Consider the following 57,500-nt stretch of genomic DNA (forward strand, 5'->3'; position numbering starts at 1 on the left):
GGTTTTAAAATCGCCACTGTGGTCTCAGTCTGAATGTTAGATAAAAATAAAATACATCAAAACGTGCGCCTATTTGTGCTGTCGCTCACAGTCCAAACGGATCAGTGATAACATTTTTAGTTTTCAAGATATTTGAGGTTTTGCGAGCAGTGGTAAGCCCATTCAAATACATTGATGGAATGTTCTGGCAGATCAAAGCTGGACGTCAACCAATCAGGGAGCAGCAGGGACACAGTTCAGTCTTAGGCCCGAAATATGCTCAACGTTCGTACCAAACGGACACGTACGCGTTCTGATTGTCACTCGCGTTGTCTTTGCTTATACTCGCAAAGTCCTAACGTAACATACGTGTCTTACCGGAGGCCTCCTGTAGGGGGCAGGCAGCCAAATAGAGCTCAGTGTGTCTACCGTTTGTGTGGTCCGGAAACGGATATCATAAAGATGGTTATAATCACGAACCATATCCATCAAAACGCTCCTCAAACATCGTGTCCTGTTCCGTCATTTTTTTTAAAAACGCCTCCTATATGCACGTCAACCGCCAAATGTCCGGGGAAACCAGGGAAACCAACTTGCGGACGCGTAGTTGTACCTCGCGCATTTTGGTGCTGCGTATCTAACGTTGAGCATATTTCGGGCCTTAGCTGTTAGCTGACTGCAGTTAAACGCAAGACAGTCAGACCCTACAGTCCCACACACACACACACACACACACACACACACACACACACACACACACACACACATGGCAACCACCATCACAATTTCTGCAGGAATTGTCTAGTTCTGTTTCTATCATCTTTTTAATATTCTACAATTGAACTCAGTAAAACAGTAATCAGGTAATCCAAGGTCTCCAGTTAACCCTTTACAGGGCAAGTGACTATTTTTTGGTAATTTCCACAAACATTACATACGGTCAGCCTTCTGCACCTCAGTAAGGTAGAGAAGCATGTGATCTTCTCTCAGCCAATCAGAAGAGCTCACCCTATGTCACTGACAGAAATAAAGTTTTGTGATGTCCCTGAATAACACTATGAGGTTGAGTTTTTGAATTTCAAAGTATTTCAATGAGTGGCCTGTAAAAGGTTAAATACATTTTAAAAAGTGGTTTATTAAACAGTCGGTGGTTTATGGTGGTTTTATACAGTATACATTATCTGAGATGTGAGACCAGGTGAGTTTCCAGGTGAGCAGGTTTTTACTGATGGTGCACAAATGTTGGGTTTGTAGCTTGGGGAGCTATAAACTGGAATAATTTACAAAATAGTTGTAAATGTGTGCTGAAAAAACACGTCTACAAACTGAGACCTCCTGCACCAATAAAATTAGCTATTTTGTCCAATAGTCCCGCCCACTTTAGTTTTGTACCAATAGATCATTGCATAGTATTAGTACAAGCTTATCAACATAACGACGCGGTCCTTGGATAAAGGGGGTCCGTGGTCTAAAAAAGTTTGAGAACCTCGGGTCGAGGTGACATGTTTGTGACATTACTTCAAAAAAAAAAAGTATTTTATCACTTTAACAACATTAAGTACTTTTAGTCTGTGAGCATAAATATGTATTTTCATTAATTTAATAGTAAAAACTGAATCTTATAAAACAACATGATCAATAGTAGTCATTAATATTAAAATTTCGTTTTTTTATATATTTTTTATATCAAATTGACCAAATAATTCTGCAGAAATATATGATGAATGGAAGATTATTAAGGATAGTTGTTGTGTCTGCTTGATGTTCTTTGCATGGAATAAAAAGACATTAGCATCCTTTAATAATTTAAATTAAAGGGCTTTGTGCTAAAATCAAAAGATTCTTTGTGACATCGCAGCTGTAAATAAGAAATCCAGTCTTCACGCTGAGATGTTGTCATCTTCCACTTTCTTGATTTCTTCCACTTAAACTTGTTTGCTGATGTTTTCCTCAGGCTCCTGGTCATGGATCGCTGTTGTGCTCATATTTTTACTCCTGCTGCTGATTCCTGTTTCCGTGTGGCTCGTTCGTCAGCACAGGTTTGTCTCAGAACCGATCAGAAAAGTCGAGCAGTCTGTTACTTTCTTTCACTGTTACATCGATTCTTCTCTGATTATTGTGTGTGTGTGTGTGTGTGTGTGTGTGTGTGTGTGTGTGTGTGCAGGTATCAGACGGTTTGCACCTGCAGATGTTGGCCCGTGTCTAAAGAGGAACTTCCAGCTGTGGATCTTCCTGTGACCAAACAGGATGTGACGGAGGTGCAGTGGGACCTGTCCTGGATGGAGATGTCCAACCTGCTGGATAAAAACGTGCACCCTGACACAGAGCCGGCCCCAAGCCTCCATGGGATTATTGGGCCCTCTATTTCTGCCAATAATATTGGTTGTTGATCATTCACACACCTACTATAAACAGTGATGTAATAATAACTTTGGATGCACAGGCGCAGCAGAGCTTTGACCTTTAAAGAGAGGCGGGAAGAATTACTGGGCCTACATCAGCAGCAGCACTCTTTGTTGAAATCATCAGTTAAACATGCACAAAATAAAAAGTTAGTTAAAAAGAATTTGATCAGACGGATCAGATCTTATCTTTGAGTTTTAAAATGTATTTTAACAATGTATTTTTGCTGTGTTTTTTTTTTTTTTTTTTTACCAATGAAGTAAATCTAATAGCTTTTTAAAAAGGTTTGAGAAAACACTTTTAACACTGACTCTCTGCATCTCTTTAAATGGTGTTAGTCATCAATAATTCCCTTTCATTTATGCAGCAGAGATGCATGTAGTGAGCTCAAGAAAATAAAGCAGTTTTAAACTGTAAGACGAGTCGTGTTGTTCGTTGGACAGATTTCTGACCGGTTTAGATTCAGCTGGCACAGTTGATATACATTTAGAGGAAAGAAAATATTTTAATTACAGATGTTTTAATTACAAAAACATCTGTCGATGTCTGAAGAGGCTCCTGGGAAAAAAAACGGCCAAAAAAGTAAAACTTGATAATCCACTAAATCCTGGATTCAGAGTGTGAGGAGAATCGTTTAGTCTGAGTCTTTAAAAAGACGGGTTCATACACAGAGAGACATCAGTGCTACATTAGAAGTGAGTTTAAAATCCATGCAGTCGACAAACAGATGACAACCTGCAGGTTCACTCTCTACAAACACCACAGGAGAGAAGTTCAGTGTCTTAAAGAGCGGCACTCTGACACCCAGACTGCACCTCATCCTTGGGCCGCTTTTATTTAACATCTACATGCTCCCTCTCGTTCAGATCATGGAATATTACAACGTTTCCTATCATAATTATGCAGATGACACACAGCTCTATATATCAGTGTCAACGAATGACCATGGTGCCTTATAGTCACTGAGCAAGTGCATCAACGAAATCACTGAGTGGATGTGTCAGAACTTTTTACAACTGAACCCCAACCACATCAAGATGGTAGCAAAATCAGCTTATTACCATTTGAAAAATATTGCAAGAATCAAAAGTTTTCTGACCAAACAAGATTCAGAGAAACTTGTTCATGCTTTTATTTTCAGCAGGCTGGATTATTGTAACGGTGTGTTTACAGGCCTCAGTAAAAAATCAGTCCGACAGCTGCAGCTGATCCAGAACGCAGCAGCCAGAGTCCTCACCAACACAAAGAGGGTGGAGCACATTACACCTGTGCTTCAATCACTGCACTGGCTGCCTGTGTGTCAGAGGATCCACTTTAAAATCTTACTACTGGTCTATAAAGCATTAAATGGTCTTGGCCCTAAGTACATGTCAGATCTACTTGTAGAATATAAAACATCCAGACCGCTCAGGTCCTCAGGAAGAGGTTTACTCAGTGTTCCCAGAGTCAGAACCAAACATGGTGAAGCAGCGTTTAGTCACTACGCTCCTCACCTGTGGAACAAACTCCCTGAACACCTGAGGACTGCCGGCACACTCAACTCCTTTAAATCAGGCCTTAAAACTTTGTTATTCACTCAGGCTTTCAATTAGAAATATACTGTCTGCCTTACTGCATCACATTCTTCCTTTTTTAATAGTTTTAACAGTTGTTCCTTTATCGAGTGTTTTCACTTTCATCCCCGTCTTTTAATGATGTATTTTGTATTCTTTCCTTAAACTCTGTTTTAATGTTTTTATGTTTTTATGTCTGTAAAGCACTGTGTGCCTTGTGTCTGAACAGTGCTATATATATATAAACTTGCCTTACCTTGCCTTACCTCTGCTGCAAAACAAACCAATGTTACATCATCTGTTCTTCTTATTCCAGGAAGCCATCACTGATGCACAAACAAATACCGGTTGGGCCTGTTTGGACACGGCTGGCTCTGCCGTCTTTCTTCTCTTTAGTGTCATTATTCACACTGAAGGCTGCAGACTGGCTGCTAAACTGTCTGAACACCTGTTTTCTTTGAATTGCATTACCTGAGGATGGACTCCGTCAGCTGAACTCTCCAGGATGTTCTGGAGTTTTCTGCTGGTGACAAGTTGCTGAGATTTAAAAAATAAAAAATAAAAAATAAGGAAAGAGGAACGAGAATCTAAATAATGGGAAACAACCTTGGTGAGTAAATCAAGCAGAAGATTTGTCCCTGCAGCTGAATTATTTTACTCATACAAAAGACTTAATGTGTCATATATTTAAATGATCTTTTTAATTTTATTATTCAAGGTTCAAGGTTCTTTATTTGTCAATTCCAAAATATGTCAGACATACAGTGAAATCGAAATTACGTTTCCCCCCGGTGCAATGTAGATAAAAAAGGTAAATAAAATTAAACAAGGTAACAAAGATAAATAATATTTACATTAATAAACCTAAATGTGTAAAAAGTACAAGTTAAATAAATGGAGTATAAAACAAGATTAGAAGAAAAGTGAAACTTGTGCATGCGTGCAATGTGCTGCACTGTTTCAATGTTCAAACAGGAGGAGGTTCCAATGTTCAGTGTTCATGGGGGCAGAGGGGAGGAAGGGGAGCCGGCCCGCAGGCTGCGGTACCGTCTCCCCGATGGCAGGAGGCTGAAGAGGCTGTGTGAGGGGGGGGTGGGCTCACTCACAATGCGGGTTGCTTTGCGGGTGAGGCGGGTGCCGTAGAGGTCCAGAAGAGAGGGGAGCGGGACACCGATGATCCGTTCAGCCGCCTTCACTGTGCGCTGCAGGGTCTTGTGGTTGGCAGCAGTGCAGCTCCCCAGCCACACAGTGATGCAGCTGCTCAGGATGCTCTCGATGGTGCCTCTGTAGAAGGAGCACATGATGGGTCGGGATGCTCTCGATGGTGCCTCTGTAGAAGGAGCACATGATGGGTCGGGATGCTCTCGATGGTGCCTCTGTAGAAGGAGCACATGATGGGTCGGGATGCTCTCCATGGTGCCTCTGTAGAAGGAGCACATGATGGGTCAGGATGCTCTCCATGGTGCCTCTGTAGAAGGAGCACATGATGGGTCAGGATGCTCTCCATGGTGCCTCTGTAGAAGGAGCACATGATGGGTCAGGATGCTCTCCATGGTGCCTCTGTAGAAGGAGCACATGATGGGTCGGGATGCTCTCCATGGTGCCTCTGTAGAAGGAGCACATGATGGGTCAGGATGCTCTCCATGGTGCCTCTGTAGAAGGAGCACATGATGGGTCAGGATGCTCTCCATGGTGCCTCTGTAGAAGGAGCACATGATGGGTGGGGGTGCTCTCCATGGTGCCTCTGTAGAAGGAGCACATGATGGGTGGGGATGCTCATGCTCTCTTCAGCTTACGGAGGAAGTAGAGGCGCTGCTGGGACTTCTTGGCCAGTGATGTGGTGTTGGCTGTCCAGGAGAGATCCTCACTGATGTGGACCCCCAGGAACTTGGTGCTGCTCACTCTCTCCACAGCAGCACCGTCGATGGTCAGGGGGGGTTTGGGAGTGGGGGCCCTCTGGAAGTCGACAACAACCTCCTTGGTCTTGTCGATATTCAGGAAGAGGTTGTTGTCTTTGCACCACGTGGCCAGTTGGCCCACCTCCATCCTGTAGTGCGTCTCGTCGTTGTTGGAGATGAGACCGACCACTGTTGTGTCGTCCGCAAACTTCACAATGTGGTTGCTGTTGAAGGATGGAGTGCAGTCGTGGGTCAGCAGCGTGAAGAGCAGGGGGCTGAGCACACAGCCTTGGGGGGCCCCGGTGCTCAGGATGGTGGTTTTTGATGCGTTGCCGCCAACCCGCACAGTCTGAGGCCTCTCGCTGAGGAAGTCCAGCAGCCAGTTGCACAGGGAAGTGCTGAGCCCCAGCTGGTCCAGTTTGCCGATCAGCTGCTGAGGGATGATGGTGCTGAATGCTGAACTGAAGTCTATGAACAGCATTCTGACGGATGAGTTTTTGGACTCCAGGTGGGTGAGGGCTGGGTGAAGAGCAGAGCAGATTGCATCCTCGGTTGATCTGTTGCCCCGGTATGCAAACTGGTCGGGGTCCAGGGTGGAGGGAAGGGAGGATTTGATGTGGGCCATGACTAATCTTTCAAAGCACATCATAATAATGGGGGTCAGTGCAACGGGTCTATAGTCATTGAGAGTGGATGGTGATGGTTTCTTTGGAATGGGTATGATGGTGGTCGTTTTGAAGCATGCTGGAACAACAGTCTGCCTCAGAGAAGTGTTGAAAATGTCTGTGAAGACATCTTTGAGCTCTTCTGCACAGTCCTTCAGCACACGGCCAGGGATGTTGTCTGGACCTGCAGCCTTGCGGGTGTTGATGTTGCAGAAGGTTCTCTTCACGCTGGCTGCAGTCAGGCACAGGGTCTGGTCGTGGGGAGGAGGGGTGGTCTTCTGTGCGGGCATGCTATTGTTTGCTTCAAACCTGGCAAAGAAGCAGTTTAGGTCGTTCAGCAGAGAGGTGTTGTTGTCACAGGTCTGTGGCTTGGGTTTGTAGTCCGTGATGGTCTGGATACCACGCCACAGGCTCTGCGCGTCTCTGCTGGTTACTTTAAGTGAGTAGCTGTGTTTAGCTTTCCTGATGCCACGGGACAGGTTGGCCCTCGCTGTTCTCAGGCCGACTGCATCCCCAGCTCTGAAGGCGATGTTCCTGGCCCTCAGTAGCCCGCATACCTCTCCTGTCAGCCATGGCTTCTGGTTCGCCTGGGTGGTGATGGTTCTGGTGGTGGTGACATCATCAATGCATTTGCTGATGTAGGAGGTAACAGTGTCAGAGTACTCCCAAATGTCTGTGTGGTTGTTGTAGGTGGCTGCCTGCTGAAACATCTCCCAGTCTGTGGTTTCAAAGCAGTCCTGAAGTGCAGCAGAAGCCCCCTCTGGCCACACACATACCTGCTTCAGAACTGGTTTGGTGACTTTAACCCTGGGTCTGTAATCTGGCATTAGCATTACACTGATGTGGTCAGAGTAGTCAATGTGGGGGCGGGGTGAAGCCTTGTAAGCACCTTTAACAGATGTGTAAATCATGTCTACGGTGTTACCTCCTCTTGTGGGGAAGTTCACGTGTTGGTGGAAGTGGGGTAAAACCGTCTTGAGATTTGCGTGGTTAAAATCCCCCGCGATGATGAAAAATCCGTCTGGGTGGGCTGTCTGCTGCTCACTGATGGCGTTGTTCCCAAAGTGCATCGACTCTATCCGCGTTGTTGTTAGTGGGGGGGATATACACAGCGACGAGCAGGGTCACTGTAATCTCCCTCGGTTGATAGAAAGGACGGCACTTTACGATCATAAACTCCACCAGCGGTGAACAGTGTTTACATACCACAGCTGCATCCCGACACCAAGCATCCCTGATGTAGACACAGACTCCACCACCTTTCTTCTTTCCTCCTTTAATAAGGATTCTGTCCGAACGGTAGCATGTGAATTGTTGAAGCTGATCGGCGGAGTCCGGGATGTGTTCGTTCAGCCATGTCTCCGTGAATATGTACGCACAGCCGTCCCTAACGTCGCGATGCGCAGCTCTCATCAGCTCTATATGGTCCATTTTATTGTCCAAAGATCTTACATTAGCCAGTAAAAGAGTCGGAAGAGCGGTCCTGTAGGGCGTTTTAGCGAGCCTCGCTTTTATACCTCCACGTTTACCTCTCTTTTGTTTTCGTTCGCATCGTTTGCATTTACGTCTCCTCTCCAGGGGGTAAACTGGCTCGCGAAGTAATCCCAAAGTTTGAAGCTGTTGTTTTAGGGATTCCGGTAATAAATCCACAGAAATGCCATTACTGTTTGAGTCCAGTAGAAACTTGCGGCTGTAATTGAGTTTTTCCATAGTCAGAAAAACGGGAAAAGTCGAAAGAAAGAAAGTAAGAAAAAAAGTGAAAACACCGTTCTATAGGGAGAGCGAGTGGCCGCTGCGACTGCTCGCGCCGCCAGCCAGGCTACTAACATTAACTAATAATGTTCTTTAATGTATAACATTATGTGTCTCTTCTCCCTTAAATACAAATGGTCGACATACTGTTGATATATTAGACTTCACATGTTTAACAAGTACCAGTCCCTCTCCATATAATAAAGCATTCACTCAAAAATATACATCATTTTTTATTTTTTTATTTAACTGTTTAGTCTCTGTACACATTTCAGCAGAACCACTAGATTTTTTAAGGTCACAAATTATGCAAAATGCACTTAATCATGGTTACATAACATCAATGTTTAAATGAATTAATAATTAAAATGAAGCACTTCATGAAATTTGTATTATAATCCTTTCACATATTATATTATTGATATCCGTTTTTGTAGATTTTGATGTCATATTCACACATGGAGAGTAGTTTCAAGTACTGTACATAGACAAACCCCATTATGCAATGTACAAATAAATAACCTGCCATCCTGTGGTGAGAAAAGGAAAATACACCCTCTAGTTGGCAAGAAAATCCAGTCAGACCAGAATCTGTTGCTGGTAAACACGAAGAGATATTAAAAGCATTTTGAGTAAACTCAACTCACAAGCTTCCTGTACTGACGTCTGCTGCACCTCCTCTGCTCGAACACTTCCTTTTAATGAACAGATTTAATTCCCGTTGGTTCTGTGATGAAGACACCCTGAGTCACATTGAGCACAATTTAATAACACAAGAGCCAGTGTGTGAGTTGTGTTTGCAAAAACAAAAATAAAACTCTTCTGATAGCAAGGCAACAAGCTAACATTTTGAAAACACATCAACATTGATTTTAACCAGGTGTGAAAAGAGTTAATTTGATAGATATATAATGAAGTATAAGTACAATTCCTGCAGGTCTGAAACTCTACTCAAGTGAAATTAAATAGCTGTTAGTTAAAGCAAACAATATGTTGGAATTTGGTTTGTGCACTTTGGCGGCCCCCAAAGGTATCTGAGTACAACTGCACTTTTGTAACACACACACTGTTACCTTTCCATTATCGTCATCCTGCATTTACTATGAATCACCATGGTGAATCATAGTATCAGGGCTTTTTTATCGTCTACACAACTACACCACGACCGGTTGATTTTGACGTCATGCTTCATTGATCTAATCAGCGGTTTTAACGAGCTAGCTAAACGTTAGCTTAATAAGTAGATTATTAACCTAAAATTTACGAGAGCTCTGAAAAAAAATGACTAGAGGCTGTAAGGAGGATTAGTGAGAGAGTTCCCGGCGTGATGATGTTTAATGTCTCCATGACAACCACTTCAGTCTCAGTTAGCTACTCGTTAGCAAGTGGGGATCTTAGCTAACGTAGTTTATCTCATCTAACAAAACGTCAACATCTCTTCAGCTTGTGTTAACCACAGAACTTATTTCAGGCGTCTAAACACAAACACATTCAAAATCCACATTTAGACTTTTAGAGGTCAGAACCCATGGAGCTAACATGCTAACTCACTTCCTGGTTTTAGGGCTCCTTCCTGTGCCAGTCTACAGTAGAGTAAAATGGAACAGCTAACTTTGAATGTAACGTGGTATCATTCTCTTGCTATCGGCGACGATGTGAGGTGTTGGTGAGATCCAAGCAACTAGCCAGTTTCAGTTGATGAAGACACTGAAACTGACGTGTGTGTGTGTGTGTGTGTGTGTGTGTGTGTGTGTGTATTGAGTGTTTTAAAAAAAAAATGTTTGTTTTCTTTTTGGTTACTGACTCACCATGTTTTCCAGTTTCAGTCAGTCAGTGACAGGTGACAGTCTTTTTCCACCGAAACTTCTTTGAAGTTTTTGTCAGGGTCGTTCCAAAAATATCTTTGCGGCCTTGGTTGATCTCACATGACTGTGATTCTTTCAACTCTCGATGAAAGCGATTAATAGATTTAAAAATAACTCTGCTGGGAAGCCCCTGAGGAGCAACATGAGCAGGTGAGCGTTCTTCTTCTGCCAGTCATGCAAAGCAGCAGAGGCACCTGCGTGTCATAACCCCGTCACTTTGGTTTGACTACTTTCTCCTCCTGAGTATCATCTGCTGACTTTCTTTAAGAAAGTGCTCTCATCAAATCAATCATAACAACATGCAGACTCATCGAGGCAAATCAGCTGCTTCACAAGGTTTTTGAAAACAAGACATCTCTGGGCCAAAATAACTGAACATTATATCTGGTCTAATAGCTAAGAACACATTCGCAGTGTGTTCCCAATTGGTTTCAAAGTGGGGCTCATTCTTCTCAAGTCCGTGAACTTGATTATTTGAGAATTTCAATCTATTATTTTTTTGATGCAGCGTTCATATTTCTTGTGTTTTTATCAGCTGATTGCACTGATGTAAAAACATGTCATGCAGATACACAACTGATACTGACATGAATCTATGTTTTCCCATGGAATTTAAAAGATAATAAAATATCTAGCTGTTGTCATAGTAATACAGACCATTAACAAATCTTTACATGTACTTTTATCATTTAGCTTAATTAACTCCAGCCTCTTAACATTGAGCTAAATCTGCCTGAAATGTGGCTGATAAAAAGACATCCAGGGTATTTTGCTTATGTGTTCCTCTGCAGTTTTTGGAATTTGATCCAATTTTTCCGTTTTCTTTCAGGGGAGAAAGAGAGCTTCACCCTAAGTGAGGCCAGACTCATCCTGATCGGACAGAGATGGGCCGGGAAGAGCTTATCTGGAAACACAATCCTGAAACAGGACAGGTTTGAATGTGGACGAACCAGAACCTCTCAGTCCGAGGTGAGGCATGAGGAGGTGGAGGGCAGGCACCTCGTCGTGGTCGACGCTCCGGGATGGAACAGCTCGCTCTCCCTGAATGAGACCCCGCAGGGTGAGCAGCAGAGATTCAAACTCAACGTGTCCAAATGCCCTCCCGGCCCACATGTGTTCCTGCTGGTGATTCCCATCGACACGGCCTTCTCTGCGGAGCAGAGGAGGATCCTGGAGGAGCACATGAAGCTCCTGGGGGAGCGAGTGTGGAGGTACACCATGGTGCTGTTCACATGTGGGGACTTCCTCGGGAAGAAGACGATCGAGCAGCACATCGAGACGGAGGGCGACGCCCTCCGGTGGTTGGTGGGGAAATGCAGAAACAGGTACCACGTGTTCATCAACAAGAAGAGTCGTGGCACATCTCAGGTGACACAGCTGCTGAAGAAGATAGACGAGATGGTGTGGCACAACGACGGCGGCTACTATGAGGTCGACGAACAGACGCTGAACATCATTCAAGAGAAGCAACAGGAAGTGGCTGAACGAGCAACGAAAAGACGAAGGAGGACGGAGGAACAAAGACAACAAATGAAAAAACTCATTCCAGGTAAAAGAAACACTTTGTGTTTTACAGTCTCGAGCCAGTACCGTGAACATGACACTTTTAACCAACAGATGATCAGCCTAGATTAGCACAAAGACCTAGAAGAGCTAGCAAGCTAACTAAAAAATGTAGCTAATTGGGATTTGATCACAAAAAGACCATATATAAATATAGAAATTTAAAGCAAGGCTACAACATAAATTAGTTTTTCTTTTTTCGGATCTCGTAACCAGCTGGAGTCGCCACTGGTTTGGAAAGATCAGTTCCTAGGAAGTTATTGGCGCTAAGCTAAGCTAAGCTAAGCTAAGCTGTAGTTTAGAATTAAATAGGATTTGTTTTTTTCTTCCAAATAAAGAAGGAGCACCGATAAATATGAGATATTCGCTGAACAGATCAATTAATCATGAACACCTAAAATTTGATCTTATTGAGTTGAAAAGATAATTTGGGCCTAAAGATGTTCACGAACTGATAAATTGAAGACTGGTCAAACACATAAATATACATACATATAATTGGATCGAGATCTCAGGCCTTTAGTGGTTTGATGAGTTCAATAACTGGTTGTAAAGACCTTCAATGTTCAGTTTTGTTTTGTCTCACAGAGGAGAAGAAAACCATCCCGAAGCTCCAGATGGTTCTCTTGGGAAGCAGAGGTGTTGGAAAAACCTCCGTAGGAAACGCCATCTTGGGAATCAAAGGACAAGAAGACGGGAGGAGAACAACACACTCGGTGGCCCGGCAGGGTTTTGTGAACAAAACGGACATAACTGTCGTTGACACGCCGGGTTGGTGGAAAGACTTCCTGGAGTGTGACGCTCCTGCAGCTATCAGAGAAGAGCTGAAGATTAGCGTGTTTCTGTGTCAGCCGGGGCCTCACGTCTTCCTCCTCATGATAGACTCTGATGCGTCCTTTAACCGCAAACACTTAGAAGCAGTGAAGACCCACCTGGAGCTTCTCGGGGAAGGAGTCTGGAGTCACACTATTTTGGTGTTCACGAGAGGAGACTGGCTGGGAGCTCACAGCATCGAAGAGTACATCGAAGGTGAAGGAGAGGCCCTGCAGACGCTGGTCGAACGATGCGGGAACAGATATCACGTCATCGATAACAAGAACGCAGACGACGGCACTCAAGTCAAAGAGATGCTGGAGACCATCACTGGGACGGTGGCGGCGAACAACTGGGACCGTTTCGTCCCAGATGAGAACATGTACAAGACCATTGTAGAGAAAAGACGACGAGTGGAAGAAGGGGCGAGGCGGCAGCAAAATTGGGTCATGGATAAGAAGAAATCCCTCGAAGGTATGATTTAATCATCAGTGTGGTATTATCGAAACACGGAGGTCAAATAAAAAATAAAACAACACAAGCAGTTTATGTGAGATGGTCGATCTACTGATGCATGCATTCATGTTTCCACCATTTAATTAATTAAGGATCATTATCGAGGAAACATTTTATCACATTGATACAAATACCTGCTTATCAATTGACAATCCAATCAGTCACTGCTGTGCACACTCAGTGGTATTAGCTAAAATTATGCTACGAGTTTATTATTTAAAGAAATTATAACCTCGTACCTCTTTGGCGCCAGTCACAAACAAACATGCAGTGCTGAACTCTTCAGTTAGAAAGGATTTATAATTTCAATTGGAATTAAAAAATAAAAATAAAAAACAGTTAGTCGCTGAATTAATGAAAAGCCACCTATGAACAAGTGTTGCAAATTAGCACATGTGCTAAATCACTCAATTCAATGCATCTGGTTTGTCCAATGTAATTGCTATGTCCCCATCAAATTAGCTGTAAATATACAAAAATAGAATTTTAATTGCGTGTTTCAAATGTTTACTATCTTAAGCTAAGGATTCTTTACTTCCTGTAAAGAACCATTTCTGGCAAAAAAAAAAAATATATATTTTGCAAAAAAAATAATCACCTTCTGGTAGATCTATAGTTACATGACTCGGGTTGATTCGACTTATGGACGGAGCTGAGAGTTATTTTCACAGTTGTTTTGTTTCTTACCATCATGCTCTACATTGTGCTGAAAGGGACTAAAAAAGCATGTGATTCAACAAAAAATTAAATAAAGTTCACACCTCCCTTATATTGGTACTTCAGGACAATGAATACATTGGTCAAACTGCCAGTTAAAGTCGGCTGGTAAACATGATAAAATGTGCCTCCAATGTCTTCTCCCCAGGCTCCACGAGTAGATTGCAGGACTTGAGGATCCTAATGCTTGGTCAAAAAACCTTCGGCAAGAGTGCGACAGGAAACACCCTCCTGCGCAAAGAAGTCTTCCCCACCTATCAGAATGAGCAGTGTAATGTTGAGGAGGCCGAGGTGGATGGCAGACTGGTCACAGTGATCGACACCCCGGGCTGGTGGCTTGAGCCGTCCAATGTCACTGAAGAGATAGAGAGAGAAATAGTCAGAGGAACATCACTGAGTCCAGTCGGGGTCCATGCCGTTCTGTTGGTTGTCCCCTTGGACCTGACATTCAGACATCCTCAGAAGGTCGCCCTGGAGGAACACATGAGTCTCTTCCCTTCCAGCGTCTGGAAGTACGCCATTGTTCTGTTCACATACGGAGACAAGATGGTGGAAAAATCCATCGAAGAGCACATCGAGAAGGAGCACAGTGCTCTACGATGGTTGGTGGACAAGTGTGAGAACAGGTATCATGTGATGAGCAACATAAAGAAGAACGACAGCAGTCAGGTCACAGAGCTGTTTGAGAAGATAGAGGAGATGATGGCAGGCCACGGCAGTCGTTTGTTCCGCCCTGACATGAGCGACATCCTGGAGCGACTCATGGAGAAGTTCAAGAGGAGGCAGATCAAACTGCTGCTCAAGAACTCCTTCGAGGAAAAGTACCGAAGGAGAGAACTGGAGCTGCTGACGGGCTTCAGGGAAACTCTGCTCAAGCTGCAATCTGAGGTCAGAGGGGGTGTGACGAGCAGTTTACCCAGGTCCAAAGGTGAGTATCATGCTAAGAGTGGGAGGACTACTGGAGTTTATTCCGGACCAGTCCTGCAGGAATACTCTGCTGACACACAGTACATTTGATTGGTTTATTTGGTTAGCGAAGAAGACCGAGAACTTGTTCATAGCAGAACAGAAATACCTCTTAAACCAATGACTCTTTAGGTTCCAGTCGGCCCATGGTAGACCTTATTGTTATTGAAACCCCGTCTAACTATTGGAGTCAATATCAAACTGATAAGGGGTCCAGGGTCTAAAAAACGTTTTGAGAACCCCTGATGTACAGTATGGCTTCTTGGATGTAAACGTTCCAGGATCAGCCTTAAATTTCCATCTCCCTACTGTAAGACAGTCAATATGCGTTGATGGTGTTTGATTGGTCCATTGATCTATCCATTGTCACCAGCTCATTACAGACTGGGCCATGGCGGCAGCAGGTGAAGAACGTTGGTCTCTTTACCTTAGCATTGTTTTCCAGCCCTTCCAAGGACTCCCCAAAGTGTTCATAGCACTTCCTGTATTGAGGACACACAAAGAAAACTTCCTAAGAGTATAAAACCAAACCTAAGATGGATCTTTGAGATGATAGATAGATAGATAGATAGATAGATAGATAGATAGATAGATAGATAGATAGATAGATAGATAGATAGATAGATAGATAGATAGATAGATAGATAGATAGATAGATAGATAGATAGATAGATACTTTATTGATCCCGAGGGAAATTCAGGGCATCCAGTAGCAGTATACAGACAGGCAGGACACAAGACATTAGTTACAATACACACCCGCTGCCCCCCCTCCCCTCTCTATACAATAATCCCCCAAACAAGATTTAGCAGCCCCTATGTGACTAAGAGTAAAGGTTAAACCTGTGCAGTTGGCATTAGCATTAGACTTAAAACTTATATAGCATAATGTACCTAACCTGTTAGGAGAGAGAAACATGTGTGGTTAAAAGACACCTGTAGACAGTTAGAGAGCCTTGGAAACAAAGGGCTGACCTTCTAGAAACTAGTTACATGTGCATGTACAGAGGTCTTTGAGCTTATGCCAGAGGTGTGAGTACAGTCGTTAAACAGTCAATGCAGGAGTGCAATTGGGCTCAGCCACATAGAGGAGCAGTGATTAGCATTAAGTGCCCAAAACAATAAGGTGAAACCAGGAGTGATTAGGATGATTGCCATTAAAGTACCCAACTATTGAGGAGCAGATTAGCATTAAGTGTTGAAGACAATAGAGTGAAACTTGACCTAGTTAGGGTGATCATGTCAACCATTACAGATGTAGCTAAACACAACAGTAGGATGAAACCAGACATGATTAGGGTGATTATCATTAAAGTGACCTGTGCTCAGTAAGGTGACTATCAATATGCATTAAAGTGTCCAACTGGAGGCTGACTCTGAGGTCAGCAGTGCAGATGAGGAATGAGAAAAAAGTGAAAAAAAGAGTCCAGGGTTCACCGTGTGCTTCTTCCCTGCCGTGACAGTGAAGTCACGGCAGGGAAGAAGCACACAGTGAACCCTGTGAAAGATCAAGAGATCTTCGCTGAGTCACCATTGGATAGTAATATATAATTTAGCATCACTGAAGCTGCACCAATCCACTGTCAATCTCACAAATGTTAAACTCTGAAAAAGACAAAGCAATAATAATTAAACTCTTTTACTGAGGCTACAATCTCTTCTTAAAGGGACGACAGTATGAGACTTGAACCTTTAATATACTTTAACCTAAAGTGTATTCTGTTGTGTTAATCTGTTGTTTTGTTCTGTTGTTAGTTCGTGACCTGGACAGATTTAAAATCAAGGGCATCGGTCAGAGCAAGAAGGACGAGAGGGAGGAAAACTTGGATGCAAAAATCAGCTGGGAAATCGAAAATTTCAACAAAGAGATAATGAGATGGACGGATCTTCTCGGGAAAAGCATGGACTTATTGATCCCAGCATGTAAGACTTTTTTTTTTTTTTTTTTCAAATTTAATAACTAGTTTTGACAATATGAATGGGCTATACATCAAAGAGACATTTTTTTCTGTTCTGCATTTACAGTTAAAGGAGAAAGTCCAGAATCACCGACTGCTGAATCTTTGCTGGAGAGACGAGCATCAAGCAGCTACTTTGATAAAGTTGCCGGTTGGCTGACCAAACATCAAATCTCCATAAACATTGACAACCAGCTGAGCCTCAACTTCTCTCAGTCATCAGGATACAGATCTGTGCTGTCCAAAGACAACTTAGATTTTTACACTGAAGAAAATATTACTGGATAAATCCTCATTGTAGGGGGTCACCGGTGGCGCAGCGGCGGTGCGCGCGATCCCACGTGTTGAGGCTCAGTCCTCGCGCGCGGGCGGCCTGGGCTCGCGTCCGGCCTGTGGCCCATCTCCCGCATGTCTCTCCCCACTCTCTCCCCCTTTCCGACTCTATCCACTGTCCTCCCTCTATAATAAAGGCATAAAACGGCAAAAATAAATCTTTAAAAAAAATCCTCATTGTAGACTATAGGTGGCAGTGCACACATGAGGCCCCGTGTCCACGTAGCTTTTTTTTTTCAGCGCTAGCGTCTTTGTTTCAGTTGTTTTCAACGGGTAGAGGGCGTTCGCGGCAGCATTTTGAGCGGTCGATGACGTTGAAAATCGTTCAACTTTTGACAAAGACACTGCTGAGATCACCAGCGCTTTTTTTTTTCAACGAAACAATCACAAGGCTCAACGGCCGATAGTCAAAATGTTGGCAACCAAAAAAACGATAGAAAGTTGGTCTTGGCCGTTTTTAGGTTAAGATAAATCATGCAGTAAAAAGTAACAGGGGGCCGTGTCGTTCAAACAGTGGCCGTTGTCATGGAGACAGGACGGACAGGTAGCGCTAGGTGGACACGGGTGTGTGGGTGAGACTAATGATGTTATTTCAGGAAATTCAGTCACTGAACTTAATCTCTGAGTTTTGTCAAGTCTTTCTTGCTGTTTTCTTTGGACTAACAGAACATGAATTAAAGCTCCAGTATTGTAACTAACTGAACTCTAACAATATGATTGCACTCATTAAAAAGGATCTGTGCTTTGTTGACAGAACATGTCTTGTGTATTCAGTGCTTGTCATACACTCATTTATTAGTGGTGACCAGTTAGTTAATTTATTGAACTGTTGTCCACTCTTAACTAAATATGGTCCCGTCTACATTTGGTGCCTTTGCTCATTGTTGATTGTTTTTTTCTTTTTTCTTTACATGCCGTCATTGTGTCATGAAATTATTCATTGTTTTTATAGTGTATACTCAGGTATGTGGTCATCTTCCAGGGTGGAAAACTGCTGAGAGCTGTTGAGCTGTTCACTTGTTTTGTATTAATGTAAAAGCTGCAGAAATCAAATGATTAAATGTTCAAAAACACTATAATGTCCCCCAACAGAGGGAACTGTAATTTTTATCCTCCAATACGAGAATGGCAACCTACAGATTCGGAAAAAGTCAGTGATAGTACGAATTTCTGTGAATACGTTCAGTGTGGTTACACTTTGTAGAGGTGACTTTGCTGTGAGCAGACTACGATCTATTTGGAGAAGCTATGACCATATTTGAAGAAAAGAATGTCTTTCGAGCTATTCTAAAAGTATAATGTTCGTCCTCAGTTGACAGTACAATGTTGAAGTGTTCCTCAAATAGAGGTTTGACATTCGAGTCAAGGAGATGTGTTTCTTCATACCATGTACAGAAGTATCTAAAGTGGGAAGGAATTTGTGACATCTGTTGAACAGTATATAAGGGATCTACGCTGAACAATAAAGTTGTCTACCTTTCAGCCTGCACAGAGTTTCAGTGTCGTCTGTCAGAGTAGAACCACGGCCGTGACATGCTGCATCTTTGTCCAGTCTGTTGATAGATTCAGCTTTAGGGACAGTTATATTATTCAACCCATCAGTCAGAGTGAAGCAGAAATATACTTATTTTATTAAGTATACCAAAAATGAGATTTAAAAAAGTGCAGCTAATTTCTGTTGAAAGTTGTACTAATTTTAGTGAATAAAATTATTGTCATTTTACTTGATTGCATTTGTCTGTTTTTTGTTTCTGTTCATACCAGTATTCCCCACTGTGCTCAATGTGACACAACAAAGATCCATGTAATTCAACTACTTAACATTAAACCATATTATGATCTAAGTCTTTGCTCTGCTGTTATTAACCTTTAATCATGATTGATAAACGTGTCCTGTGTTGTCTTTCGATGTAAATTCAAAGCACAGATTGACAGTGTGGCCCTGAAAGCATTGGTTAATCTTACAAATCAACAGTTTGAATATTTTAGTGTATTAGGTAAAAAAAAAAAAAAGTTTTTAAGGAATAACTTTTGTCACATCTTAAAGGGGACATTTTTTCACCTTTTCAAACAGCGCCCCCCTGTGGTCTAAATGAAACATCTGCGTTTCTGAGCTTTGGTCCAAATATAACATGAATCAAGCAGCAGAGGAGGTTTGTGACCCTGTAGAGACCAGCTGCCGTGCAGGACCATCAGGAGCCGGTCCAGGTGGAGGGTCAGGGCATGGAATGCTGTCATCACCTCCCTCATTAGCAGCAGGTGGAGAAAGACAGTGATATGGGGAGAGTCTGTCTTGGTGCAGCGCTACCATGCGACCCCTACCAGGCATTCGTACCCGGTACATTACCTCAGACAAGCGGCCCACCACTTCACTGGGCCCCTGCCAGTTGCTGCGCAGTTTTGGAGAGAGTCTCTTCTTGCGGACAGGGCAGTACATCCACACCTTGTCCCCTGGTGCAAAGGCTCGTCCTTTGCAGCGGGTGTCATAGGCCCTCTTCTGCCGGACACTGGAGTTTGCCTGGGCCTGGCGGGTGTAGTCATGCCCCACATGCAGACGCTCCCTCCGTCTGCCGAAGTAGTCAATTTCTTTTCCCCCAGCGATCTCAGGTTCCAGCGGGGTGTGAGAGCGCTGGGTTGGTCCCTTCTGGGTGGTGCAGGCATCATTCTCCTGCAGTTCCCTCAACTGCTCAGCGGTCAGCGTGAGCCACCCCTCTCCGTCACTGATAGGGCAGGCAGCTGCCGCCCTCTGGACTGACGGGCTCCGCTGGGTTGCAGCTGACCGACGGTGTCCCCCTGGCTGGTGCTTCCTCTTTCGCCCAGACTGGAGCTCCACAGTCTCTTTGCCTAGGGTGACGGTCCTCTTCACCACATCGACTTGGGCTCCCCAGCGGCTCAGCAGGTCCAGGCCGATGATACACGGGTCCCAGATATTGGCAAGCCAGAACTCGTGCACCACCTCCTGGTCTCCAGCCCGGACCGTCAACAGCCTCTTCCCCTCCATGCAAGCCTTTTCTCCGGTCACCGTCATCAGCTGGGTGCTGGTGAGGGTCCAAGCTATGAAAGGTGGACCTGTGGTGTCAGGGAGGATGCCTGATCTCACCAAGGAAATGGTTGACCCCGTGTCTATCAGGGCGGAGCAGGTTTGACCATCAAGTTGGCAGTTCAGGCAGTCCTTTTGTGTGGCCACAACAGCCCACCAGCGTACATCTGCCTTGGAGGGGAATTGGAGGCTAGAGTGGCGGTCCCCTCACTGGGCCACTCCACAGTAGCTTCCAGTTCGGGGGGAACTGGTTTTCGGGGCAGGAGCCGGACAGTTGCATGTGACCAGGCTCGTCGCACCGGTAGCAGCGGTTCACTGAGCGGGGCGGCCGCCGGAAGCGTGGGGACCTTCTCTGGAGCTGCATGACTTGGTGGACTTCCTCTTCCTCCTCCCCCTCATTACAGTCAGCCGTGTTGACAAGTGGTCGTGGAGCAGGTCGCGTAGGCTGTGTGGAGAGCACCCTCTCAGCTCGTTCGGCTTCATACAGCGCCTCGGTGAGGGACTGAGGCATAGCCAGGTGAACATGCTGGCGCAGTCTCTCAGGCGTGAGCCCCCGTAGGAAGGCGTGCAGGGCCAGCTCCTCCTGGGCAGCTCTATCAAAGTGGGGGTAACCTTGTTGGGCATACAGCTGCACGTCTGCGGCAAAGTTGCCCAGGCTTACTCCTCCCCATCGGTGACGACTGGCCGGCTGGTCTCTGCTGTGATCCATGGAGCGCTGCTGTCCAAACCGCATCTGCAGAGCTGTGGTCAGGTTGCTGAGGTCTCGCTGTTGTGCTAGGGTGAGGTCAAGGAGCACTTGAACTGCCTTCCCTTCCAATGCCAGAGCCAGGTGGGTGGCAGCTACCTCGTTGTTCCAGCCACTATGCAATGCTGCTAGTTGGACTTGGGAGAGGTATGGCGCCAATGGCGTTGTCCCGTTATATCGTGGCAGCTTGACTGGGGACTTCGGCGCCACCACGGGTTGTGTCGGACCTCTTGTGATTGACGATGGGGGAGGATGATCTGCAGCATTGATCTCCGGCAAGTTGTAACCAGGAGCCATCACGGCATCAGCTGTAGTCACCCTCCCGGCCCCAGGGGGCAAGGAGGCCGCGGCGCTCAGGAGCCTTCTGGAGGATCATCTGCCGGCATCATGGCTGTGGCCGCGCTGCTCCTCCCGACCTCCAGGCGGCGACGAAGCCGCTGAGCGTCGCCTCCCTCTCCGGCAAGCTCTCTCTTCAGGCCTGCCAATTCTCGGAGGGCAGTTGCTTTCTGCTTCATCGCTTGCTCGATCTCCAGGGTTTCTGCCTCAGTTTTTCTCAACGTCACCATCCAACTTCCAACACCAATGTGGTGAGCTGCATGGATGAATGACTTAAAGACAAGCATTGGTCACAGTCTACACACACTGCCCCAAGCAGGTGCTTTTACTTACACAGAACATGAACAACAACAACCACAAACACTGCCAACAGCAGGAGGTCATGAACAGCAATACCCCAAACACTCATGGTATACACCAAAGTCCCAAACACCCATAATGCTTTGCAGCATCCAGTTCCCGAGATTGGCTCTACAATCGCTACAATATTTTATAAGAACTGACCATTTAAATGTGTAACTGTAAAAACCGGAGACCCAGCAGAGGTTTTGGTGTCCTTGCAGGGTCTGTGAAGGTCGGCGTGAAGGTCGGCGTGTCAGTGTGGCCCCCGGGCTCCAACATGTACCTCCATGAGAGCGTGCTGCTGCGCTGCACCGCCCACTCAAACTCCAGCGCCACGTGGAGCTTCAAGTGGTTCCGACACAAACCGCACCCGGCCTCCACGCCGAGCCCCAGACACCTGGTCTCAGGTGACAGCTACTCCATCACCGCGGCAACGAGGGAGGATGAGGGCAGCTACCAGTGCCGAGCGGAGCAGAGGGAGACGAACGTCAGCGCTGTGGTACTGCTCAGCCGCCCGCTTCATCTCAGAGTGACAGGTGAGCAGCTACACCTGTAAAGAACGTCAGGTGAGCAGCTACACCTGCAAATAACGTCAGGTGAGCAGCGACACCTGCAAATAACGTCAGGTGAGCAGCTACACCTGTAAAGAACGTCAGGTGAGCAGCTACACCTGTAAAGAACGTCAGGTGAGCAGCTACACCTGTAAAGAACGTCAGGTGAGCAGCGACACCTGTAAAGAACGTCAGGTGAGCAGCGACACCTGCAAATAACGTCAGGTGAGCAGCTACAGGTTCAGAGGCGTCACTGACCTTTTACTGACCTTCACTGACCTTGACAACAAGCAGAGTTATGATGTAAGAGTTTGAATATGATTTAAGTTCTGTGTTGCTGCTGACAGCTACAGTAGATATCAACATGTTTATTGTTTCTGTAATATAAACCCAGGAAGCTGAACCCCCCCCCCCCCTTTACATGAAGGCCATGTGATAAAGACTGTTCCTCATCAGCAACACAGAAGCATCAGTCACTTTAAAAAAAACAACAAAATAAATAAAAATACAAAAACAAATGTTTATTATTTCATTGCTAAGTTAGTGCCTTATATTTATTTATTTACTTGCAGTTAATACAAGTCCATTCACATTTATTTTATTTTATTTTTTCAATCTTTGCACCTTGAAAGGTTTGTAAATCTGTAATAACTCAAAAACGTTCATCATGTCTTCAATTAATAAGGCGCTTTTGTTTTGTTTCTCTCTCCCTCTCTCTCTATCTCTCTCCTTCTCCCCCCCCCCCCCTCTCTCTCAGACACGGCCCCTCCCTCCTTGACTCTGACGCCCAGCAGCAGACACATCTTCAGAGGAAGGACTTTCTCCGTGCGCTGCCCCGGCTCTCTCACTCGCTCCTCAGGCTGGACTCTGAGACGCTTCCCTCCAGGACCCACAGAGAGGAGGAGAGGCGCCTACACTGACTGCTGTTCACCACTAGGGGGAGCCAGCAGTGCGGAGCAGCCTGACACGTGTGTGTTCAACGCTGCCAAAGAGACCAGCGGACTTTACTGGTGTGAGGGAGCGAAGGGCCGCAGCAACACAGTCAGCATCGCAGTGAGCTGTGAGTCTTTACAGACTGAGGGTCCATTTACTGATCTTAACTGAAGTTTACAGGAGTGTTAACCATCAGAAAACTTTATTTAAACAGAACTAAGAAAAGGAGGGAACAGAATTTGTCGTTGCAGAAAAAGGCCAGATCTCAAGCTCACTTCAACATACAAAAAAAGATCTAGTCAGAGATGATCATGAGTGCATGTGGGACCATCTTTAAAAAACACTCAGTCACATGATTCAACCTGTCCTAAAAAATGAAGGACCAATGTAGAGAGAGTTCTGTCTCTGCTGTTGCTAGGCAGACTTTGGTTGGGGAAGTGGATTTGGGGATGTACATGTCAGTGGCAAGAAGAAAAAAGTTTTGAAATTGGTGAAAAATGGGGGCGCTGGTGGTTAACACGCGCCCCATAGAAGGAAGCTAGTCCTCAACGTGGGCGGTCCCGGGTCTGTGGCCTCTGTCCCCTCTCTCTCCCTAAAATTCTGTCTCGTCTTATCTCTCTAATAACGACACAAAAGGCCAAAAGGAAAATCTTAAAATAAAATAAAAAATGTGCTAAAAATTCAACGTTGAGAAACATGAGGCGATCGCTTCGATTCACGTGGACGAGCTGAATCACAGCAGACTTTCTGGACCTTCCTGGTCTTAGATCTGGAGGCTGATGGGACGTAGTTCGTCTAGGAGAGTCTATGTATGATGAAGGATGATAAAGTAGCTGGCTTTCTTCCTCCCTCAGACGGCTCCATCATCCTCAGGACTCCGGCCTCGCCTGTCTCCAAAGGCGACGCCGCCTCGTTGATTTGTCAGTACTAGAGCGGAAACAACGTAAAAACCACCTTCTTTAAAAACGGGTCAGAAATCCTCGCCTCGGCGTCTTCCGTCTCGGGCGGGGAGATAAAGATGACCATTGAGAACGTGACCCAGGAGGATGAAGGTTTCTATAAGTGTGCGTCTGCAGACGGACGGATGGAGAGTCCGGAGAGCTGGTTATCAGTGAGACCCGAGCGAGGTCAGACTTTGGACATACTGAACGTCCTTCTGCTTTGTGGAGCGTGACAGTAACATTAACGTGTCTCTGGTCTTTTAGGAAACGCCACAACAACAGAAGGGACGGCAGCTTCCGCTGGTGAGAAAATCATCGTGTTGTTTCCAGGGAATAAAACTCATGAATACACAGGCAAACCACACTACTACTATTGTAAATATTATTATTATTCCTTTATCCAATTTTTGGCGCGCTACTCCTCACACAGCGTTAAAACGAGCGGCTCGGTCATGAAATGGGCGCCATCACTTTGTGGAAACTTCCGGCACACGGTGTCGACGCAAATCGAGTTTAAGCGGCAAAAATTCAAATCCTCGAGTGTAACTGCCAAAAAGTTCAGTTTTAGAGACATATTTGTAAATCGCCATCCTGAAGTCATTGTTGCTCGCATATATAAACAAAATACATCAAAATAAAGCTCTGAGTGTCCTCTCACTCATAAAGCAAAAAGTAAAAACATAAAATGTTCCAGTCTCTCAAGGGAGGCATTTGTTTGACAGTCACGCACCACGTACACACACATTGGGCTCTCACTCTAACTGACCTCCAGAATTTCACAGTTTTCACTCAGGTTTTAAAATCGCCACTGTGGTCTCAGTCTGAATGTTGGATAAAAATAAAATACATCAAAACGTGCGCCTATTTGTGCCGTCGCTCACAGTCCAAACGGACCGGTGATACCATTTTTAGTTTTCAAGATATTTGAGGTTTTGCGAGCAGTGGTAAGCCCATTCAAATACATTGATGGAATGTTCTGGCAGATCAAAGCTGAACATCAACCAATCAGGGAGCAGCAGGGACACAGTTCTGTCTTAGGCCTGAAATATGCTCAACGTTCGTACCAAACGGACACGTACGCGTTCTGATTGTCACTCGCGTTGTCTTTGCTTATACTCGCAAAGTCCTAACGTAACATACGTGTCTTACCGGAGGCCTCCTGTAGGGGGCAGGCAGCCAAATAGAGCTCGGTGTGTCTACCGTTCGTGTGGTCCTGAAACGGATATCATAAAGATGGTTATAATCACGAACCATATCCATCAAACGCTCCTCAAACATCGTGTCCTGTTCCGTCATTTTTTTTAAAAACGCCTCCTATATGCACGTCAACCGCCAAATGTCCGGGGAAACCAGGGAAACCAACTTGCGGACACGTAGTTGTACCTCGCGCATTTTGGTGCGACCACCAATGCCAGGTACGTAAGTGGCGTATCCTGCGTTGTCGGCTGCGTATCTAACGTTGAGCATATTTCGGGCCTTAGCTGTTAGCTGACTGCAGTTAAACGCAAGACAGTCAGACCCTACAGTCCCACACACACACACACACACACACACACACGGCAACCACCCTCACAATTTCTGCAGGAATTGTCTAGTTCTGTTTCTATCATCTTTTTAATATTCTACAATTGAACTCAGTAAAACAGTAATCAGGTAATCCAAGGTCTCCAGTTAACCCTTTACAGGGCAAGTGACTATTTTTTGGTAATTTCCACAAACATTACATACGGTCAGCCTTCTGCACCTCAGTAAGGTAGAGAAGCATGTGATCTTCTCTCAGCCAATCAGAAGAGCTCACCCTATGTCACTGACAGAAATAAAGTTCTGTTCTATTTCGTATAGGCTTCGCCCTCTAAGGCTATCGCTATTGGGTTTATCCCTCGCGCGCATGCGCAGCACTGAAGAGTTGTAGTCCACGCCCACCCACGATGTGGGCCCCTCCCACGGTCAACCTGCCGGTATATAACCGGAAGGGACCATGTGTTCCCTCTTTTCTTCAGCGAGTAAGTATGCAACAAGCACCTGTAAGAGAAACATAAATTAACCATGTCTACCTCTTCCATCCGTGTGTGTCCAGAGTGTCAGACCGGGTACATCATGCCGGCTGATTCCCACCGTCTCTGTGAGGCCTGCCTTGGGCCAGAGCATGCCAGCCTGGCTTTAACTTCACGGGCAATGGGTAGCAGCTGCCTACGCCTTCCCCGTGATGACCTGCAGCGGAGAGCGGAAGCCTTCGCTGTAGCTGCAGAGCCGGTGTGGCAGGTGGGGGAATGCACAACGGAACGGGAGATGGACATGTTGGACCATGGAGAGGAGTCTGCGGATTCACCGTACTCCATCCGTGGGTCAGTGTCAGGGTTCCCATCCCTCCCCTCTCCCTGTCGCTAGGGCTGGAGGATGCACCTGACACCGTCGCCGAGTCAGATTGCCCAGGCTTCCCTGGGAATCGGGCTGCGAGCGGCTCTCGGCCCCCGCCGTCGGTGGGGACCGGGAGCCGCTCGGATCGTTCAGAGAGCCGAGTTAGATTGCCCAGGCTTCCCTGGGAATCAGGCTGCGGGCGGCTCTCGGCCCCCGCCGGTGGTGGGGGCTGGGAGCCGCTCTCGGCCCCCGCCGGTGGTGGGGGGTCTGCTTCAGGAGCTGCCGGGAATCATTAGAACGGCTGCAGCCCGACGGGGCCTCACTGTGCCGGTGGCACGTGAGGTGGAGCCGATCGATGAGATGGCGGGGGATTTTCCGCTTCTCCGGCCGGTCCGGCGAGACCCGGTGTGGCCGCGGTTCCCGGTTTTGATCCCCTATCAGGAGGGGGCAGCGGCGGATCCGAGGCTCTTGAGGGCTCCGGTCTCCACCTACACTTCCATCACAAAAGTGGGGGGGGTGGCGGACCGTGGGTTCCCTCCGGTGCCGCCTTTGGAGGCTAACCTTCGAGCCGGGATCTGTTAACAGAGCGCCTGACGGACAGGTCGCACCAGTGTGCCTACCAGGCCTCTGCTGCGGCTAATAAAATTGTCCCTGTTGGCTCATTCCATGTCGAGACTGGCGGTCCAGTCCCACAATGAGCGTACAGCCAGCTCGTTTTTTTGTGCTAAGGAAACCCAGCGGGGCTGTATGAGCCAACTGCGACGTCGGCCGCGAGACACCTGCTATCTCCTCAGTCCTCTTTTCACCGGAGTGTTCCTCACTCAGTGAGTTCTCCGGCGGACAGGTGGGGGGGGGGGGGGCCATCATGAGCCCACGAGCGCTGGCTCGGCGCGTCGTGTGGACTTTTCTCTCTCGTCTCCATCCTGTGTGTGAGCCTCTGCGGGCTGCACGGGAGCTCGCTCCTCATGCAGTGGTCGGGGCGCTGACGTGGCTGATGGACAGGGGGCGGAGCCTCCTCTACATGTACGCCCGCTCTCGGAGCATTACTCCGTGTGGCGGCACGTATGTTCCCTGGACAGCTGGCTGGACAGACTGCTTCAACGGGGTTACACCCTGCAGTTTGCGTCTCCCCCTCCACGATTCAATGGGGTAGTGGAGACGATCATGCCATCCGGGGAGGGACGCCTGGCTCTTCGGTCAGAGCTGCAGGAGCTCTTGACGAAGGGTGCCATCTCCAGAGGGGAGCGAGAGGAGGAGAGCCGGGGTTATTACCCCGCTACTTCTCTCGTGCGGAAGAAGACAGGCGGGATAAGGCCCATCCTCGACCGGTCTTTTTCTAATAAATCGATTGTGGTCAGACCATTTTCATATGTTGACAATCAACATATGGAGTGTGTTCACCAGGACGACTGGTTCACGTCCATCGACCTAAAGGACGCCTACTTCCATGTCCCCATCCTCCCGAAACACAGGCAGCTCCTGCGCTTCGCGTCCGGTTATTTCCTGGCCCCACGCACTTTCTCCAAGTGCATAGAAGCAGCTCTGGCTCCGCTTCACCGGGCAGGGATGAGAGTGTTATCTTGTCTGTACGACCTGTTGTTACAGGCTCGCTCCAGAGAAGAAGTAGCTCTCCAGACGAGGGCGCTCGTGTCTCATCTGTCGAGCTTGGGGTTCATCGTGAACTGGGCGAAAAGCTCCTCCATCCCATCCCGGTCCATAATGTACCTGGGGGTGATGTTGGACTCGGCCGACATGTCAGCGCGGCTCTCCCAGCAGAGGATGGAGGCGCTGAGAGGATTATTAAGCCGAGTGAAGCCATGCAGCACGGTGACAGCTCTCACTGTCATGCGGCTGCTGGGCATGATGGCGGCGGCCCATGTCGTTATTCCTCTGGGCCTGCCCCACATGAGACGTCTGCAGCGGTGTTTCTTTGTTAACGCATCGATCCCCGGCTGCAGCGGAAAAACGTCTGCTCCGCGTTCCTTTATCCGCTGGATTGGATTGGCCCACTGGGGGAGTCCCTGCGTGACGTCAGCGGGGATTCCCTTGGGAAGGGCTACGACATAGAAATAGACCTAAAGGACGCATACATCCATGTCTTCATCCTCCCGAAACACAGGCAGTACCTGTGCTTCGCGTTCGAGGGGACATCGTACCAATACAACCGTCTGCCGTTCGGTTATTCCCTGGCTCCGCGCACTTTCTCCAAGTGCGTAGAAGCAGCTCTGGCTCCGCTTCACCGGGCAGGGATGAGAGTGTTATTTTATCTGGACGACCTGTTGTTACTGGCTCGCTCCAGAGAGGAAGCAGCCCTCCAGATGAGGGCGCTCGTGTCTCATCTATCGAGCTTAGGGTTCATAGTGAACTGGGCGAAAAGCTCCCCCATCCCATCCCGGTCCATAATGTACCTGGGGGTGATGTTGGACTCGGCCGACATGTCAGCGCGGCTCCCTCAGCAGAGGGTTGGAGGCGCTGAGAGGACTATTAAGCCGAGTGAAGCCACACAGCACGGTGACAGATCTCACTGTCATGCGGCTGCTGGGCATGATGGCGGCGGCCCATGTCGTTATTCCTCTGGGCCTGCCCCACATGAGACGTCTGCAGCGGTGTTTCTTTGTTAACGCATCGATCCCCGGCTGCAGCGGAGACGTCTGCTCCGCGTTCCTTTATCCATTGTATTGGACTTGGCCCTGGGAAGGGCTACGTCACGCATCACAAAAGAAAAGAAAAATACAGAGAAAAAGTTTTTTCACAGACGCATCCCTCTGCTAAAAAAATCATCATGTGCTGATCAACACAGACAACAGGGCGTCAGCCCAGCTTCTCGGCATAGCCAGAAAGCTGCTGGTCTGGGCGAGCACACGGTTACTTTCTCTCCGTGCTCTGTATGTCCCCGGCGAACTAAACCGGGGAGCGAACATCATGTCAAGGAAGGGTCCTCGTCCGGGATCTTGGACCCTTCATGCAGACCTGGTTTCCCAGTTATGGGAAAGGTTCGGCAGAGCAGAGGTGGACATGTTCGCAGCACGCGAAAATGCACAGTGCCCCCTTTGGTTCTCCCTGAGCGCAAAGGACGACCCTCCTCTCGGGGTGGACGCCTTTTCGCACCGGCTATGGCCGAGGACGTTCATTTATGCATTTCCCCCTGTCCCGTTGATTTCGAGCTTCCTGGACAGAGTGAGGAAGGAGAAGCTGTGCGCCATCCTGATCGCCCCGCTGCGCGAGCATGCGATGTGGTTCCCGTGTTACGTCAGATGACGTCAGGCGAGCCCTGGGAAATCCCTTGGAGGGGGGATGCCCTCTCGCAGGCAGGGGGCGTGCTCACGAGCCACCCGATCATCGGCCAGCGTCTCTGGGCTTGGCCGCTGAACGGACACATCTGTTAAGTATGGGGCTGGCTCAGGATGTGGTGCGCACTATTCAAGGCGCTCGGGCTGCCTCCACAACGGCATCTTACACCGCAAAGTGGGCTGCGTTTCAACGCTGGTGCGGAGAGAGAGAACTCTCCGCTACTGCGTGTCCTCTGCCTCAAGTGCTTTCTTTCCTCCAGTTCTTAGTGGACCGAAATCTGGCATTTAGCACTATCAAAACATACACGGCTGCAGTTTCATCATGCCACGAAGGTTTTGGTGACCGTTCGGTGTTGGCCACCCGCTGGTGAAGCGGTGTTTAAAAGGGGTACAGAGGCTTCGGCCGGTGGTGCGCAGCCTGGCCCCGCAATGGGATTGGCACTGGTGCTGCGCGCACTGATTGTGGCGCCGTTTGAGCCTTTGGATCAGATTCCCCTACGTTTTCTGTCGGCTAAAACGGTTTTGCTCTTAGCTCTGACGTCAGCAAAACGTGTCAGTGAGCTGTCAGCTCTCTCTGTGGCTCCGTCCTGCCTCAGGATCCAGGAGGACGGTAGTTCAGCTGTATTACGGCCAAACCCGGCGTTCATGCCAAAAGTCATCACTAGCGAGTTCAAGTCGCGAGTGATCACGCTGGAGGGGTTTTTTTCCCCCTCCCCATACATCTGGGGAGCAGGCGACCTCTCACCTGCTGTGCCCAGTGCGCGCTCTGGCATGCTATGTTGCGCGCACAGCTGCCATACGCTGTTCCAGCAGCTGTTTGTACACTACAGGGCACATTCTGTGGGACAGCCCCTGTCAACACAGCGGCTGTCACACTGGCTGTGTGACGCCATCACACAGGCTTATATCGCCTCAGGAGCTGAGCCTCCGGTGGGCATTGAGGCGCACTCCACCAGGGGAGTTGCTTCCTCGGCTGCCCTGCACGGGGGCGTGACGGTGGACGACATCTGCACGGCAGCTTCGTGGTCCTCTCCGTGCTCCTTTGTGCGTTTTTATCTACGGGATGCTTCCCGTTTTCTCAATGTCTCACTCAGTGCTCAGCACTCTGTCTGCGTAAGAGTGGGATGTTCCATTTTTTCCCCTGATGCTGTCAGGCGGAAAATGGTTGTTCGGGGTGTTGTTGTGCTTGTGGTACCTTCCGGACCCAGTGTGGCATTGACTACATCCTGCTTCGCCTCTAACCCAATAGCGATAGCCTTAGAGGGCGAAGCCTATACGAAATAGAACGTTAGTTACGTACTGTAACTCCAGATTCTATGAGTATAGGCGCAGCCCTCTAAGCGGTGGGCCCCACTGACTCCGTAACGGCTGAAGAAAAGCTCTTTATTGGGGAACAGAACACATGGTCCCTTCCGGTTATATACCGGCAGGTTGACCGTGGGAGGGGCCCACATCGTGGGTGGGCGTGGACTACAACTCTTCAGTGCTGCGCATGCGCGCGAGGGATAAACCCAATAGCGATAGCCTTAGAGGGCTGCGCCTATACTCATAGAATCTGGAGTTACAGTACGTAACTAACGTTATGTCCCTGAATAACACTATGAGGTTGAGTTTTTGAATTTCAAAGTATTTCAATGAGTGGCCAGTAAAAGGTTAAATACATTTTAAAAAGTGGTTTATTAAACAGTCGGTGGTTTATGGTGGTTTTATACAGTATACATTATCTGAGATGTGAGACCAGGTGAGTTTCCAGGTGAGCAGGTTATTACTGATGGTGCACAAATGTTGGGTTTGTAGCTTGGGGAGCTATAAACTGTGGAATCATTTACAAAATAGTTGTAAATGTGTGCTGAAAAAACACGTCTACAAACTGAGACCTCCTGCACCAATAAAATTAGCTATTTTGTCCAATAGTCCCGCCCACTTTAGTTTTGTACCAATAGATCATTGCATAGTATTAGTACAAGCTTATCAACATAACGACGTGGTCCTTGGATAAAGGGGGTCCGTGGTCTAAAAAAGTTTGAGAACCTCGTGTCGAGGTGACATGTTTGTGACATTACTTCAAAAAAAAAAATATATTACTTTAACAACATTAAGTACTTTTAGTCTGAGAGCATAAATATGTATTTTAATTAATTTAATAGTAAAAACTGAATCTTATAAAACAACATGATCAATAGTAGTCATTAATATTAAAATGGAGTTTTTTTAATATATTTTTGAAATCAAATTGACCAAATAATTCTGCAGAAATATATGATGAATGGAAGATTATTAAGGATTATTGTTATGTCTGCTTGATGTTCTTTGCATGGAATAAAAAGACATTAGCATCCTTTAATCTTTTAAATTAAAGGGCTTTGTGCTAAAATCAAAAGTTTCTTTGTGACATCGCAGCTGTAAATAAGAAATCCAGTCTTCACGCTGAGATGTTGTCATCTTCCACTTTCTTGATTTCTTCCACTTAAACTTGTTTGCTGATGTTTTCCTCAGGCTCCTGGTCATGGATCGCTGTTGTGCTCATATTTTTACTCCTGCTGCTGATTCCTGTTTCCGTGTGGCTCGTTCGTCAGCACAGGTTTGTCTCAGAACCGATCAGAAAAGTCGAGCAGTCTGTTACTTTCTTTCACTGTTACATCGATTCTTCTCTGATTATTGTGTTTGTGTGTGTGTGTGTGTGTGTGTGTGCAGGTATCAGACGGTTTGCACCTGCAGATGTTGGCCCGTGTCTAAAGAGGAACTTCCAGCTGTGGATCTTCCTGAGACCAAACAGGATGTGACGGAGGTGCAGTGGGACCTGTCCTGGATGGAGATGTCCAACCTGCTGGATAAAAACGTGCACCCTGACACAGAGCCGGCCCCAAGCCTCCATGGGATTATTGGGCCCTCTATTTCTGCCAATAATATTGGTTGTTGATCATTCACACACCTACTATAAACAGTGATGTAATAATAACTTTGGATGCACAGGCGCAGCAGAGCTTTGACCTTTAAAGAGAGGCGGGAAGAATTACTGGGCCTACATCACCTAAAGTCACCTAAAGAATCCCTCCTATTACACGAGATCAGACGGATCACATCTTATCTTTGAGTTTTAAAATGTATTTTAAAGGTTTGCTGTGTTTTTTTTTTATCAGTGAAGTTTTTTTTATCGCTTTTTAAAAAGGTTTGAGAAAACACTTTTAACACTGACTCTCTGCATCTCTTTAAATGGTGTTAGTCAACAATAATTCCCTTTCATTTATGCAGCAGAGATGCATGTAGTGAGCTCAAGAAAATAAAGCAGTTTTAAACTGTAAGACGAGTGTTGCACATTGTGTTGTTGGACAGATTTCTGACCGGTTTAGATTCAGCTGGCACAGTTGATATACATTTAGAGGAAAGAAAATATTTTAATTACAGATGTTTTAATTACAAAAACATCTGTCGATGTCTGAAGAGGCTCTGGGAAAAAAAGAAGAAGTTCAGTGTCTTGAAGAACAGCATTCTTTAAGCATGACACCCAGACTCCACCTCTGCTGCAAAACAAATCAATGTTGCATCATCTGTTCTTCTTACCAGAAAGCCATCACTGATGCACAATGAAATACCGGTTGGGCCTGTTTGGACACGACTGGCTCTGCCGTCTTTCTTCTCTTTAGTGTCATTATTCACACTGACGGCTGCAGACTGGCTGCTAAACTGTCTGAACACCTGTTTTCTTTGAATTACATTACCTGAGGATGGACTCCGTCAGCTGAACTCTCCAGGATGTTCTGGAGTTTTCTGCTGGTGACAAGTCGCTGAGATTTAAAAAAAATAAAATAAAAAATAAGGAAAGAGGAACGAGAATCTAAATGATGGAAAACAACCTTGGTGAGTAAATCAAGCAGAAGATTTGTCCCTGCAGCTGAATTATTTTACTCATATGAAAGACTTAATGTGTCATATATTTAAATGATCTTTTTAATTTTATTATTCTTCAACGTATAACATTACGCGTCTCTTCTCCCTTAAATACTAATGGTCGACATACTGTTGATATATTAGACTTCACATGTTTAACAAGTACCAGTCCCTCTCCATATAATAAAGCATTCACTGAAGCATTTTATTTTTTATTTAACTGTTTAGTCTCTGTGCACATTTCAGCAGAACCACTAGATTTTTTAAGGTCACAAATTATGCAAAATGCACTTAATCATGGTTACATAACGTCAATGTTTAATTGAATTAATAATTAAACATGTTAAACAAGTACTGTACAAAGACTAACCCCATTATGCAATGTACAAATAATAACCTGCCATCCTGTGGTGAGAAAAGGAAAATACACCCTCCAGTTGGCAAGAAAATCCAGTCAGACCAGAATCTGTTGCTGGTAAACACGAAGAGATATTAAAAGCATTTCGAGTAAACTCAACTCACAAGCTTCCTGTACTGACGTCTGCTGCACCTCCTCTGCTCGAACACTTCCTTTTAATGAACAGATTTAATTCCCGTTGGTTCTGTGATGAAGACACTCTGAGTCACATTGAGCACAATTTAATAACACAAGAGCCAGTGTGTGAGTTGTGTTTGCAAAAACAAAAATAAAACTCTTCTGATAGCAAGGCAACAAGCTAACATTTTGAAAACACATCAACATTGATTTTAACCAGGTGTGAAAAGAGTTAATTTGATAGATATATAATGAAGTATAAGTACAATTCCTGCAGGTCTGAAACTCTACTCAAGTGAAATTAAATAGCTGTTAGTTAAAGCAAACAATATGTTGGAATTTGGTTTGTGCACTTTGGCGGCCCCCAAAGGTATCTGAGTACAACTGCACTTTTGTAACACACACACTGTTAACTTTCCCTCATCGTCATCCTGCATTTGATGTCAAGCAGAACATCTAACAAAGTCCTGAGTCAAAGAACCATGTCCACTCCGCTAGCGTCTACAGCCCGTTGTTTGCAAACTGTTTGTAAGTGGTTAATTATTAAATGAATCGACATTCATTTCACATTTGACATTGTTGACATTTGACCTGTCACCTGTGAACATAATTCACTGATGATGCCCTGATACTATGAATCACCATGGTGAATCATAGTATCAGGGCTTTTTTGTCGTCTACACAACTACACCACGGCCGGTTGATTTTGACGTCATGCTTCATTGATCTAATCAGCGGTTTTAACGAGCTAGCTAAACGTTAGCTTAATAAGTTGATTATGAACCTAAAATTTACAAGAGCTCTGAAAAAAAATGACTAGAGGCTGTAAGGAGGATTAGTGAGAGAGTTCCCGGCGTGATGACGTTTAATGTCTCCATGGCAACCACTTCAGTCTCAGTTAGCTACTTGTTAGCAAGTGGGGGTCTTAGCTAACGTAGTTTATCTCATCTAACAAAACATCAACATCTCTTCAGCTTGTGTTAACCACAGAACTTATTTCAGGCGTCTAAACACAAACACATTCAAAATCCACATTTAGACTTTTAGAGGTCAGAACCCATGGAGCTAACATGCTAACTCACTTCCTGGTTTTAGGGCTCCTTCCTGTGCCAGTCTACAGTAGAGTAAAATGGAACAGCTAACTTTGAATGTAACGTGGTATCATTCTCTTGCTATGCGCGAGGATGTGAGGTGTTGGTGAGATCCAAGCAACTAGCCAGTTTCAATTGATGAAGACACTGAAACTGACGTGTGTGTGTGTGTGTGTGTGTGTGTGTGTGTGTGTGAGTCAGTTGCAGGTGACAGTCTTTTTTCCCTGAAACTTCTTTGAAGTTTTTGTCAGGGTCATTCCAAAAATAGGCCTTGATTGATCTCACATGACTGTGATTCTTTAAACTCTCGATGAAAGAGATAAATAGATTTAAAAATAACTCTGCTGGAAAGTCCCTGAGGAGCAACATGAGCAGGTGAGCGTTCTTCTTCTGCCAGTCATGCAAAGCAGCAAAGGCACCTGCGTGTCATAACCCCGTCACTTTGGTTTGACTACTTTCTCCTCCTGAGTATCATCTGCTGACTTTCTTTAAGAAAGTGCTCTCATCAAATCAATCATAACAACATGCAGACTCATCGAGGCAAATCAGCTGCTTCACAAGGTTTTTGAAAACAAGACATCTCTGGGCCAAAATAACTGAACATTATATCTGGTCTAATAGGTAAGAACACATTCGCAGTGTGTTCCCAATTGGTTTCAAAGTGGGGCTCATTCTTCTCAAGTCCGTGAACTTGATTATTTCAGAATTTCGATCTATTATTTTTTGATGCAGCGTTCATATTTCTTGTGTTTTTATCAGCTGATTGCACTGATGTAAAAACATGTCCAACCTGTACATGTAGATACACAACTGATACTGACATGAATCTATGTTTTCCCATGGAATTTAAAAGATAATAAAATATCTAGCTGTTGTCATAGTAATGCAGACCATTAATAAATCTTTACATGTACTTTTATCATTTAGCTTAATTAACTCCAGCTTCTTAACATTGAGCTAAATCTGCCTGAAATGTGGCTGATAAAAAGACATCCAGTGGTATTTTGCTTATGTGTTCCTCTGCAGTCTTTGGAATTTGATCCAATTTTTCCGTTTTCTTTCAGGGGAGAAAGAGAGCTTCACCCTAAGTGAGGCCAGACTCATCCTGATCGGACAGAGATGGGCCGGGAAGAGCTTATCTGGAAACACAATCCTGAAACAGGACAGGTTTGAATGTGGACGAACCAGAACCTCTCAGTCCGAGGTGAGGCATGAGGAGGTGGAGGGCAGGCACCTCGTCGTGGTCGACGCTCCGGGATGGAACAGCTCGCTCTCCCTGAATGAGACCCCGCAGGGTGAGCAGCAGAGATTCAAACTCAACGTGTCCAAATGCCCTCCCGGCCCACATGTGTTCCTGCTGGTGATTCCCATCGACACGGCCTTCTCTGCGGAGCAGAGGAGGATCCTGGAGGAGCACATGAAGCTCCTGGGGGAGCGAGTGTGGAGGTACACCATGGTGCTGTTCACATGTGGGGACTTCCTCGGGAAGAAGACGATCGAGCAGCACATCGAGACGGAGGGCGACGCCCTCAGGTGGTTGGTGGGGAAATGCAGAAACAGGTACCACGTGTTCATCAACAAGAAGAGTCGTGGCACGTCTCAGGTGACACAGCTGCTGAAGAAGATAGACGAGATGGTGTGGCACAACGACGGCGGCTACTATGAGGTCGACGAACAGACGCTGAACATCATTCAAGAGAAGCAACAGGAAGTGGCTGAACGAGCAACGAAAAGACGAAGGAGGACGGAGGAACAAAGACAACAAATGAAAAAACTCATTCCAGGTAAAAGAAACACTTTGTGTTTTACAGTCTCGAGCCAGTACCGTGAACATGACACTTTTAACCAACAGATGATCAGCCGAGATTAGCACAAAGACCTAGAAGAGCTAGCAAGCTAACAAAAAAATGTAGCTAATTGGGATTTGATCACAAAAAGACCATAAATAAATATAGAAATTTAAAGCAAGGCTACAACATAAATTAGTTTTTCTTTTTTCGGATCTCGTAACCAGCTGGAGTCGCCACTGGTTTAGAAAGATCAGTTCCTAGGAAGTTATTGGCGCTAAGCTAAGCTAAGCTAAGCTAAGCTGTAGTTTAGAATTAAATAGGATTAGTTTTTTTCTTCCAAATAAAGAAGGAGCACCGATAAATATGAGATATTCGCTGAACAGATCAATTAATCATGAACACCTAAAATTTGATCTTATTGAGTTGAAAAGATAATTTGGGCCTAAAGATGTTCACGATCAGATAAATTGAAGACTGGTCAAAAACATAAATATACATACATATAATTGGATCGAGATCTCAGGCCTTTAGTGGTTTGATGAGTTCAATAACTGGTTGTAAAGACCTTCAATGTTCAGTTTTGTTTTGTCTCACAGAGGAGAAGAAAACCATCCCGAAGCTCCAGATGGTTCTCTTGGGAAGCAGAGGTGTTGGAAAAACCTCAGTAGGAAACGCCATCTTGGGAATCAAAGGACAAGAAGACGGGAGGAGAACAACACACTCGGTGGCCCGGCAGGGTTTTGTGAACAAAACGGACATAACTGTCGTTGACACGCCGGGTTGGTGGAAAGACTTCCTGGAGTGTGACACTCCTGCAGCTATCAGAGAAGAGCTGAAGATTAGCGTGTTTCTGTGTCAGCCGGGGCCTCATGTCTTCCTCCTCATGATAGACTCTGATGCGTCCTTTAACCGCAAACACTTAGAAGCAGTGAAGACCCACCTGGAGCTTCTCGGGGAAGGAGTCTGGAGTCACACTATTTTGGTGTTCACGAGAGGAGACTGGCTGGGAGCTCACAGCATCGAAGAGTACATCGAAGGTGAAGGAGAGGCCCTGCAGACGCTGGTCGAACGATGCGGGAACAGATATCACGTCATCGATAACAAGAACGCAGACGACGGCACTCAAGTCAAAGAGATGCTGGAGACCATCACTGGGACGGTGGCGGCGAACAACTGGGACCGTTTTGTCCCAGATGAGAACATGTACAAGACCATTGTAGAGAAAAGACAACGAGTGGAAGAAGGGGCGAGGCGGCGGCAAAATTGGGTCATGGATAAGAAGAAATCCCTCGAAGGTATGATTTAATCATCAGTGTGGTGTTATCGAAACACGGAGGTCAAATAAAAAATAAAACAACACAAGCAGTTTATGTGAGATGGTCGATCTACTGATGCATGCATTCATGTTTCCACCATTTAATTAATTAAGGATCATCATCGAGGAAACATTTTATCACATTGATACAAATACCTGCTTATCAATTGACAATCCAATCAGTCACTGCTGTGCACACTCAGTGGTATTAGCTAAAATTATGCTACGAGTTTATTATTTAAAGAAATTATAACCTGGTACCTCTTTGGCGCCAGTCACGAACAAACATGCAGTGCTGAACTATTCAGTTAGAAAGGATTTATAATTTCAATTGGAATAAAAAAAAAAAAAAAAAAACAGTTAGTCGCTGAATTAATGAAAAGCCACCTGTGGACAAGTGTTGCAAATTAGCACACAGTGCTAAATCACTCAATTCAATGCATCTGGTTTGTCCAATGTAATTGCTATGTCCCCATCAAATTAATTGAATTTTAATTGCATGTTTCAAATGTTTACTATCTTAAGCTAAGAACCATTTCTGGCACAAAAAAAAAAGCATTTGATTTTGCAAAAAAAATAATCACCTTCTGGTCCATCTATAGTTACATGACTCAGGTTGATTCGACTTATAGACGGAGCTGAGAGTTATTTTCACAGTTGTTTTGTTTCTTACCATCATGCTCTACATTGTGCTGAAAGGGAATAAAAAAACATGTGATTCAACAGAAAATTAAATAAAGTTCACACCTCCCTTACATTGGTACTTCAGGACAATGAATACATTGGTTAAACTGCCAGTTAAAGTCGGCTGGTAAACATGATAAGATGTGCCTCCAATGTCTTCTCCCCAGGCTCCACGAGTAGATTGCAGGACTTGAGGATCCTAATGCTTGGTCAAAAAACCTTCGGCAAGAGTGCGACAGGAAACACCCTCCTGCGCAAAGAAGTCTTCCCCACCTATCAGAATGAGCAGTGTAATGTTGAGGAGGCCGAGGTGGATGGCAGACTGGTCACAGTGATCGACACCCCGGGCTGGTGGCTCCAGCCGTCCAATGGCACCGAAGAGATAGAGAGAGAAATAGTCCGAGGAACATCACTGAGTCCAGTCGGAGTCCATGCCGTTCTGTTGGTCGTCCCCTTGGACCTGACATTCAGAGATCCTCAGAAGGTCGCCCTGGAGGAACACATGAGTCTCTTCCCTTCCGGCATCTGGAAGTACGCCATTGTTCTGTTCACATACGGAGACAAGATGGTGGAAAAATCCATCGAAGAGCACATCGAGAAGGAGCACAGTGCTCTACGATGGTTGGTGGACAAGTGTGAGAACAGGTATCACGTGATGAGCAACATAAAGAAGAACGACAGCAGTCAGGTCACAGAGCTGTTTGAGAAGATAGAGGAGATGATGGCAGACCACGGCAGTCGTTTGTTCCGCCCTGACATGAGCGACATCCAGGAGCGACTCATGGAGAAGTTCAAGAGGAGGCAGATCAAACTGCTGCTCAAGAACTCCTTCGAGGGCAAGTACAGAAGGAGAGAACTGGAGCTGCTGATGGGCTTCAGGGAAACTCTGCTCAAGCTGCAGTCTGAGGTCAGAGGGGGTGTGACGAGCACTTTACCCAGGTCCAAAGGTGAGTATCATGCTAAGAGTGGGAGGACTACTGGAGTTTATTCCGGACCAGTCCTGCAGAAATACTCAGCTGACACAAAGTACATTTGATTGGTTTATTTGGTTAGCGAAGAAGTCCGAGAACTTGTTCATAGCAGAACAGAAATACCTCTTAAACCACTGACTCTTTAGGTTCCAGTCGGCCCAAGGTAGACCTCATTGATATTGAAACCCCGTCTAACTATTGGAGTCGATATCAAACTGATAAGGGGTCCAGGGTCTAAAAAACGTTTTGAGAACCCCTGATGTACAGTATGGCTTCTTGGATGTAAACGTTCCAGGATCAGCCTTAAATTTCCATCTCCCTACTGTAAGACAGTCAATATGCGTTGATGGTGTTTGATTGGTCCATTGATCTACCCATTGTCACCAGCTCATTACAGACTGGGCCATGGCAGCAGCAGGTGAAGAACGTTGGTCTCTTTAGCTTAGCATTGTTTCCCAGCCCTTCCAAGGACTCCCCAAAGTGTTCATAGCACTTCCTGTATTGAGGACACACAAAGAAAACTTCCTAAGAGTATAAAACCCAACCTAAGATGGATCTTTGAGATGTGAAAGATCAACAGATCTTCGCTGAGTCACCATTGGATAGTAATATATAATTTAGCATCACTGAAGCTGCACCAATCCACTGTCAATCTCACAAATGTTAAACTCTGAAAAAGACAAAGCAATAATAATTAAACTCTTTTAGTGAGGCTGCAATCTCTTCTTAAAGGGACGACAGTATGAGACTTGAACCTTTAATATACTTTAACCTAAAGTGTATTCTGTTGTGTTAATCTGTTGTTTTGTTCTGTTGTTAGTTCGTGACCTGGACAGATTTAAAATCAAGGGCATCGGTCAGAGCAAGAAGGACGAGAGGGAGGAAAACTTGGACGCAAAAATCAGCTGGGAAATCGAAAATCTCAACAAAGAGATAATGAGATGCACGGATCTACTCGGGAAAAGCATGGACTTCTTGATCCCAGCATGTAAGACTTTTTTTTTTTTTCAACTTTAATAACTAGTTGGGCCAAACATCAAAGACACATTTTTTTCTGTTCTGCATTTACAGTTAAAGGAGAAAATCCAGAATCACCGACTGCTGAATATTTGCTGGAGAGAAGAGCATCAAGCAGCTACTTTGATAAAGTTGCCGGTTGGCTGACCAGACAACAAATCTCCATAAACATTGACGACCAGCTGAGCCTCAACTTCTCTCAGTCATCAGGATACAGATCTGTGCTGCCCAAAGACAACTTAGATTTGTACACTGAAGAAAATATTACTGAATAAATCCTCATTGGAGACGATAGGTGGCAGTGCACGCATGAGGCCCCGTGTCCACGTAGCGTTTTTATTTTCAGTTGTTTTCAACGGGTAGAGGGCGTTCGCAGCAGCATTTTGAGCGGTCCATGACGTTGAAAATCGTTCACTTTTTTTTTTTTTTTCAACGAAACAATCACAAGGCTGAACGGCCGATAGTCAAAATGTTGGCAACCAAAAAAAGAAGGAGAAAGTTGGTCTTGGCCGTTTTTAGGTTAAGATAAATCATGCAGTAAAAAGTAACGGGGGGCCGTGTCGTTCAAACAGCGGCCGTTGTCATGGAGACAGGACGGACGGGTAGCGCTTTTCTTCTCAGGAAAAAAAAAAAAACGGCAGGTGGACGCGGGGTGTGTGGGTGAGACTAATGATGTTATTTCAGGAAATTCAGTCACTGAACTTAATCTCTGAGTTTTGTCAAGTCTTTCTTGCTGTTTTCTTTGGACGAACAGAACATGAATTAAAGCTCCAGTATTGTAACTAACTGAACTCTAACAATATGATTGTACTCAATAAAAAGGATCTGTGCTTTGTTGACAGAACATGTCTTGTGTATTCAGTGCTTGTCATACACTCATTTATTAGTGGTGACCAGTTAGTTAATTTATTGAACTGTTGTCCACTCTCATCTAAATATGGTCCCGTCTACATTTGGTGCCTTTGCTCATTGTTGATTGTTTTTTTCTTTTTTCTTTACATGCCGTCATTGTGTCATGAAATTATTCATTGTTTTTAAAGTGTATACTCAGGTATGTGGTCATCTTCCAGGGTGGAAAACTGCTGAGAGCTGTTGAGCTGTTCACTTGTTTTGTATTCATGTAGAAGCTGCAGAAATCAAATGATTAAATGTTCAAAAACACTATAATGTCCCCCAACAGAGGGAACTGTAATTTTTATCCTCCAATACGAGAGTGGCAACCCACAGATTCAGAAAAAGTCAGAGTGAAGCAGAAATATACTTATTTTATTAAGTATACCAAAAATGAGATTTTAAAAAGTGCAGCTAATTTCTGTTGAAAGTTGTACTAATTTTAGTGAATAAAATTATTGTCATTTTACTTGATTGCATTTGTCTGTTTTTTGTTTCTGTTCATATCAGTATTCCCCACTGTGCTCAATGTGACACAACAAAGATCCATGTAATTCAACTACTTAACATTAAACCATATTATGATCTAAGTCTTTGCTCTGCTGTTGTTATCCTTAAATCATTATTGATAAACGTGTCCTGTGTTGTCTTTAGATGTAAATTCAAAGCACAGATTGACAGTGTGGCCCTGAAAGCATTGGTTAATCTTACAAATCAACAGTTTGAATATTTTACTGTATCAGGTAAAAAAAAAAAAGTTTTTAAGGAATACCTGTTGTCACATCTTAAATGGGAAATTTTACACCTCCTTTTTTCGCCTTTTCAAACAGCGCCCCCTGTGGTCTAAATGAAACATCTGTGTTTCTGAGCTTTGGTCCAAATATAACATGAATCAAGCAGCAGAGGAGGTTTGTGACCCTGTAGAGACCAGCTCTCTCTGAACGCTCCGTTTTGGTGTGTGTCTCTTTAATTGTAACGACCCTGCCCCCTGAGTTTTCCCAGCAGACATCACTCCTCTGTAGAGAGAATAAAAATGGCCGACCTGGTCAAAAGTTTCATTCTAGGCTGGAGGTGGAGTTCGTGGGTGGAGATAGCAGGGGATTTTCTTATGAGAATCCAACTTGTGATGTCACAAACTGGGAAAATTTGGAACTGAAGATTTTTGTCTTGGTGGTTAAACTTAAGCAAACCACAAACAAACGACTGGATGGATTTATTTCACATTTTGTGGGTTGATAGATTCTCAGGTTAGCTAAATAAATGTTCAAAAACACTGTAAAAGTAGATTTTCATAATATGTCCCCTTTAAAAATTAAATGTGATGTTGCAGTGCTATCACTTTAACTCCTTCCTTTGTAAGCCATTGTAAGTAGACTAATTTATTGCAGAAATTGTTCGAGATAAACTCTAAAAATATAGAAAAGTGATAATTGCAAATATATGTTAATGTTTGGAGATGGTTGAAAAAAATCTGTATCTTCTGACAGATGAAGTTTGGGAACCACGAGCATCACAACACAAACACAGACAGCTGAAATAGAATTTTTTTTTGATGAATCAAATGCACTTTTTTAAGGGTCAACCTTATTTTTTCAGCAAGGTAAAAAAATCCTCCTATAAATCACCTTTAAAGTTTATTAATTTTAAATTTTAAGTTCTTAAATGAAAATTTCCGTCTTAAAAACCCTGAAAAAAAGGACACATTTCCATGATGTCGCCATTTGTAGTTTTGCCGGTTTCTCTACACTGGAGAGAACTACAAAGCACCGCGCGCAGGGCAAAAAAAACCCCGCTACGTGACGTCATCGCGCGGAGACGGAAGTGGGGAATGTGTAGTCGTTAGAAATCCTGATGGTGACATGACAAAAACAAACAGATTTCTGAATTAAACGTGAAGAAAGGAGGAAAATAAAATCCGGTGAGTGTTCGGTGGGAGCGACACGGAGACGGTCGGTGTCCCGGTGTGATGATAACGGTGCTAAGCTAACCTAAGCTAACCTTATTCAGGCTTATTTTCTGTCTTTTTTCTAATCTTAATAAATGTTAAATATGTGAATAATACTACGGAAGCCGTTAAGTCATGATCATTTATTGTCAGCTGTCATGTTTGATGATGACTCTTTGTTTTTATGGTATAAACAGGATTTTCTGGAAACGTTTGCCTGACAAAAATCAAGGATGGTAAGATATTTAAATGTTTTATTTATTCATTTTTTTAATGACTGAATCTATTTTACTCTATTCTGAGTAAAAAACAATCTGTGCAACATTAATACTTTTATAGCTTGCATTACATATTTTACATTTCTGCAGTATTTATTCATAATATATTATTATGCTGCTCCCTGTAAATAACTCCTACCGCACATTTAACCTTATAATTAGACCTGTTTTTTACATTCTTCTTCTTCTGTTGGATTTTCTTTGTAGCTGTGTGCGCTTTAAGGTGGAGCCACATAATTTCATTGTACAATTGAATAATGACAGTAAAGTCATTTTATTTTATTCTATTCAGCAGCTTGTAAAAAGGTGAAACTAAAACCTGGTTTTTAATTTAAAATAAGATCCTGTCATTCTTCTGAATCAATTAATTGTTCAGCACCAATTCATAACAGATATGATATCAATACACTTAATAAAAGAGCAGAAACTGGTTTTATTAAATTCACAGAGACCCAACATGAATCCATCATGAGCACAACAGTAAACGTCACATCAGCCGTCCTTTAAGAGACGGAAAAGAGACCAGCTTGATCCGTCATAGAAGATATGTGATATACATGAAGTGGACTGAAACACTGGCATATATCCTTATCTCCAAATCTATTTAAGATGCACTTCCTTCCTACCATCTCAGTCAGAAGAGTGCAGGGACTTAAACCCTTCGATGTCAGGATGTGTTCTTACTGTCAGAACTTAATCTGGGCGCCCGGCGTTCACGTTTCCTTTATTTTGATCGGATTAGAAAAAAGAAGTGAAACGAGAGCGGCTCTCATTGGAGGATTTCAGGAGGAGGAGTTGGGCGCACATGGCAGTCGATTTTATTTCCCTTTATGTAATTCTGGTTTTGACAATATTTTCTGTTGTGTTTGTGTTTGTGTGTCTGCTTGTTGTTTGTTTGTGACAGCACGGGCGAGTGAAGGTGAAGTCGACGGCGCAGCAGGAGGAGGAGAAGAGGAAGGAGCGAGAGAAGAAACTGAAGATATACGTGGCTGCAAGAGACGCCTGTTTCTCCAAGGTCAGACTCGTGTTTACACGGCGAGTGTGGATGCTTTTCAACACAACACAAAACAAGTCGTCATTGTTTGAATTAAAAACTCAAACAGGAAGTTACCAAAGCTGTAAAAAAAACAAAAAAAAAACGGGTACATATCTTCAAGGATATTTTAAATCTAAAACTGCAGCTGGTGACAGATAGAGGGCGCTGTCTAAATGTGTTCAGCGTTTCAGTGCTGACTGCAGAAACACATTGAATTTAAACAGTGTTCAGGATTTTTTTCTGCACTTTATGGGGGAAACAAGAAGAAGAAACGACCCGGTCCTGACCCGGCTGATTTTAAACATCCGAGTTTGTTTCCTTAAATCACAGGAGGTTTTGAGTCTAATCTGTCTCACGCTCACGAGCTTAATCTACATCAGGCGTTCAGTGTGTGAGCGTGCACAGAGAGATCGACCATTTCAATGAGTGCTAGGAGAAATGGGACACAGTGCTCACAGGGAGGAGGAGGTTGCTGGTTTGAATCCTCGTCTGACAGGAGTCTGCATGGCGTGGCTTCTCTACGGCTTCCTCCCACAGTCCAATCACACGCTGCTTAGCTTACCTGCTGACTCTGAATGTGAGCGCCGTGATTGGCTGTAACCCCGCCTCTCATCCCATGACCTCTGACCTCTGGGATCATCTCCAGCCCCCCCCCCCCTTGTGACGCTGTAAAGATAATGCATGGACGTGTGATTCAGCTCTCTCTCTCTCTCTCTCTCTCTCTCTCTCTCTCTCTCTCTCTCTCTCTCTCTCTCTCTCTCTCTCTCTCTCTCTCTCTCTCTCTCTCTCTCTCTCTCTCTCTCTCTCTCTCTCTCTCTCTCTCTCTCTCTCTCTCTGCGTCACTGTTGATCTTCAGAGTGACGCTAACTGACAGCATGTGCTGTTTGAAAGTGAACTTCCTGTTTGTGCGAGCCTCACGCTGTCCTGTGTTCTTCCTGTGTGACAGAGGAAGGAGGGCGTGTGGGATGACGAGGCTCTGCAGCTCACCCAGCAGCTTCTGTCCTCCAACCCCGACTTTGCGACGCTCTGGAACTACCGGAGAGAAATCCTGCAGCACCTGGAGACGGTGAAGTAAGATGTTTACGAGTTCACTGAGCCGACCTCGCACGTCCAGTTTCTCCTGCTTGCACGCTGTTTTCCAAAGCGTGTGTGTGTGTGTGTGTGTGTGTGTGTGTGTGTGTGTGTGTGTGTGTGTGTGTGTGTGTGTGTGTGTGTGTGTGTGTGTGTGTGTGTGTGTGTGTGTGTGTGTGTGTGTGTGTGTGTGTGTGTGTGTGTGTGTGTGTGTGTGTGTGTGTGTGTGTGTGTGTGTGTGTGTGTGGAGGCTGTAGTCTTATACACGGGCATCAAGGGTTCGAGTCCAGTCTGATTTCCTGTCCGCTCTGATTTCTCCTAGCTCGAAAAAAAAAGGAACAAAAATAAGACGTAAAAAAAAAAAACGACACACGGGTGATTTAATTTAGCACCACGTAAAGTCGCTTTATTTCAGTTATATTTAGTTTGCACATTTTCTTTTCTTTTCTTTTATTTTTTCAGGTTTTTTCTGCCTTTATTATGAGAAAAAGAGAGAACGTGGATAGACACAAATCAGGAGGGGGGGAATGAAATGCGGTAAAGGGCCTCAGACTGGAGTCGAACCTGGGCGGCCTCCGTGCACGGTGACGCCAGCGCAGCTACAGGCGTCTTGAGTTTGGTTGGTTGACAAAAGAAAAAAAAAAATCCCCACGATGTGAGCTGAGAAGAAACCACGCCACCCTCTGTAGGATTTATCACGTCTCACGCCGATCCTGGACGTGATGTTTTTAATCCGTCGCTCTCCGCAGAGACGAGGACGAAGTTCAGAAGATTTACGAGGCCGAGCTGTCGTTCCTGGAGTCCTGCCTGAAGGTGAATCCGAAGTCCTACGGCAGCTGGCACCATCGAGGCTGGGTCTCCGCCCGGCTGCCTCGACCTGATTGGGCCAGAGAGCTGAGCCTGTGTGATCGCTGCCTGAGCCTCGACGACCGCAACTGTGAGTGACGCCACAGCAGAACAGAAGACGGACAGATTTTATTAATTAAATGTATTTAATTAATAATAAATAAATTAATAAATACATTTAATTCATAATAATTAATAATAAATTAACAATAATAAATAAATTAATAAATACATTTAATTAATCATAATTAATAATAAATTAACAATAATAAATTTAATAAATACATTTAATTAATAATAAATTATTAATAATAAATTAATTAAATATTAATAAATTAATAATAAATAAATTTTAATTAATTTATTTTCAATTTATTAATTAAAAAAATATAAATATATAAAGTTTTGTTAAAAAATAATATTAAAATTATGATGATGTTTGATGTCCCAATCTAAACCCGTGGCTCTCCACAGTCCACTGCTGGGATTACCGTCGGATGGTCGTGAAGGTGTCGGGCGTTCCGGTCGATCAGGAGTTGAGTTTTACCGACCGTCTCATCGGCTCCAACTTCTCCAACTACTCCAGCTGGCATTACCGCAGCACCCTGCTGCCTCTGCTGCACCCGGAGTCTCCCGAGCCGCCGTCGCCTCGCCGAGAGCCCCCGCAGAGGTCCTCGCCGCCGCCCTCGCCACAAACGCACTCCCACCGCATGTGTGAGGAGCAGCTGCTCAAAGGTAACCCTCACAGCGTCTGAAGAGGTGCTGACAGCAGTACCCAAGAGTGACAGCAGGGGGCAGTGTGAGCTCAAACATCACCAGTCAACCTGCTGGGATTTGATGTTTTATGGTCTTATTATCACGATCTGACAGTTCAATAAATTAATGTAACTCGTCTCACACTTGAGGTGTCCAAACTGAAAATATGTGAAATGAACCTCGAGTTTAAATCAACAAGATCAAAAACAGTTTTGTGTAATTACCTCCGTGTGTTTTTTGTTTTTTTTCTCTCCCATGCTTTTTTTTTCTTAATTACACCGTGTGAAGAAAAAAAAACCATGAGGCTTGAGAGACGGCGTGGTTTCCTTCCTGCAGTCAGACCCGACGGAGAAACGGGAACAAGATGAGCAGAGCTGAAAAACTCTGCTTTTTATCTGAGCTCACAGCTGGAGGAAGAAAATGTGATTCACAAAAACCAATAAAAAACTGACACCTTTTTTTTATGTGATCACATTTAAAATTATTCCCAGTTCCAAAATGACCTGTGACACAAATTCAGTAAATAAGAACATTGATCACAAGAAGTGAACTCAATCAAAACAAAACAGAACAATTAATTAAACAAAAAAAAAAGAAAAACTACTGAACTGAACTGAACTCATGTTTTCAGTTATTCGATACGCAGGGAAAGAAGAAAAAGAAGGAAGACGACCATATATGGAAAGTTGAGGAAATCAAATGTGTTTGGGTCGTTTCCCGGATGGTTGCTGTTTTATTGTTTCCTGTTCAGCTCCACGCACGCCGAGGAGCCTCATAGATGTAAAACGTGCGAGAAGCGGCGTCGTTCGTCCTGCTCTGTGATGTCACCGCGGGGAGCCGCTGACTGAACGAGTAGAAACTCGTCTCTCAGAGTCCGAAGCGATGTAAGCTGCCAGCGGCTCGTCAGACCAGCAGCAGCTCGTGTGCTACGCTGTGATTCATTTTAAACAGAACAGTTTTGCTGAGTCATGTTTGACGTTTTGGTCTCAGCTGATTGATTGCATTAACGGACGCTGTTGTCTTTCGCCTCCACACATGTGACACGTACAGTATGTGTAACCTTCTCTCCCCCCCCCCCCCCCCCCCCCCCCCCAAAAAAAAAAAAAAAAAACCCTAAATGTGTTTTTCCATCATCAGAATATGAGCTGGTGCAAAACGCTTTCTTCACCGACCCCAACGACCAGAGCGCCTGGTTCTACTATCGCTGGTTGCTAGGCAGAGGTACGTCCATCTGAAGCTGTGTCTGTATTTTGTCTTCACTTTTTGTATCAATAAAGGTTTGTTTTTTTTAACAACCCTCCATGTTTCCTCTCACCAGCCGAGCGCGAGGAGATGATCAGCTGTGTTTACGTCAGTCGGGACGAGGAGAGAGTGGCCGTCGCCTTCTCCAGGCCCGTCCATGTGAGTCTTTACTGGGTTCAGATCTTTAAACCTGCAGGTACCAGAACCCGTCCATGTGAGTCTCTACTGGGTTCAGATCTTTAAACCTGCAGGTACCAGAACCCGTCCATGTGAGTCTCTACAGGGTTCAGATCTTTAAACCTGCAGGTACCAGAACCCGTCCATGTGAGTCTCTACTGGGTTCAGATCTTTAAACCTGCAGGTACCAGAACCCGTCCTGCACAGAACCACTGAGGAGCTGCAGCCTTTAAGGCCTTTATTACCTGGCAGGTGTCCAAAGGGTGAAGACGTATCGTTTGTATAAACACGAGTCCAGGATCAGGAAGTCCTGGTCCTGTCTGCAGTGCAGGGATGAACAGATGAATCGGTCCTCTGAAAACTGAATGGTGTTCAGTGTGATGAGCGGAGGCGCTTGTTTATATATTGAGCAGACGTTACCGTGGCAACTGCGACTAACAAGTCTGTTTTAGCGCCTTGCTCGCCCCAAAACGAGAGAACGAGAGCCAAAAAAAAAAAAAAAAAAAAAAAAAAGGTGCGTTAAATCCAGACTGAGAACACGTGAGACCACCTCCTCTACTTTAAATACTGTCTTTGGGTTGTGAGTGTAACTTCTGCAGGACTAACTTGACTACCTAATAGACAGTGTTTAACAATCAGTAAACATCTGAATAAAATATTTTACATTAATGATCATAATTATTATTAAAAAGTAAAAAGAAAAAAACTTCTACGTAGAAGAATAAAACACAAAGTGTTTCAATCTGCCTGATAGAAACACCCTCGTCGACATGTGAAATTCAGATATATTTTAGGAACTGTAATGTCACGTGTGTGTGTGTGTGTGTGTTTGCTCAGCCTCTCTCTCTCTCTCTCTCTCTCTCTCTCCCCCTCCCCTCCTGTCTCGGTCGTCCCGGTCAGGCTCAGTCCGTCGGCCTCCTGCTCGTCCTGGACGGTCAGCCTCAGAGGGTCGAGTGGAGGAGCGTCCATCCACGATTCAAACAAAGTCCTGTCTGGGTATCCTTCACTGCTTCCCCCCTTCTCCCCTCAGACATCAGCACTGACTGCAGCTACAGCACGACCAACAACGACCATCAGGTTAACAATACGGCCTGACTTCAACGTCGTTAAGCATGCGACTCAAAAACTGTGTAGAGTAAACGCCTGGCTGAGTTTGACTCTTTGACCAACAGAAACAAACATTTAAAAAACTAAATTGACAGATAAAGTCTCTGTTGGAGTTCAGCAGTGAAAACACTGAAGCTATAAAGGATTACACCCGACTGTTAGTGGCTATCTGAAGCAGAACAGATCTCGTGCCTCCTTAAAGGTGAAACATTATCTTCCTTCAGAACATGTTTAAATCAGTGTCCTCGCTCCTCTTCATCATGTGTGTGAAGTGTGTTGTTGTAAATCCACTCTGATCCTGTATTTGATCATGTCTATAAACCCCTCTATTTCAGCCCTGCTCAGAACAGGCTGTTTCTGTGTCTGTAGCTTTAAATATGTAAATGAGCTGTGTCTGACCACGCCCCCTCTCTGGAAGGGCTCGGGTGTACTCGCTGCTTTCTGGCTCCATGTCCTATTGTTTACGGTGAGAAGGCAGACTCAGAGGGCAGAACAAACACCTAGCTGTGGGAGTGTCACCCACCTGGGGGAGGGGCTACTGCCCTTTGTGATGTCATGAAGGGGACATCTCCAAACAGCCTGTTTTAGCACACATTTTCTGCTCCTTTTTAGCCTAAAACACAAACAGAAGTTCTTCATACTTAATTTGGGACTGTCTTCATTTTCTATCTGGATCAGAAAACATAAATTAAAACCTTGTTAGTCTAAACTCCTGTTTTTCTGTGCTGTCATGGAAGGTTAATTTCAGCCAGTGAAACCATCCAGAGACTTAATTTTGGCTCAATTTATTTAATTTTTTTTGGGAACGTTTCACTTGTGGAATAAATTCTCCACGTTTTGTCCTGATTTGAATCTTAACGCCGGCACAGATCTGCGATCTCCCTCCTGGAACTATAAGTGACATCACAAACGAACACAACCTGACGGTGCACTGGACTGAAAAACACACGCACAGAGACTGTGCGCTGTACACAGGTAAGACACACACGTGCACGCTCTTCATGCACTCTCTCAGAGTTTTGGCTCCTCCAGATTCCTCTCACTGTGACCTCTCCTGAAGGTCGAGCTGAGAGCTGGTGCAGAGACTCGGCCACGGATCAGGAACTCTTCAGGTACCCCCCCCCCCCCTCCCCGGCAGCACGGTGTGTACTTTTAATTTCTGCCATAGACAAAGTGTGAGCGTGCTTCTTTGTGCAGGAGTGAGCTGTCGGTGGAGAAGACGTCGGTGTTGCAGTCGGAGCTTCAGTCCTGCAACCAGCTGCAGGAGCTGGAGCCGCTCAACAAGTGTGAGTGCTTTAAATCATCCCGAGCACGAACAATAGGAGAGGCTGAAACGTGCTGCTGATAACGGACGTGCATGGTGTCTCCTCTGCAGGGTGCTTACTGACCATCATCCTCCTGATGAGGGCGCTCGACCCGCTCGGATACGAGAAGGAGACACTGGCTCATTTTCAAACACTCAGAGTGAGTCTCAAACAGATTATTACTGAACTTATGATGCTACAAATATGAGCAAAAAAACTAATTAGTTTCTCTCACTCGACCTCCATTTCAATCAAACCTTAAAAGCTGTTTTTGTTTTTGCTTTAAACCGAGCAGGAGAGCGACGTGGCCTCCTGTCTTTTTATTTTCACTTCTGCTAGTTTATTTACTTTTTACGTTTTTTGTCTGAATGTTAAAGTCAAACAAATTAGATGAAGATTTCAACTTAAATGCAGCAGATTATTTTTTTCTAAACTCTTTTTTTTTTTTTCACCATTTTGTCTTTTTTATTTTGTTAAACTTTTTTTTTAGTGAAACAGAATTAAAAAAAAACGGTGTTTGTCAAACTTTAGTGACTCTGACATCCGTCTGGTTTCTCCAACAGGAAGTGGACTCCATGCGTTGTGCGTACTACAGCGACCTGTGCAGCAAGTTTATGATTGAAAACACCATCCTGAAGATGGAGTACGCTGAAGTGCGCGTCTTCAGCATCTCTGAGAAGGTTGGTTCAGATTTACAGAAAATGAAGAAAAAGCATTTATGGCATTTTTAAACACGTTTTAAATTCCATCACATGCAGCTCAAATCAGCTCCGTCTTTATTTAAAGTTTTGGCTCGTGCTCAGGGTCCTTTCCTTTCTGCTCGTCTTTTAAAGCAGAGTAAGAAACTTCCGGTAGATTGAAGGTTATGACTTAAACTTAACCACCGAAAACAAACATTTTTTTTTGTGATTTGTAAAAATGAATTTGTTAATTTCTGACCTGTAAATTAAAGTGTCGTAAACAAAACGATCTCCTCCTGTTCTTCCTTTTTTAAAACAGAAGCTGACCACCTTGTGCCACCTGGACCAGCTGTTATTGGTCACTCACATCAACCTGTCGTCCAATCAGCTGCAGCGGCTGCCTCCTCAGTTCGCCATGTTGCAGTGCCTGGAGGTGATGGAGCTAAAACACAAACTCCTGCATGCACACTTATTGTCTTCTTTGAATTCACAGAGAGCTGCAGGAAATTCAACTTTTCTTTTTCTTTTTTTTTTCTGCAACAACTTTGATTTAATCGATTTCTTGCAGGTCTTGGAGGCCGACAATAACTGCATCGAGAGCCTGGAAGGAGTGTGTCATCTCCCCAAACTGGAGGAACTCCTCTTGAAAAATAACAGTATCCTTTAAATAAATGAGTGATTCACACTCGTGGTTTTGGTTTGTGCCGGAGGACTGACAGCGTCCGCGTCAGAGAGAGGCCGTGACTCGAGAAATGTGTAAATGTGCCGAGTGTCGCCGAAGCAAAGAGGCGAGCAGCTGATGTAGTGTGAAGAGCGATTATGTAAAAGACTGAAATGAGCTCACGGAGGAGCTTCGTGCCTCTGAGGACGGTGTAACGTGGTCTCCAGCTCGGGTTTTCTGACAGCACGCCAACAGTGAGGCGTTTGACCTGCAGGAACATTTGTGTTGGTTAAACACAGCCTGCAAATATTGGTCATCATCATGTTTCTGTTCATCTCCCTCCTCCATGAAGCGTCCTGCTACTTCCTGTCAGTCAGTGTCTCTCTGATGGACACCAAACCTGACATCTTACTGCAGCGCTATGATCGAAAAAAATACATATTTTTAATAAGAATTAATTCAAATAAAAGGGGCTGAAAGGAAGCTGAATTAATGACATCATTAAAAAAAAAAAAAAATCATATTCTCTTTTTTTTCTTCAAGACGACAAGAAAACTACTTTTTATACTTTTCCAACGGACGACTTCAGATCGAAAGTCAAGACGGTCTGATGGAGATAAAAAAATAATAATACACAAACAGCACTTTGTGCATTTGCATCGTTTGGTTATCACATAGACAGAATAAAGATGGATGACATCACGTCTCCGGCTCCTCCGGCTATCTAGAGGCGTCAGTAGGAGTCTGAATTCGTGAAGCTCATGGAGTTGGTCAAAGGTCAAAGGTCAAAGGTCAGGTGGGCACAGAGTCCACAGCAGAAAAGACACACAAACGATTATTGAAAGTTCAATGACCGATGATTGCGTTGGTGTTCGTGATGTTTCCTCTCGCCGTTTCTCCTCCGCTGTAATAACCACACGGGAGCCTCATCGGTCGAGATTTTTATTTATTTATTTTTTTACATCATCCAATAGCTTTTTAAATCTAAACGTTTCCAGAAAAACGAACACTCAAACAAAAATGTATTTGATGTTTGATTTAATTTCATAGTTTGACCCCATCTGGTAACATGGAGGAGGCGGAGCTTATGAACTATACTGCAGCCAGTCAGTAGAGGTAGCTCCTTTTGTTGAAGTTGGCTACATTGTATTTAATGTAAAGATTATGTTGACATGTGGATCTTTGATTTGCAGACGTGTTAGCAGCATCACTCTCCACATCAACCATTGATTTTTATTTATTTTTTTCCGTTTAACTTGAACATCAGAAATCTCCACGTTGGCAGATCTGCAGCCGCTGGCGTCGTGCCCGAAGCTGAAGCGCCTTGATCTCCGTGGAAACCCCGTCACTCAGACGGCCGACATCGAGTCGGCCCTGTCCGATCTGCTGCCGTCCGTCACCGACCTGCTGCTCTGATGAGACCGCGGGGCAGGAGGGACTGCCGCCGTGCCCCACCCCCCCCCCCCCTCGCCACCCCCCCGTCTGCCCTTTCGTCCTTCACTTTCTCATCCTGTTTTGTTTGTGAGAACGAGAGCGAGTGTGTGTTTGTGTCTCACTTGTTTGGAGGCGTGTCAATCACAGCGACCCTGAAAGCCCGACGCTTTAGAGCAACATTCTCCTTAAATGAAGTGTGTGTGTGTGTGTGTGTGTGTGTGTGTGTGTGTGTGTGTGTGTGTGTGTGTGTGTGTGTGTGTGTGTGTGTGTGTGTGTGTGTGTGTGTGTGTGTGTGTGTGTGTGTGTGTGTGTGTGTGTGTGTGTGTGTGTGTGTGTGTGTGTGTGTGTGTGTGTGTGTGTGTGTGTGTGTGTGTGTGTGTGTGTGTGTGTGTGTGTGTGTGTGTGTCCACTCTCCAGCTAACCCATGTGCATGCAGAAACACTGATGTTGATGAAAGCGGTTCTGTTGCTTCTCTGATCTTTAAGATGGTTAAAGGTAAAGATCCCGATCGCCGCGTCGCTCCCTCGTCATTCACATTTTTTTAAACGGTCGTGTAAAACATTTAATATATGAGACACTATACTGTTGCACAGTGAGTCACAGAACAGTAATAAACAGCACACATTGTGTCACTGCCTTCACACAGCTCCGTGTCTTTCTTCTTTTCTTCTTTTGTTCCAGACAGGTTTTTTTTTTTTTTTTTTTTTTCTTTGCGACCGATTGGTCAAAAGGTTTGATCTGGATCAGAGGAATATTCTGTGATGTCATCAGTTTACTTTCAATGATCAGGGTCCGGTCCGGAGCGAGGTCACTTCAGGGTTAACTCCCGGTTGTATCGCCATGGTAACCTACTCTGCACACCTGACACCGCTCCGGAGCAGCTTGTGATGGAGATGAGAGATCAAACTAAGCTCCGCCCACTGACCAATCAGATCTTTAGATCGTGGAGCTGATAGAGAGGGGGGGGCGGGGCCCCAAAATGATTTTCGCCTCGGGAGACTGTAGAGTCCCCTCTGCAGCTACCGGCGCCTTTTTGATGGCTTTAATTTAAAAACATTACCCAGAGGGCTTAGAGGGGCCGCGAGTCCTCGAGAACGTGATCATAAAACTATTCAAATGAATAATAATTTATCTCATCTCCCGAGTGTTCATCCACTTCACTCATAGCATGGAGATCCGGGCGCCGCTTTCCTGCCTCACCCAGTCCCTGAGAGCAGTCTGTGTCCAGTAAAAATGTGTAAAAATAATATAAATGTATAGTAATATACAGAGTCTTTAACCATGGTGTGAGGTCACATTTAATAACTCATATCACGTTTTAATTGAATATATTCTTTTTCCTCATCTCACTGATTTATGAATCAGATCTCAGCAGCTGCTTGGAGAAATACACGACAAAATCTTTGATGTGTTTCACGACCCAGAGTCCTCTCAATCTATGTCCGCACCGCTATATATATATATATATATATATATATATATATATATATATATATATTTCTTTTTTGACCTTCAAAGTTTTCTTTCCATGTTGATCCAGCCTGAATCGGCCCGATGCTGGGATGAAAAATAATCCTGATATTTGGATCAAAGTCCTGACTGGAGGTTCGATCAGGACAGGAACCAAAACGGGATTAACGGATGTAATCTGATTTGTTTTCCTTTTTTACCTTTTAAAAATAGTTTACAGGATTTGATCTCATCATATTTGACTTTGTGTTCTCCATACGTGTCTATGTGATCTAGATCTATGCATCAGTCCACAATGTGTTCAGGTTTTAAATCCCCGCTCATAGAAGGACAGCTTTATTTTACAAGCTACCTGCTGTAGTTACAGTTTTAGAGTTCGTTGACTCTCAATGATTTGACTGTTTAAAGTGAAAGCAGCTTCTTTGACATTTCTGCTGCATCGTAACGTTCTCCGTAACCTGCTGGTTCTCCTGCAGACCTCAGACCGCCTGCAGAGCGCGCTCACAGTTTGAGCCTTTGAATAAGACTTTCACATTTTTCAAACAATGTGGAGCCCGTCTGTGTTGACTGCCGCCCCGCACTTTTACAACGACGGGTAAAAACCTTCAATTTAAATTCTTCTTCTTCTGCTGTTTTCTTTTGTGCATGTTGAGGCTCATCGATGTGCACGTTCTCCTACATCCTGCTGTTAGCTGTAGCGCTCGGTCTCTAGCCCCGCCCTCAAATGAAATTTACCAGTGTGATGTCACTGATCCAAGCCCATTGGCTCATTGGAGCAACACCGAGCGACTGATCAATTACAACACAGCGGAACGGTCAACCAATCAGATCAGACCTGGACCACGAGGGGAGCCGGATCGCCGGGGATTCTGAGTGTTGGAAACACAGGCAGGTGAGACAACAGACACTTCCTTCAGACTGTGGACGAACTTTAGTGAACACATAAATGAGATATATGAACCTCATGAAGGGAAGATTATGGGACCTTGTGTTTAGTGAAGTAACCGACCTCCCCGCTGTGTTTACAGTTTATAAATAAGCAGACACGATCTGAACCCGCCTCCTGCTTCTGTTTACATGAGAGGACGCTCAACACAACCATCAGCCAAAATCTATAAACCCTGATGTCAGAGACAAATCCTGCAGGGGGGAGACTGAAGAGTGATCAGTCACATCTCCGAAACAGGAAAGAGAGAAACAGCTTCACCTGGGGAAGAAAGGAAGAAAACATTAAAGTGCCTCAAACTTGTAATCTTCCTAACGGCCTTCAGGGGGCGACTCCACTGCAAGTCTCAGTGGATCTTTTCTCAGGAAAACATTTTTCCGATGAGTTCGTGATCTCAGAAGTCTTCAGTAATAAAGTTAAATAATGGGACCGCAGTCAGGACAGTTGTCAACATTATAATATAATAAATTGAAGACATTTCACACCTGTTGTGACGTCAGAGTGTAAAACAAACGCTGGCTGCGTGATCACACGTCACAGTCTCCTGATCTGGAATTGTAAATATTGAACGCGGTTGATCGACTGAATGTAAAAATTATCAGTCGGCCCAAAATCAGGATTAAATCTCAAGTTCAGCCTCAGAAAAAAAAAAAGAAGACGACGAAGGTAAAAAAAAAAAAAATCAAATTGGAGGTTTTCTGTTATTTTGATGTTTAGATGACGTTTACTATTTTAACCCTTCTGTCTGATCCTGGACATTTTTGTCCACTTCACTTTCTTTTCTTCAACTCTTTTGGCTGTTCGGGTTCGACTCAACTTCTCAAAGAGTTTTTGTCTTAAATTTAAGG

The 57,500-nt window shown here is 44.9% G+C and overlaps 4 protein-coding genes across 4 annotated transcripts; all 4 read left to right on the top strand.

Annotated features, from left to right (window-relative positions):
- The first annotated feature begins 10,255 nt into the window (after positions 1 to 10,255).
- Positions 10,256 to 17,097, top strand: LOC306828363 (GTPase IMAP family member 8-like). The gene is made up of 5 exons (XM_079350790.1): positions 10,256 to 11,664; positions 12,267 to 12,965; positions 13,873 to 14,652; positions 16,446 to 16,613; positions 16,716 to 17,097. The coding sequence occupies exons 1-5, from the start codon at positions 10,854 to 10,856 to the stop codon at positions 16,934 to 16,936; spliced, it is 2,679 nt and encodes an 892-aa protein (XP_079206916.1). The 5' UTR covers positions 10,256 to 10,853; the 3' UTR covers positions 16,937 to 17,097.
- Positions 17,098 to 22,975: 5,878 nt separating this feature from the next.
- Positions 22,976 to 32,797, top strand: LOC306828389 (uncharacterized protein). Its single transcript, XM_079350842.1, has 5 exons — positions 22,976 to 23,055; positions 23,783 to 24,055; positions 24,134 to 24,172; positions 32,014 to 32,098; positions 32,212 to 32,797. The coding sequence occupies exons 2-5, from the start codon at positions 23,947 to 23,949 to the stop codon at positions 32,435 to 32,437; spliced, it is 459 nt and encodes a 152-aa protein (XP_079206968.1). The 5' UTR covers positions 22,976 to 23,055; positions 23,783 to 23,946; the 3' UTR covers positions 32,438 to 32,797.
- Positions 32,798 to 33,359: 562 nt separating this feature from the next.
- Positions 33,360 to 41,390, top strand: LOC306828611 (GTPase IMAP family member 8-like; the record flags this gene model as incomplete). The annotated part of the gene is made up of 6 exons (XM_079351133.1): positions 33,360 to 33,375; positions 36,096 to 36,815; positions 37,418 to 38,116; positions 38,988 to 39,767; positions 40,612 to 40,779; positions 40,863 to 41,390. 6 exons carry the CDS (start codon positions 33,360 to 33,362, stop codon positions 41,081 to 41,083), a joined length of 2,604 nt encoding a protein of 867 aa, XP_079207259.1. The 3' UTR covers positions 41,084 to 41,390.
- A 2,083-nt stretch (positions 41,391 to 43,473) lies between these two features.
- On the top strand, positions 43,474 to 54,879 carry rabggta (Rab geranylgeranyltransferase subunit alpha). The gene is made up of 17 exons (XM_079350814.1): positions 43,474 to 43,617; positions 43,842 to 43,880; positions 44,827 to 44,937; positions 45,905 to 46,029; positions 46,779 to 46,966; positions 47,350 to 47,610; positions 48,769 to 48,852; positions 48,950 to 49,032; positions 49,951 to 50,046; positions 51,027 to 51,132; positions 51,218 to 51,269; positions 51,355 to 51,443; positions 51,533 to 51,621; positions 52,025 to 52,141; positions 52,461 to 52,574; positions 52,710 to 52,797; positions 54,070 to 54,879. Exons 2-17 carry the CDS (start codon positions 43,878 to 43,880, stop codon positions 54,216 to 54,218), a joined length of 1,755 nt encoding a protein of 584 aa, XP_079206940.1. The 5' UTR covers positions 43,474 to 43,617; positions 43,842 to 43,877; the 3' UTR covers positions 54,219 to 54,879.
- The last annotated feature ends 2,621 nt before the right edge of the window (positions 54,880 to 57,500 follow it).

This window comes from Symphodus melops, assembly GCF_947650265.1.
Source record: "Symphodus melops genome assembly, chromosome: 8".
Lineage (NCBI taxonomy): Eukaryota > Metazoa > Chordata > Actinopteri > Labriformes > Labridae > Symphodus > Symphodus melops.

Bases quoted from the DNA above. Each gene is read 5' to 3' on its own strand.
- LOC306828363 (XM_079350790.1), top strand. From the start codon at position 10,854: ATGTGGCTGATAAAAAGACATCCAGGGTATTTTGCTTATGTGTTCCTC. The intron at 14,653-16,445 runs GTGAGTATCATG...TTCTGTTGTTAG, and splicing joins CAGTTTACCCAGGTCCAAAG to TTCGTGACCTGGACAGATTT. The intron at 16,614-16,715 runs GTAAGACTTTTT...CTGCATTTACAG, and splicing joins GGACTTATTGATCCCAGCAT to TTAAAGGAGAAAGTCCAGAA.
- rabggta (XM_079350814.1), top strand. The intron at 49,033-49,950 runs GTGAGTCTTTAC...CGTCCCGGTCAG, and splicing joins CCTTCTCCAGGCCCGTCCAT to GCTCAGTCCGTCGGCCTCCT. The intron at 51,444-51,532 runs GTGAGTGCTTTA...TCTCCTCTGCAG, and splicing joins GCTGGAGCCGCTCAACAAGT to GGTGCTTACTGACCATCATC.
- LOC306828389 (XM_079350842.1), top strand. From the start codon at position 23,947: ATGACCATTGAGAACGTGACCCAGGAGGATGAAGGTTTCTATAAGTGT. The intron at 24,056-24,133 runs GTCAGACTTTGG...CTGGTCTTTTAG, and splicing joins ATCAGTGAGACCCGAGCGAG to GAAACGCCACAACAACAGAA. The intron at 32,099-32,211 runs GTTTGTCTCAGA...GTGTGTGTGCAG, and splicing joins TGGCTCGTTCGTCAGCACAG to GTATCAGACGGTTTGCACCT.